The sequence below is a fragment of the Lissotriton helveticus genome, chromosome 5_1 (genome assembly GCF_964261635.1).
Source record: "Lissotriton helveticus chromosome 5_1, aLisHel1.1, whole genome shotgun sequence".
NCBI classification, from domain to species: domain Eukaryota; kingdom Metazoa; phylum Chordata; class Amphibia; order Caudata; family Salamandridae; genus Lissotriton; species Lissotriton helveticus.
Genome location: NC_136065.1, coordinates 595655240 through 595727328, shown reverse-complemented (window position 1 = coordinate 595727328; position 72089 = coordinate 595655240). Strand labels below are relative to the sequence as shown.

General features: G+C 43.9%; 1 protein-coding gene across 1 annotated transcript; it reads left to right on the top strand.

Annotated features, from left to right (window-relative positions):
* The first annotated feature begins 23050 nt into the window (after nt 1-23050).
* Nucleotides 23051-69684, top strand: PPIF (peptidylprolyl isomerase F). The gene is made up of 6 exons (XM_078642952.1): nt 23051-23477; nt 42849-42879; nt 48524-48612; nt 66472-66568; nt 67224-67299; nt 67907-69684. Exons 1-6 carry the CDS (start codon nt 23271-23273, stop codon nt 68061-68063), a joined length of 657 nt encoding a protein of 218 aa, XP_078499078.1. The 5' UTR covers nt 23051-23270; the 3' UTR covers nt 68064-69684.
* Nucleotides 69685-72089: the final 2405 nt, after the last annotated feature.

Sequence of the window (72089 nt, the reverse complement as noted above, 5' to 3'; positions counted from 1 at the left end):
TCTGAACCCTGGGTTCCATTTTGTGTATGGCAGCCATTTTGTGGTTGCCCTCACATAGGCCGATGACTGCGGCAGAACGAGTCTTTAGTACACGTACACTTTAGCTGACTTCTGAATGACCTGAGTGAACTGACCCCGTTGCCTGAAGCTGACCTTGTTAGACCAGTTCCTTGCCCAGTAGCTGATCAAGATTGAGGATCAAAACACAGGACATTGTAGAGTTTGGTATGCACACACACACCCCTTATCCTGCTTCTTATCTGTTTTCTGTTCCTTCTTTTATGGTCTGTTTATGATATGGGCTGTGGTCCTTTTATTATGTGTTTGTCCGGCTTGTGTAAGAAGGAATGTTAGGCATTTTGCATGCTTGCAAAAGCAAGGACTGCCCCTTACTTTTATGCTGAGTTTTGTAACCCTGAGGATATATAACGCCTCTGTTCTCTGTACTCCTCAGACTACCTCATTCAGTTGCTATGGCTTCTGTGTGACGTGGCCTCACTTATTAAATTTAATAAAGATGTCTTTTCATATTTCAGCTTCTGTGCCAAGTTCTTTTTTCTATTAGTAAGTATTCCCTGAGAATGAAGATTACATTTCTTCAAGGTGTAGAAAGAAGCAAGAGAAGTGCACAAAGACACAAGTGAGGTGCAGAAAGAAACAAGAACAGTGCAGAAAGAAACAACAGAGATGCAAAAAGTAGCAAGAGGGGTGCAGAAAAAGGTAGGAGGGATGCACAACGAGGCAAGAGAGGTACAGAAAGATGCCGGAGGGGCGCAGAAAGAAGGAAGAGAATTGCAGAACGAGGCAAGAGATTTGCTGAAAGAAGCAACAGAGGTGTAGGAAGAAGCAAGAGAATTGCAGAAATAGGCAGGTGAGGTGCAGAAAAAAGTAGGAATAGTGCATAAAGAGGTGCGGAAAGAGGTGAGAAGGGTACAGAAAGAGCAAGACAAGTGCAGAAAGAGGTAACAGAGGTACAGAGAGAGGCAAGAGGTGTGCAGAAAAATGCAAGAAAGGTGTAGAAACAGAGAACAGGGGTGCAAAGAGAGGCAAGAGAGGTGCAGAAAGAGAAAAGAGGGTTGCAGAAAGGGGCAAGAGATCTGCAGAAAAAACAACAGAGGTGCTAAAAGACGTACGTGAAGTGCAGAAAGAAGAAAGAGATCCGCAGAAAAAAGCAACAGAGGTGCTGAAAGAGGCAAGTGAGGTGCAGAAAGAAGTAAGAGATGTGCAGAAAGAAGCAAGAGGGATATAGAAAGAGGCAAGAGCAGTGCAGAAAGAAGCAGCAGAGGTGCAAAAGGAGGCACGAGGGGTGCAGAAAGAAGAAAGAGAAGTGCAGAAAGAAGCAAGAGTAGTGCTGAAAGAGGCACAAAGTGTGCAGAAAGAGGCAAGAGAAGTGCAGAAAGAAGCAACAGAGGTACAGAAAGATGCAAGAGGGCTGCAGAAAGAGGGAGGAGATGTGTAGAAAGAGGCAAGAGAGTTGCACAAATAGGGAAGAGGGGTGCAGAAAGAGGCAGGAGGGGTGCAGAAAGAAGCAACCGAGGTGCCGAAAGAGGCAAGAGAGGTGCAGAAAGTAGAAAGTGAAGTGCAGAAAGAGGCAACAGAGGTGGAGAAAGGGGCAAGAGATATGCAGAAAAAAGAGACAGAGGTGCTGAAAGACGCAAGTGAGGTGCAGAACGAGGCAAGAGATCTGCAGAAAAAAGCAACAGATGTGCTGAAAGAGGCGAGTGAGGTGCAGAAAGAAGCAAGAGAGGTGCAGAAAGAGGCAATAGAAGTGCACAAACAAGCAAAAGAGGTGAAGAAAGGGGCAAGAGGGGTGCAGAAAGAAGAGAGAGCTAGGGCAGAAAGTACCAAGAGAAATGCAGAAAGAAGTAACAAAGGTGCAAAAGGGGTGCAAAAAAGGAAGATAAGTGCAGAAAGAAGCAACAGAGGTGCTGAAAGAGGCACGAAGGGTACAGAAAGAGGCTAGAGGAGTGCAGAAAGAAGCAACAGAGGTACACAAAGAGGCAAGAGTGGTGCAGACACAGGGAAGGGAGGTATAGAAAGAGGCAAGAGAGTTGCACAAATAGGGAAGAGGGGTGCAGAAAGAGGCAGGAGGTGTGCAGAAAGAAGCAACTGAGGTGCTGAAAGAGGCAAGAGAGGTGCAAAACGTAGAAAGTGAAGTGCATAAAGAGGCAACAGAGATGCAGAAAGACGCAAGAGAGGTGCAGAAAGTAGAAGAGATTTGCTGAAAGAAGCAACAGAGGTTTAAAAAGAAGCAAGAGAAGTGCAGAAAGAGGCAAGTGAGGTGCAGAAAGATGCAAGTGAGATGCAGAAAAAAGCAAGGGCGGTGCAGAAAAAACAAACAGAGGTGCAAAAAGAGGCAAGAGGGGTGCAGGAAGAGGCAGGAAGGGTACAGAGACAGGAGGGGTACAAGCAGAAGGAAGAGAAGTGTAGAAAGAGGCAAGAGAATTGCTGAAAGAAGCAACAGAAGTGTAAAAAGAAGCAAGAGAAGTGCAGAAATAGGCAAGTGAGGTGCAGAAAGAAGCAAGAGCAGTGCAGAAAGAACCGACAAAGTTGCAAAAAGAGGCAGGCGGGGTGCAGAAAGAGGTGGGAGAGGTGTACAAAGAGATAAGAGAGGCACAGAAAGAGGCAGGACGGGTGCAAAAAGAAGGAAGAGAAGTGCAGAAAGAGGAAAAAGAATTTCTGAAAAAAGCAACAGTGGTGTAGAAATAAGCAGAGATAAGTGCAGAAAGAACCATTAGAGGTGCTGAAAGAGGCAACAGAGGTGCAGAAGGAGGTATGAGAGGTACAAAAAGACGGAAAAGGAGTGCAGAAAAAAGCAACAGAGGTGCTGAAAGAGGCACGAGGGGTGCAGAAAAAAGGAAGAGAAGTGCAGAAAGAAGCAACATAGGTACTGAAAGAGGCACAAATGATGCTGAAAGAGGCCAGAGAGTTGCACAAATAGGGAAGACGGGTGCAGAAAGAGGCAGGCGGGGTGCAGAAAGAATTAACAGAGGTGCTGAAAGAGGCAAGAGAGGTGCTGAAAAAAACAAGTGAAATGCAGAAAGAGGCAACAGAAGTGCAGAAAGACACAAGAGAGGTGCAGAAACAAGGAAGAGAAGTGCAGAAAGAGCTAAAAGAATTGCTAAAAGAAGCAACAGAGAAGTGCAGAAAGAGGCAAGTGGTGTGCTGAAACCAACAAGTGCAGTGCAGAACGAACCAAAAGGATGCGCAAAAAGAGGCAAGAGGGGTGCAGAACAAGGTAAGAGGGGTGCACAAAGAGACAATAGAGGTGCAGATAGAGGCTAGAGGGGTGTAGAAATGAGTAAGAGAAGTACAAAAAGAGGCAAGAGAAGTACAGAAAGAAGCAACATGGGTATGGAAGGAAGCAACAGAAGTGCAGAAAGAGGCAAGTGAGGTGCAGAAAAAAGCAAGAGCAGTGCAGAAAGAACCAACAGAGGTGATGAAAGAGATACGAAGGGTGCAGAAAGAGCAAGAGAAGTGCAGAAAGAGGTAACAGAGGTACAGAAAGAGGCAAGAGATGTGCAGAAACAGACAAGAAAGGTGCAGAAAAAGGAAACAGGGGTGCAGAAAGAGGCAAGAAAGAAGCAGAAAGAGAAAAGAGGAGTGCAGAAAGGTGCAAGAGATCTGCGCAAAAAAATCAACAGAGGTGCTGAAAGACGCAAGTGAGGTGCAGAAAGAGGCAAGAGATCTGCAGAAAAAAGCAACAGATGTGCTGAAAGAGGCAAGTGATGTGCAGAAAGAAGCAAGAGAGGTACATAAAGAGGCAATAGAAGTCTAGAAAGAAGCAACATAGGTGCAGAAAGAGGAAAGAGGGGTGCAGAAAGACGCGAGAGATAGGGCAGAAAGAACCAAGAGATGTGCAGAAAGAGGTGCTGAAAGAGGTACGAAGGGTGCAGAAAGAGGCAGGAGGGTTGCACAAAGAAGCAACTGAGGTGCCCAAAGAGGCAAGAGAGGTGCAGAAAGTAGCAAGCGAAGTGCAGAAAGAGACAACAGAGGTGCAGAAATTGTACGAGAGGTGCAGAAAGTAGAAGAGATTTGCTGAAAGAAGCAACAGGGGTTTAGAAAGAAGCAAGAGAAGTGCAGAAAGAGGCAAGTGAGGTGCACAAAGATGCAAGTGAGGTGCAGAAGGAAGCAAGAGCAGTGCAGAAAAAAACAACAGAGGGGCAAAAAGAGGCAATAGGGTTGCAGAAAGAGGTAGGAGAGGTACAAAAAGAGGCCAGAGGTGTACAGAAAGAGACAGGAGGGGTACAAAAAGAAGAAAGAGAAGTGCAGAAAGAGGCAAGAGAATTGCTGAAAGAAGCAACAGAAGTGTAGAAAGAAGCAAGAGATTGCCGAAAGAGGCAAGTGAGGTGCAGAAAGAAGCAAGAGCAGTGCAGAAAGAACCTACAGAGGTGCAAAAATAGGCAAGAGGGGTGCAGACAAAGGTAGGAGGGGTGCACAAAGAGGCAAGAGAGCTACAGAAAGAGGCAGGAGGGGTGCAGAAAGAAAGAATAAAAGTGCAGAAAGAGGCAAGAGAATTGCTGAAAGAAGCAAAAGAGGTGAGAAAGAAGCAGGAGAATTCTAGAAAGAGGAAAGTGAGAGGCAGAAAGAAGCAAGAGCAGTGCAGAGAGAACCAACAGAGGTGCTGAAAAAGGCAAGTGAGGTGCAGAAAGAGGCAAGAGGTCTGCAGAAAAAAGCAACATAGGTGCTGAAAGAGGCAAGTGGGGTGCAAAAAGACGCAAGAGAGGTACAGAGAGAAGGAAGAAAGTATAGAAAGAAGTAACAGAGGTGCAGAATGAGGCAAAAAAGGTGCATAAAGACGTAAGAGGGATACAGAAAAAGTCAATAGAGGTGCAGAAAGAGGCAGGAAGGGTACATAAAGAAGGAAATAAGGTGCAGGAAGAGGTAACAGACGTGCAGAAATAGGGAAGAGTTGTGCAGAAAGTATAAGAGATTTGCAGAAATCGGCAAGAGAAGTGCAGAAAAATAAATAAATGTGCAGAAAGAAGCAACAGAAATGCATAAAGAGGCAAGAGAGGCGCAGAAGGTAGCAAGAGTGGCTTGCACACTATTAGTACCAATTTAACACCCACATTTAGCAATAAGTAACAGGTGACCATTCTATGTTAGCAAAGGGCCTTCCACCATGCTGTAACACTTGTTGCTGCAATTTTGGTAACGTTTGAGCCGTTTCAGCTAGAAACCAGGCTTTTTTTGTTCAAATCTGCAGATCAGGGAGCAGATGATGTAGCTAATGCAGAAAATGTATAATTGTGCGAAAGTCCGTTTAGCCAAACAGACGTATAATTCCAGTGGTGCTGCTCATACCTCTGACCAGGTCCAGAAGTGCTCCTCAGTGATTCCTTCTTTTTTTGTCTCACTGAGTTCATAGTTGGGCTTCTATGGAAACGAGGAAGACTAAACCTGAGGTTAGCACTCCACAACACAGACTACCATACCACATAATTACTCTCCATAACACATAATCCCACTCTACATATTTCCCATACACTAAACACTACATACTTTCTATCTACAAAATTTCACTGCACAACATACCACATAATTCCACTACACTCACCGTACATCCATTCCACTCCAAAATCAATTAGTAAAAAACGTTTGCATTTACAACGCCAATAGCTCAAACTCTCGCAAATGTGAAACCTATTACATTGCAAACACTTCTTATGCTAGTAGTCACATTTGCAGAGTGGTGGAGAAATGGTGCAAGGCTTCCGACCAGTGCTCAGGAATTCCGCTGCGTAGGATTTACACGAGGTACCAGAAGGGGTTCTTGGTCCCCAAAATCCCTCAGGAGTAAAGTGGACTTCATCCCCATCCTGTAGTCTGCCAGGAGGCGTGTTTGCAGAGTGGTGGAGAAAGAGGTCATGGGCTCCGAAGACGTCTTAGCAATCCTACTGTGTGGAACTTACTGGAGGTAACAAGAGGGGTACTTGGCCCCCAAGGCCATCCTTGGGGGCCAACTACCCCTCCTCTTACCTCCAGTAAGTACTACACAGCAGGATTGCTAAGGTCTCATAACAGGCTACGCCCCCTTTGCCCACCACTCTGCAAACACGCTCCCTGGGGTGCTCTATAATGGGGATTGAAGTCCCTTTACTGCTGTGGGTCTTTAGGGGCCAACTAGCCTACCTCTTACCTCCAGTAAGCCCCGCACAGTGGGATTGCTGAGAGGTGGACACAGGCCACGCCCCCTTTCTCCACCACTCTACAAACGAACCTCCTGGCACGTTCTAAGTTGGGGGATTTAGTCCCCTTGAATACTGAGGGTCCCTGGGGGCCAACAAGCCCATCAGGTACCTCCAGTAAGTGCCACACAGCTGGATTGCAGAGAGGTGGTTTGAGGTAATGCCCCCTTTTTGCACCACTCTGCAAATGCGCCGCTTGGTGCACTGCTTCTCGGGGGATGAAGTCCACTTGTGTCCTGAGGTCCTCAGGACACAAGAGGACCTCATCGCCCCACCAGCAATGCGGCAAGTGGCGCGTTTGCAGAGTGGTGTAAAAAGGGGCGTGGCCTCGGACCACCTCTCAGCAATCCCACTGTGTGGGGCTTACTGGAGGTACCTGGTGGGCTAGTTGGCCCTCAGGGACCCTCAGAATTCAAGGGGATTTAATCCCCCAATTTAGAACGCGCCTGAAGGCGCATTTGGGCAGTGGTACAGTGAGGGGGGCGTGGCCTCCTGCGAGATACCGGCTTTTTTAAATTTGCATTTTTGGAAGGGGGGCTGTGCGGCCCCCTTCCCTGTATTATTTTTGGGCCCTGGGGACCCCATTCCCCAGGGCCTGAGCACTTTTTTCCTTTTTTTTAAAACGGGAAGGGACCACGGGCCCCCCTTCCATGGCTGATTTTGGCCCCGGGACCCCATCCCCCAGGCCACGAGCACATATTTTTTTAGTTTTGAAATAATATTTTTAAGGAGAGGAGTTCTGAGCCCCCCCCCCCCTCCTGAGGCCAGTTTTGGCCCCGAGGACCCCATCCCCCAGGGCCCGGCCTTATTTATTTATTATATCAAAAGGGAGGGGGCCGTGTGGCCCCCTACCCTAGGCCACTTCTGGCCCTGGGTACCCCATCCCCCGGGGCCTGGCCTCCTTGATGCCCCCACGGTCCCAGCCCGCTCCCCGCCTCCTGGGGGAGACGGCATTGCTTTTGCACAAGGGGAGCTACTGACATGCAGCTCCCTTTGTGCAAAAGCAATCTGCTTAGCTTTTTTCGCCTGCAAAAAGCAAAGCAGGGCCGCAATTGCCGGAGCCGGACCTGGGCGGCGGCAGTCTCCAGGGACATCAAAGGCTCCAGTAGGGGGGCGCATGCCACCCCCTTCATTTGCATAGCCCCGGGGAAGTGGTGGTCCCCGATGCTTGGGGCGGTCCGCGAGGAACCCCCCTCATTATTTAAAGTAGCCCCGGGGAGGCAGTGGTCCCCGAGGCTTGGGGGTGTCCACATGGCCCCCCTCATTATTTAAAGAAGCCCCAGGGAGGTGGTGGTCGCCGGGGCTTGGGGGGCCTGCGAGGCCCCCCCATTAATTATATAGCCCTGGGGAGGTGGTGGCCCCAGGGGCTTGGGTGGCTCATTATTTAAAGAAGCCTCGGGGAGGTGGTGGTCCCCGGGCTACGGGGCGGGGCGCGTACCCCCGCAGGTATTTAGTAAGCCACGGGAAGGTGGCGGTCCCTGGGGCTGTGGGGACCCCCCGCATACATTATGAATATTGCCCCGGGAGCTGGCCCACCCGGGGGCTTGAGGATAACGAAGCGTGGGAGCCGAAACTTCGTTTTTTTTTTCTCTGCCAGATTTGCGCACCCAGCATGAATTCTGCCATTTTTTTTATTGTTTCTTTGGGCCTGGGGGTGCCTGTGGGACCTAACACATCAAACTTTAGATAGGGTCGGAGGCTGGTTTTAAAGACCTAATGGGATAAGGAAGCCCCAAAATACACTATACATACAGAAATATCCCAAGGTCTACACAAATATAGCACCACTCACCAAAGCTCTCTCTACAAACATTCAAAATCAATCCTGAAAAAGTATTAAATAAGTTTTCGGATTCCCATCCCTCACCTAACCAGGTGACATGCTTCATCATCTGGGTCTCCTTTGATAGTCAAACTAGTGACCATCAGGGCTACAACTCTACCATATTGATGGAGGAGCCCAAGGATGTTTTTTTTTATCACTTTACAGATGTGAGTAAGAAGATTTTTAATGGAGTGTATGGGAAAAAAAGTGCAGTGCAACAGTGAAAGTGCAGATTAAAATTGGAACGTGGCAAACCACAATATTTATTCCTGTCTGCCACGGTCCAAGTTAAAAACAGTGCAAGGAAACAGTTTCAACAGATAGCTGTTTCCAATAGTTAGATGGTCAACATGTTTCAGCACCCATAGGCAAAACTATACCCCGTGCTTTCGTCAGGACCTTTCCAATTATTTTTGCTACTGCAATAGCGAAAAAAATATAACGAAAAAAAGTCAATCAATGTGACATGTGTCCATGCATATGTCTTAATTGGAAACAATACAACCTAGTCACCTGTTTCCTACTGTTTGTATTCCATCCTCAACAAATATTTGTATCTTTCGGAGATTCTGGAAGAAATATAAAGAGAGTACATATAATGGAAAACTGAAAACCTTGGGCAGTGGCCCTGCGTGTTCCATGTTTAAAACCATTGCGGCAATACCATTGCCAGCTAGTCATTCTCCAAATTTATGGACAACCGTCATTCTTTCTTACCTCAAGTGTTTGAGGGAAAGACCTCACCCCACCTGGCAACGGCTCAGGATAAAGGAGGCACCGCTCTAAAAAGGAGATAAGCAGAACATTTAAACTTAATGCTCTGCTATTCCTCACAACATCTACCTAGTGTTCATTCAAAGGCAAATACAATATTCTACTTCATGTCTAATCAAAGACTCATCTTTTCTGCTGTTATAGGTGAGTCTATGAAGCAATCGAATGGTGGTCATCTATCTTATACAACGTCAGTATTTAGAGTTCAAGCCAAACATATTCTAGTCAGTTTAAAAACGTGATCATAAGCACTTTACCACATGTGGAGTCGGGTGTCAGGCCAAAGTTTAAAAATGTGGCCAAAATTTAACACAACATCCGAAACCATATTACAACGTCTTTTGAAAGTTTTAACCAAATATTCATCATCCACCACTATTCCTCTGGGACTGAAATGTGGGCGCTTCTATATTACAACCCAAATGCTCTCAAAATCATTAATAAGCCTCACTGCATCACCCATCTTTAGTCATTGATGATTTCAGCACACTTTAAGAAGTTATTTGTGTGTCTGATCATATACGATCCACAAACCAGCGTTACCTCTGTCAAATAACCGCTGGGTAGGTGACAAGTAGTACCCATTCTACTGAATGTGGAAGGGATGTTTAGTGTTTTAAATAATCAGCAAAGCATACGGAAATAAGTTAATTCCTATATATATTATGCGCGGACAACTCAAATCATTCAGAAATGCCCGCCGCTATCGCTCACTCTCACCTGTCCGTCGGTACCTCTGGCAGTCGTCCAAGCCGCCGGGGAGGTACTGACTGCTGGATCCGCCATTCTTTATATGCGGCCACCATTCTTCCCGCATACCGCTGTTTGACACGTACCTAGGCAACATCGTGATGACGTTAACATTTTGTACGTCTTGCTCATGGGAAATGTAGGCTAGTATTCCCATGTTTTGTTAGCACGTGATACTGTACGAGTGCGAGTGTTGCAAGTATCAATCTCGTAAATAGACGTAACGTAAATCCTTCAGAGGCTAGCGCTATTGATTAGTTGTGACCGACAGGTCGTCAAACTCATATAATGAGTAGGACTTCCAGTAGCCATATGTATACTTAAAATTACGAGCCCCATACACGAAAAAGCCAGAAAAAATAATCAAAATTTGGGACCCATTCCAATACAGTTACATCTAATATTTTATATGGCATCAAAGAGCTACTTAAATGAAAAAATAGAGGCAAGACAGTTGGTCCTCCTGATAGTGATGTTATCTGTGCTGGTGGTCCAAACTCATCAGAGTGTGCGCTCTCTGTTGTTACTAAGTGGAAAAATGTCATCTCGATGATAACATCTGTATCTGGTTAAAACCATGCTACGTGCAATGCAACTGTTCAACTCAGAGTAGTTTAACCAGAAAGCATTATAATAAGGTCCAAGGGATCGAGTCGTTAAGGCCCTTTTTGTCGCTCTGAAGTCTAAAAACCCATTTCTGTTCCCTGAGCAGTAGAAATTTGGATATATCAGTCACATGTTCAGGGATAAAGGGTTGTTCTAGAATTGTCCATACAAACTCATCAGGACGATGGTTCAGATCCAAAAAGTGAGTTGTGAGTTGTGTAGCTTGTTTTTTACACCTCACGGTACTCATGTGTTCCATGATTCTCAGCTTTGCTTTCCGAGTTGTCATCCCCACATAGTTCAATTTACAGGGGCATGTTATCAAATATATCACCCCCTCACTGTTACAATTAGTAAATATTTTTTGTATCCAAGGTCTCTCTGTGCCAATCTCCACTGATTTGGATTTTTTTGTTAATGGGCACACTTTACATGAACCACAGGGATAATGACCCTGCACTGCTGGTAGGCCCCATAAAGTGTCTGTTGTTAGGGCTTCGGGATTACGGGGTCTGGTATGTACCAGTTTGTCTTGTAAATTACTGCTCCTCTTGTAGGCAAATAGGGGTTCAGGTATTCGCTCCCCCCAATGTTAAGTATTTTCCAGTGTTTTCGCACTGTTCTCTTCACTTCATTGGACACTGTGCTAAAAGTATTGACAAAAGTCGATCTTGACACTCCTTCCTTGGGAACAGATGGTTCTAACAGGGCTTCTCTGTTGTTATTACTTGCTCGCTTGACTGAGCGGTGTATCAATTTGAGAGGGTACTTCCTTTCTACCAATTGTGAAGTCAGGTTTTTTGCATGTTTCTGAAAACTGTCTTTGGTAGAACAGTTCCTGCGTATCCGCAGGAACTGGCCATAGGGGAGATTGTCCTTCAATGCCCTAGGATGATGACACTCATAACTCAATAGGGAGTTTCTGGCCATTGGTTTGGTGTAAAGTTCAGTCCCCAAGCCATTAGGAGAGGCTACAATCAAAAGATCTAGGAATGCCAACTTATGTTTGTCTACTAGCAGCCCGTCCCAACGTTGTCCGGGTATGAATTGCTGCCGGCCAGTAGTATATTGTTTTGTAGGATTTCGTTTAGATAGCATTTCTTATCTGTGACAGGCCTGTGAAACGCTCTGATTCACAGTGCACTGCTAATGCACTTAAGAGTGCGCGTTCAGTAGTGTGTGAACTCGAGTTTCCCTACTTTATTTTTCCTTGCAATATTATATAGCGCGAACTCGAAAACATGGCATGAGCACAATTTACATTACAGAAGAACACATTCATTTGTGGTAGGCACGGGGAGACAAAGCGATTTGCCTGGAATCACAGGATGTTGAGCTGATGCCGAGATTCGAACGTAGCTCCCCACCTCTAAAGTTCGCAATTGTAGAACTTGTGGCGGGAGGTATGTCGGTGCTGGCCATCAATGAGAGAGACCTGTGCATTTTTCAAATGGGTGGTGAAAAAATATGAGTATGTTGCTGGAGATGTGGGCCGCCGTGCCACCAATGTACTTACCGGGGGAGGGTAAACACCCATTGTTCCGCAACTTTCTTTCCGCATACCATGACTCCGCATACTTTCATTACGAAAGTACCATGACTCCACAATGCCATTATAACGCCTGGCATTACATTTTATATGCTTTTACCACGCATACATTTACAACGAAATTCGTTGTAAAAGCATGAATGGTAAAAGCCTGTTTTTTTTTAATGTTTGGATAAGGTAAGTATGGGCATAGAGGTATATGTTTTGGGGTACTGAGGAATATGTTTTGGGGTGTTTGGGTATTTTAAGGGTTCAGATATAGTTTTGGGGTACAGGGGTAGTTTTAGGGTTTAGGGATAGGTATGGGTTTTGGGGTATAGGGGTATTTTTAGGGTTCAGGGGTAGGTTTGGGTTTTGGGGTACAGGGGTATTTTAAGGATTCAGGGCTAGGTTTGGGATTTGGGGTACAGGGGTATTTTTAGGGTTCAGGGCCAGGTTTGGGTTTTGGGGTACAGGGGTATTTTAGGGTTCAGGGGTAGGTTTGTGTTTTGGGGTACAGGGTTATTTTTAGGGTTCAGGGCTAGGTTTGGGTTTTGGGGTACAGGGGTATTTTTAGGGTTCAGGGGTAGGTTTGGGTTTTGGGGTACAGGGGTATTTTAAGGGTTCAGGGCTAGGTTTGGGTTTTGGGGTACACAGGTATTTTAGGGTTCAGGGGTAGGTTTGGGTTTTGGGGTACAGTGGTATTTTTAGGGTTCATGGCTAGGTTTGGGTTTTGGGGTACAGGGGTATTTTTAGGGTTCAGGGGTAGGTTTGGGTTTTGAGGTACAGGGGTATTTATAGGGTTCAGGGTTAGGTTTGGGTTTTGGGGTACAGGGGTATTTTTAGGGTTTAGGGATAGGTTTGGGTTTTGGGGTACAGGGTATATTTATAGGGTTAAGATGGGTTAGTGTTTAAGGGTGTTGGAGTATTTTAAGGAGTAAGGGTGGGTTATGATTATGGGGTACAGGGGTATTTAAAGGGATCAGGGTGGGATTAGCACACGATATGAGACATGGCATGAAGGGTGGAACGTACCACAGGCCCCAGCATTTGTCACGCCCCCAGCACACGTCCACAGCACAACGCAGACACGCCCACAAGGGACTACTTTTCTGGCAAGGTTCTTTTACCTTTTAAATGTATATGGTGGGCGTCTGCATAGCCTATGTCCTTCTTCTGCAACTGCCCTTTCCAACGCTGTATTGGGTGTTGTGATTGGTGCTGTGGTTCCTGAGATTACCCGCCTCAAAGGTTTGGGCTCTCTCTTTATTATATTAGTATGGATTTCTACCGTGAATCTCAAGAAATTGTTCCGTCCATTGAGCCAAACAAGAAAATTGTGAATACTTGCTATGTCTCCTCGCCATATAACAAGAATATCATCAATGTAACGCCTCCAAAGGCGTATGGATTCACGGAAGGGATTATTCTCATTCAGCACATTCTCCTGCTCGAACCCATGTACATATAGGTTAGCTAGGCTAGGAGGAAAAATACTTCCCATGCTGGTACCTGCTGTTTGGCGGTAGATGGTGTCCTCAAATTTAAAGAAATTATCCTTCATGGCGATCTGCGCACAGGCCATGGTGAAATGCACAGGTGTTATGGAGTTTAATTCTCTCTCTTCTAGAAGTGATGTAATAGTACTCAGTGTCTCGTCCTGCGGAATCGAAGTATATGACTCCACGTCAAAAGATACGAGTACATCTGTTTCTTGATTAAACTCTACTTCAGGCAGTAATCTCAGCACGTCTTTAGTATCCTGTAAAAAAGTAGGCATTTCCTTTACTATTGGTCTGAGAAAGTAGTCTACAAAAGTGGATAAAGGTTCCAACAATGACCCAATCCCAGAGATGATTGGGCCCCCTACTGGTGGTCTGGTGGGTTTGTGGACCTTCGGCAAGGGGAAACATCCTTTACAACGCAACTTTTACCACGCAGTGCCTTTACGACGCAACTTTTACAATGCATTGCGCTGGGGGGCGCTCTAGGATAGGGAATAAGTTTAATTTACTGTCCAACACCTTCCCTAGTGTCCACGGGGACTGGAGTTGGAATAGCAAATTAAACTATTCACTATCCAGCACCCTAAAGTGCTATGCGTTGTAAAGGTATGCGATGTAAAAACCGCGTTGTGAAAGGGATGCAATGTAAAAGTATGCGTTGTAACGTCATAAATCCTTCGGCAAGACATAAAAATAAGGCATTACAGGATGTTTTGTCTGTAAAAAGATCGCCTCCTGTGCCGTGATCCAACCTTCACATGATGCTTCCTCAACCATAATAGAGATGTTATTCTGAATCCTTTCAGTGGGATCTTCTTTCAAAGGGTGGTAAGCAATTCTATTGCCCAATTGTCTCAGACATTCAGTTCGATAAGTGTCGGTATCCAAAATGACTATAGCGCCGCCTTTGTCTGCCGATTTGATTGTAATTTGGGCATCAGACATAAGGCTGCGCAGTGCCATTTGCTCATTCTTAGGAAAATTTGAAAATTTCCTTTGCTCTTTTTCAAGTATGCCTGAGATATCATCGCTCAGTGCTTTCTCAAACGTGAGCACCTGTGGCGGAACCGTTTGGGTGGGAGGATAGAAAGTGGACTTCTGTTTAAGTCCTGTGTTAGTATCCATACTATCTGCCCTCTCTTCCTTATCTCTAAAGAAAAAATTTAACCTTATTTTCCTAAAAAAGTTGGCCAACTCCCAATTGGTCTGGAATGCATCACCGTTGGCTGTAGAGACAAATCCAAGGCCCCTATTCAAGACACTCTCTTCATCTTTGCTAAGTAGCCTTGAACTAAGATTTAGGACTAATCTGTCTCCACACTGGGCCCTGCTTATCCTGTTGGTTTCTTCTTGGAGCTGCAGAGGCTGCGAGGAGATGGTGGTGGGCTCCAATGCACTTGTGCTCTTTGGTTTCTCCGCCTCCCTCTCGGTTGTCCCCGGCCAAACCCTAAAAAAGGTTGGTTGGGAAAGTTGCCTTGAAAGTGTGGTGGTTGAAACTGTCCCATTGGACCCATCGGTGTAGGGAAAGGGGGTTGCCACCATTGTTGGTATTGATTGGGGGGACCTCCACGCCATCTTGGTTGGTGGTTTCTACCTCGCCCTCTGCCTTGTTGGGCATTCCTCATAGATGTAACTGAGTCACTTGAATTTGAGCCCTCATCAGAAGTGGAAGAACCATATGAGGATCCCAGCCTACGGCCTTTGCTGTTATATTCTGGAGGAACATAGTTGTCGCTCGTGTAAGGATACACTTTCTCGTGAGTGAATTTCGCCAGATCTTTCTTAAATTTTTCAATCTTTGAAAACAGAATATTGTCTTTGAATTCTCTGTTAGTCTTATTTGATTCATCCTAATTTTTACTACAGGATTTACTAGTAACACATGTCACATTGATTGACTTTTTTCGTAATATATTTTTTTCACTATTGCAGTAGCAAAAATAATTGGAAAGGTCCTGACGAAAGCACGGGGTATAGTTTTGCCTATGGGTGCTGAAACATGTTGACCATCTAACTATTGGAAACAGCTATCTGTTGAAACTGTTTCCTTGCACTGTTTTTAACTTGGACCGTGGCAGACAGGAATAAATATTGTGGTTTGCCACGTTCCAATTTTAATCTGCACTTTTACTGTTGCACTGCACTTTTTTTCCCGTACACTCCATTAAAAATATTCTTGCTCACATCTGTAAAGTGATAAAAAAACATCCTTGGGCTCCTCCATCAATATGGTAGAGTTGTAGCCCTGATGGTCACTAGTTTGACTATCAAAGGAGACCCAGATGATGAAGCATGTCACCTGGTTAGGTGAGTGATGGGAATCCGAAAACGTATTTAATACTTTTTCAGGATTGATTTTGAATGTTTGTAGAGAGAGCTTTGGTGAGGGGTGCTACGCATGTTCCTATATTTGTGTAGACCTTGGGATATTTCTGTATGTATAGTGCCTGTGGGGCCCCCTGAGCCGGCCTAGGGGGTCAGGGTGATTCTACCCTTCCCCATTTTCTTGTTTTTCATTTCTTTTGGCTGCCATCGCTTCCTGGTTTGGAGTGTTAGCAGCCAATCAGAATGAAGCTAGTGCTCGAGAGGAGTCGCGACTCCTTCTTGGTGCCCAGATACATTTCAAACAATTTAATTTCTCAGCAACTACTGAACGGATTTACACCATTTAAAAAATAAGAGTGCTTTCTGAACCAAGAGCTACATTTTTGCCAAATTTGGAGTAATTCCGTTCAGCAGTTCGGGCTGTAGCTGTGTTTAAAGTTCCCGGAGAAATTAACATGGCGAAAATGTGTTTTGGGACTTCCCTTTTTTCTCTACCTCCGCTTGACGAATCACCTGGAAACTTTCAAGGCAGGAGCTGACCGGAGCGGGCCATTAGTTTTGAAAATTTCACAAAGATTAGTCAACCGGCGCCAGCGATATTGGCAAATCAAAAAACGCTTTTCCTCTGGATAATAGGTCCTAACTATCACTACCTACTGGCAATATATATGTATTTGCTTACTGGGACAGAAAAAAAATAAGGGCAGGGCTTTAAGTGTGCTGGGTCTCACCGGTGCTGAGCACCGGCAGTTTTTTAAAGGGGGCCTGGAAACAGGTCTCCATCAGGCTCTGTTTTGTGCAATGGCACAGGCGGTCCGTTTTTTTCCAGACTGCAGGGACAGCAGGCACACCATGTGTGAGTGCTCACACTGCTCACTTCTCACTAGTGGAGAAGTTACGGCATGACGTCATGCCTGGTGAGCCTTGTAGGGGAAGGGAAATCATTTAAAGAGAGTATTTTCTCTCTAGATCTCCCTTCTCTTTTAGAAACTTAGGCGCAGCAACATCGTTGTGGTGTCATCAGGGCTTTGAGTGGAAGCTTTTTCAATATTATATACCAGACATAGTTGCGATTTATTTATCTTATGCAACTAACAACCATTGACAAAGCCAATAGTCCCGACTTGTTGTAGATATGATGTTACTTCTTCTATCATATTTCTAGATGAAATGACGGAAACAGCAAAATACAAGTCGGGTGGCACACTATACTACGCATAGATTTTTAGCTTAAATGTTATTAAGCCACGCCCTTAATTACACTGGCCACGCCCCTTAGAGAGACCCCCAGTTTTTTCATCCCACTTAAAACCCCAAGTAAGGGTATATATGTCTACTACTTTTGACAAATAAAACGTGTTGCCAAGTAAGGGGCTCGCTATCATGTCACCCGGAGTTTGCTTCATGCAAAAGTGGCAACCTTTAATCAGACATCAGGGGTCATTTTCAAGCTCAGTCTGCGCTTTTGGCAGGGCGCCAGTTTTGAAAGTTATGCCACTCCTGACTCGGACTACTGCCAATTTTATGTCAAAGGCCCGGAGGCCAACATTATGCATACCCTTTTATTACCGCCCAAACACAGCAGCAACAATATCTTAGAATTAGAATATAACCAAAATTCTAGAACTTAGAACATGTATAAGTCCCTATGACCAGCAGCCATCTTCCTCTTTTGTTGCTGCTCGAACATAAGATAAGTACTCAGTTCGAGTTCTTGAATTAATTTGATAAATTTGTTTATTTAGCATTAAATTAAGAATGAGTGTGATTGAGTAAGAGAGTATGAGATGATATTTAAGATGATAATTAAGATGATATTTAAAAATCTTTCGTTTGAAAAGACTTTATAATCTAATGAGTGAAATTAACTAAATTCTGTTAAATTTAGGACAAGGAACGTAATATCGTTAAACGCATGTAGTTTAGTAATGGAATATTTGTTAAAAATACTATTGCGGATTACCGTCGTAATTTTCAATTGGCAGTTGATGAGCGTACGGTCTCGAGCACTCGCTGTGCGCGTCTGTTTCTGTGATAGATTCTAAGCGCGAGAGCAGACACGAGAGCGAAGGCAGAATGTTGCTCGTTATGTGAGAGATCTCGAGCACGGAGGTTAAGAGGAAAGGTATTGTGGAACAGAGAGGCCACCGTACGTGCGTAACGTGCGGCGGCCATTTTAAGTGTTTGGGAAACGTCTAGGTTTTAGGATTGAACGTGACCGGCCATGTTTAGGGGTTTGTTTTTTATTGTCGGCTGATCGTCAGTTTCAGTCAGAGTTCGTGAGTTCAGGAGAGGTGCCGGTTTATTGTGGTTTTAGAGTAGGAAAACGATTTTATGTGGAGAATATTTAGAGATTATATTTGAGGAGTTTGGTATTCTAGTAGTGATTATTTAAGAAGAATAATTTTTTAGAAGAAAGATAAGATGGAGAAAGAGGATTTATGTATGGAGGATAGAATGAAGGAATTTATGGAAAAAATGTTTGGAGAATTTAGTGCCTCTATGGAAAAGAAAATAGAGAGCACAATAGCAAAAAGAGTAAAAGAAGGTGAGAATATTCAGAGATCTGGTGGGGAAGATGGTTTCTTTACATCTGAAGAAGTTGAAGAGATGGCAGGGACTTCCTCTGGGGGAACAAAAAAGAAGGAAAAGAAAAAGAATGTGGTTAAAGGGAAACCATCAAAAGAAAAGGAAAATAGAGTGCAGAAAGAGAATGCTATAAAGGCAAAAGTGGGTGCTATAAAGGCACAGAAGAAAGGACATATTACTGTGGCATGTGATGACAGTTCGACTAGTGGGGATGTGGAGATTACGTGCAGCTCTAGTTTGGATGATTCTGATGGGGAAGAATTTAAGGTTAAGAGAAGGAGAGTGGATGAGGAAATTAAATTGGAGTTTGAGGAATTTGTTGATCCACAAGGAGATCAAATGTTTGATCCATTATTGATACAACATCCACTATCTCCACAATGGTCCCCTATTGAACATGTTGCCAAGTACATAAGACATTGGATCAGAAGGGAGATGCCGAAAGAAATAAGAACTCGGCTACGGTCAGAGTGCCCAAGACCTACTTTGGGTAGTAAAGTGGCCTTTACTCCTGAATTAGATCCAAGGATGTTAACCTTTTTAAATAACAGAGGGGGAAGAGACCCGAGAAGGGGGCTAGACAAAGGATTGAAGGGATGTCAAGATAGAATGCTTGATATTCTGGGACCCTTAACAAAGATATTTGATTTGTGCGAGGAAGCACACAGTAATAATACCGGAATTGACGTGAGCGAAATGCGTCAATGGGTTCAACGTGCAGTTTGCTTGTTGGGAAATGCGAATGCAGCACTCTGCCTGGAAAGGAGAAAAAGTATCTTGTTTAAGATAGATCCAAAACTTGCAGATTTGGCTGGCAAGGAGTTGGGTGAACAGAGCGATGGGCTGCTGTTCGGAGATGACTTTGTAAAAGATATGGCTAAGTACGTAGGTACTTTCAATTCAATTCAGAAAGCTCAAAAGGACATTAGGCGTGTTTTTGGATGGGCCGGGAGATCAAGGGGTCGGTTCCCCGGCCGAGGTAATGGAGTTACCAGAGGATTTTATAGTAGAGGTAACAGACCCTATGGTGCAAGTTATGGAAATGGATTTGGATATGGTAATTCAGGAGGATATGGTTATCAGAGAACCAATCAAGGAAGTTTCTTCCCTCAAAGACAGAGGGGGAGAGGAAGAGGAGCAAGATCAGATAGGAGACCAAGAGGAGTCTCAGGTAAGTTTCTTTCCAGACCCTTTTTTTATGGAAGTAAGATTGGGCGGCAGACTAGCCCAATTTGTTTCCAGATGGCAAGAAATAACACAGGATCCATGGGTTTTGGAGACTGTAACTGGGTACAGGATAGACTTTATCAGTGTTCCAGTACAGGAAAGGGTTCCCAAGGTGTTAAGGTTTTCGGAGGAGATGGAAAATTTGGTAACAAAGGAGGTGTTAGAGTTGGAGAGAAAAGGAGCGATAGAGGATGCAAGGGAAGTGCGAGGTTGTTTCGTAAGCAATTTGTTTCTCGTGGAGAAAAAAGACAAAAAGATGAGACCAGTAATCAATTTGAAGGAGTTGAACGATTGGGTGGTTTACAACCATTTCAAAATGGAGGGGATACATATGCTGAGAGACTTGTTGAGGAAAGGGGATTGGTTGACGAGACTAGACTTAAAGGATGCTTATTTAACAATCCCGATGTGCAAGGAACAAAGAGATTATCTTCAGTTCCGGTGGTTAGGGAGGCGCTGGAGGTTCAAAAGTCTCCCTTTCGGTTTGACGTCAGCTCCTTGGTGTTTCACCAAAGTGATGAGACCGATTGCGGCTTGGTTGAGGTCAAGAGGGATTCGTCTGATAATATATCTAGACGATATTTTGATAATGGCAGAAGAGAGTGTGTTGGCGAAGGAACAAACGGAGTTTGCGGTGAAAGTAATAGAGGATTTAGGTTTCATTGTGAACAAGGAGAAGTCTTGTATGATTCCGTGTCAGGAGATGACGTTTTTAGGTTTCAAGATTCAGACCTTGGATTGTGTGTTGAAATTGCCTATGGAGAAGGTGAAAAAGATCAGGAAGGAGGTACGGAGAATGAAATCTGCGGATTGGATAACTTTGAGGCAATTGGCACGTCTGTTGGGTCTTCTGTCTTCTTCAATTCAAGCTATATTCCCAGCTCCCCTAAATTATCGTGCTTTGCAGAGGCTGAAAGCACATTATTTGAGGAAAGATGTCAGGTATTCACAGAGAGTTGTGTTGAATCAGGAATCGCAGGAGGAATTGGAGTGGTGGCTGTCGAGTCTGGAAGCTTGGAACGGTCGGGCGATTTTTGGTATGATGCCAGAAGTGGAGATAGAATCGGATGCGAGTCTGAATGGTTGGGGGGCTCGGTGTGGAGAGATTTCAACAGGGGGTCTTTGGTCGAGAGAGGAAGGTCATTTACACATAAATTGTTTGGAGTTGTTGGCGGGTTCGTTCGCAATAAAGAGCTTTGTGAAGGACAAGATGAAGTGCTGTGTGCTCCTGAAGATGGACAATCTGTCTGCGGTTCAGTATGTAAACAAGATGGGCGGCCCGCGTTCGAGAGGATTGGCAGAACTAGCGAAGGAGTTTTGGAAGTTTTGTCTGGAAAGGGAGATTGTGGTGCAGGCTCAATATATACCAGGGTTGAGCAACGTAGAAGCGGACTGGTGTTCAAGATACCTGAGGGATGCGAGCAGTTGGAGGTTGAAGAGAGAGGTATTTTTAAGTCTGGAAGAGATGTGGGGGCCTTTGTATGTGGATCTGTTTGCGGACAGGTTGAATGCTCAGTTGAAGGAGTTTTACAGCTGGAGGCCGGATCCAGAAGCGAAGGGAGTGGATGCTTTCCTGCAAAGTTGGGAAGGGGGAAGAAGTTATGCGTTTCCCCCATTTTCAATGATTCAGAGAGTTCTGAACAAGGTCAGAAGAGAGGAGGTGGAGTTGGTTCTGATAACTCCTTTTTGGAGGACGCAAGTATGGTTTCCGGATGTAATGGATTTGTTGGTGGAGGATCCAGTAATTCTGCCAGATTGCAAGGAGATTTTGGAGGATGTTCAGGGAAATTTTCACGACCTTGTGGTTTCGGGGCAGTTGAAGTTGATGGCATGGTTGATTTCGGGAGGATTTGGCAAATGCAGGGTTTATCAAAGGAGGCTGAGGAGCTTGTGTCAAAGTCATGGTCTAAGGGAACATCTAGGGTGTATGGATCAGCTTGGAGAAAGTGGAATGGTTGGTGTGTTGAGAGGGGTTTGGATCCCGTTTCGGCACCTGTGGTAGAGGTGGCGAATTATTTATCTGTTCTTTTTTGTGGTGGTTTGGCGTATAATTCTGTGAATTTGAGTAGATCTGCTATTTCAGCAGGACATGTTTTGGAAGATGGAGTTCCAGTGGGACAGCATGCGTTGGTCAGGAGATTGGTTAAGAGTGTAAGGTTGGTTAATCCACCTAAGTCGAGGTACGATTCTCTTTGGGATGTTTCTTTGGTGTTGAGAGAGCTTGAAAGTTGGGGTAGGAATGTTGATTTGGATCTAAAGTTTTTAACATGGAAGATGACGATGCTTTTATGTTTGGTCTCTTTTAGGAGAGTATCTGATGTTAGAGCTTTGGATGTTAACTCAAGGTTTTATCAGCCTGAGGGAGTATGTTTTGAATTAAAGAAAAGGACTAAGACTATGTCTAGGACGATTTTTTACCCTTATTTAGAGGGTGAAAGTTCTTTGTGTGTGGTTAGATGCTTGAAGGAGTATGAGAGGAGAACATGTGCGTTTAGGAGAGGAGATTGTGAGCAATTGTTGATCTCATACGTTAAGCCGTTTAAGGCTGTGTCAACCCCTACTTTGGCAAGATGGATAAGAAATGTGATGGTCAAGTCTGGGGTGGATATTGGTGTTTTTGGTTCTCATTCAGTTAGGGGGGCTATGGCTAGTAAGGCATTCGTGAAAGGGTTTAGTTTGGGTGGCATTTTGAAGGCTGCAGATTGGTCAAATGATTCTACTTTCAGGAAGTTTTACTTTAAGCCTGTGGAAAATGTTTTGGATAAGGTTTTGGAGGAACTTTGAACATGCATAATGTTGGCCTCCGGGCCTTTGACATAAAATGCAGATTTTCCACAGTTTTAATGTAAAGAAAATCATGATTTTATTAAAAAAGGCACGGAGGCTAATATTATCCCTCCGCTGTGCCCGCCCTGTGATTGATTAGTTTGTTTTGTTTTTAAAGGATAAAGAAGAAGATGAAGATGATGAAGGAGTTCGAGATTGGAAGATAGATGTTGAAGTTTGAGAAGATTTGGTGACGGTGGAATTTTTGGAACTTTTTTATTATTTATTGTTTTTTCGCAGTCACAAAAGAGGAAGATGGCTGCTGGTCATAGGGACTTATACATGTTCTAAGTTCTAGAATTTTGGTTATATTCTAATTCTAAGATATTGTTGCTGCTGTGTTTGGGCGGTAATAAAAGGGTATGCATAATATTAGCCTCCGTGCCTTTTTTAATAAAATCATGATTTTCTTTACATTAAAACTGTGGAAAATCTGCATTTACAGCTATACCACGACTGTACGTAATGTGCCATTATGCAAAACTACTTTACATTCTAAAGCAACATTCCGTGAACACGTCTATTTTAAGAAAACCATGCACCCCATGTCATAACCTCACATTGCAATGTTTTGTGTTGCGCAGTATTTGTAAATCAGCGCACAACATTTCATAATGTCTCATCGCAATGTTTTGTGTTGCATTTGATACCAACCTTGAAACTTAACAGCTCTATGAATGTGGGTACCTCCGCACAAAAAAAGCAAAATAATTTTTTTTGTTGAAAATTAATCATTATATATTAAACGGACACAATATATATTCCTTGTTAATTTTAAAACAGGATGACCATATGTATGGGCTTCGGGTGCTATATTTGGATAATTTCCAGTCTACAACTAAACAATTCGCCTTAAAAACAGTTAACATATTTAAGCTGTCACCGGTACTGTGAGAGGAATCCCGTGACTGGGAGGAGCCTCCGATTCGAACGTGTCCAGCCATGTGCTCCAGTGTGCACGGGCCTCTTTTCTTTTGATCCGGAAGTGTGTTTAACGCCGGGACGTGTGCGGCTGGCGTGCCCCGTCTGATTGGCCCCCAGCTGCCTGTAGATGTCACTGTGCCGGCCTGATATAAAAGGCGACCGGTTGCTGTGTACATAACATAAGTCGACCGACGCTCATCATGGTCCCGCTCAGCCTGGCTCGCGTGCTGCTGCTCCCCTGCCGGGCCGTCGCCTGCGCGCCCCGGAGTCGCGGCTGCAGCCAGTACAAGGAGGGAAGCAACGGCGGGGACAGCGACGGCGAGCACGGGAACGAGCGACGCAGAAACCCCGTGGTGTTTATGGACTTGGAGGCCGACCAGCAGCCGCTGGGGCGGATCACCTTCGAGGTAAATATTGAATCTGCAGCGGCGCGGAGGGCAGCGGCTGTCACGCGCACCCTTCCCGCTGTCACGCGTCCTGTTCGACCTTTTGAAGTGCACATGGTGGGCCCAGGAGGCGGGGGCGCTGTCTCCCAAAAACCCCTCCGCTGCTGCGGGTTCCCCCTCGCAACCTTTCTTATCTAACTGTGTGCATAACAGGTGGAAGTCAGACAGTACTTGTGGGTTGGGGTAAGTTACTGCAGCCTTAAATTATGACATTCGCAGCGGTGGTGAAATTAACTCGCACCTCACACCACCGGGAGAGGATGTGGTGTTGCGGCCAGAGCTGCCGACTTCTGGGCCGATTTCATAATTTTCCCAAGGCTAACAATATTAACCTGACCTTGTAGAGTTGGTGTTAATGTAAAGCTCTTCGATGCCCTTGGGCTGAATTCGCGCCATATAGAACTGTAAACATTAAATATGTACACAGTAGAGCGCGGTAAAAGTATCTAGATAGTCATTTACCATGCCAAAGTAATATGCAATGTACAAGCGCTGAGCAACACTTCATATAAAGTTAATATTTAAAAACTATTGGATTAACGTCAGGGAGGTGTGTTTCTTTCGACTATCCTGAGTTTTTGCTAAAGAAATGTCACTTTTAGTTTAAGATGACTTCCTTATTCATTTTCTGGTTCTAAATAGTTTAACTCTGCGTTATGTGTTTTCTTTTAATTCCATTATGCCCCCTTCCCAGCGCCCACGACGTGCATTGTTTTTGCTGATTACGGTTGAAAAAGCAGGAGTTCTAGGCATGCCAGTGTCACCCAAGTTTAACTATTTAGGGAGATGAACTGCGTCAGAATCTTGCCAAAATCGAAAAGAATGCCTTCAGTGGTAGGGACTGACCCTTTATTCAGAATAAACAAAATGCATCTGCGGCAGTTAAGTTCAAAATGTTGATCCAATCTAATAATGTTAAGGCATTCAAAGTACCTCAGAAGACAACTGAATCGCAATTGAGGCAGGTTTTTTTTGTTCCCTAAATTCACATTTCCTTCTTTTTACTGTTACTGAATTTGTTGCGTTCGGTTATCGCTTTATTGAAAAATAACCATCGTCACAGCTTTCAGAATGGATTTGTATGAAGTTTCGGTCGGCTTCGGGGAACTCTTACAACAGAGAGCAAGTGGGTGTCCTGGCTACCTGTTGGGCTTCGGTTTTGTGCAAAGGTCTTCCAAGTTTTTCAAAATTAGGTCGGGTTTGAACTTGTATAGGTATTTTGGACGGTATCGGAAACTATGCATTTGCCCTTGCTGCAGGCACTGTTTGTGTTAATATTTGGGAAAATAATAGTAAAAAACAAGCCCACCGTACCATCAGGCAGGCCCACAAATGTCCCCAAAAAATTACCTACACACTTCTAGAACTGCCACGTTGCCCTGTAGGCAAGTGTGACCCGGCATATGGCCTCAAAGACAGAATTCTAGGTGGGTTACTGAATAACAGATGTTTTTAATTGAATTGTTCTGAATGATAGCCAGTAGACAACAAGAACGAAGCTCAGGTTGCCTGTGTCACTCACTCTGGCTGTCCCCTTTGTTAGAGAGAAATACCGTCCATTTGCTCGTGTTTCAGATTCTGCAAAGTACCGGACATGACACCTAAATGAAACTTTATAGAAAATTGTCTGTTTTCATTTTTAACATGGCCTTTCTGTCTTTGTTTACTTAAATTATTAGTCAGGAATCATTAAGACTCCTCAATGGTACTTTTTAAAGTGCTTTATTTTTGCTTACTGTTTAAAGTATATTATTATAAGGGGGAAAATACCCCTTTTAAGTGATATATCTGTTACATACTTTGAATAGTAAACTTAAGAAAAAAAAATATATATATGTATATTCACACAAAAAACAAAGGTTACAGGGACGTTATTGTTAGGTTGACATTTCACTCGTACAAAACCAGAGAAATTCAGTTGTTATAGTTACCTGAGTTAACTATTACTTGCGCCCAGCAAGGCACTGCTTATGACCACGTATCACTCATAACATCTCAAATTACATCACTGATGACTTTAGTCATGACATCATCCAGTGACTGAGTGTTTTTTTAAAAATGTGTGTTAAAAAAAAAATATATATATATATACACCAGGGTGTATTGGTGAATGAGTGGGTGCATGAGTGACTGTTTGGATGACTGAGTGGCTGCCAGACTGACTGTATAAGTGAGTGATTAAATGTCTCAGTGTATGTATGGATGAGTGACTGGCTGTGTGAATGTATCTGTCTTATCAGTTAATGTCTAACTGGGTGTATGAGTGTGTTAGTGGGTACGTGAATGGCTATATGTGTGATTGGTTAACTATCTCTGGTTGTCTGTGTGGGTGAGTGGGTATGTGACTGCCTGTTTGGATGAGTGAGTGGGTGAGTCAGTGCATATATGGGGTAGTGAGTGCGTATTTGAGAAGCTGTATAGGTGCGTGAGTATCTGTATGGCTGTGTCGGTGATTGAGTGCTTGTGTCAGTATGAGTGAGTAACTGTGTATGGGAAGGGCAGTATAGGTGAGTGTTACCTCCAGTAAGCCCCGCACAGCTGGTTTGCAGAGGGCTGGTCAGAGGCACCGCCCCTTTTCGTCTCACCTCTGCAAATGCCCCTCCGGGTGCACTGTTGCTTGAGGATCGAAGTCCACTTTAGTCCTAAGGCCCTCGAGACGCAAGGGGACCTCATCGCCCCACCAGCAGTGTGACAAGAAGCACCACCTCTTAGCAATCTCACTGTGGGGCTTACTGGAGGTAACAGTAGGGCTAATTGGCCCCTAAGTATCATTAGCGGCGAAGAGGACTTCATCACCCAACCAAGAGCATGACAGGAGGTGCGTTTGTAGAGTAACGGAGAAAGGGGGAGGGCCTCTGCGAATTGCCAGCTTCGTTTTCTTTTTAAGAAAGGGGGCTGTGTGTCCCCCTTCCCTTGAACTTATGTCAAGGGAAGGTAAACATAGCCCCGGGGAGGTGGCCGAACCCCCGTATTTGATACAATTAGACCGGGTAGGTGGCGGGCCCCGTGGCTGTGTGGGGGAGCTGAAGCCAGGGATCCCGGGAAAGTGGAATAGTTAATGCAGAGTCCAAATTGGATAATAAACAAGAACAAGCTAGAAATCAAACTGCATCAAGAATCCATTCAGTAATTCTGTGAGAAAAAGCCATTTTTTTTTTTTTAAAGAACCCTCACCCACCAACCTAGTTGGTGGCATGCTTCCTAATTGGGTTCCCACCTACGGTGCACAATGTATCCTAGGTGTGCTACAACTCCTGATTACAGCGGCAAAAATCACTTTTGACAGGAATTGATCTGTTATGCTGGATTAGTTACTTTCTTTCAGGACATGTAAGGGACAATGACAGAGCAGTCGAAGAGCTAGCATGCAAGTGTGCAGAGTTTGTACTGCAGAGTAGTTTGTGCTGTACAGAAGGAGAGTACCAGTAACAAAGTATATTCCTCAAGCACAAATGAAAACTGTGTTCTGCTGAGGGGCTCAGGATGATTGAGTTCTGTCCTCCGTATAAGAATCCTCAAACTGTCTGTCAACCCCATACCCTGGCCACTTCACATACCCAGAGCCCCTCAACCTGACCATGCCAAACCTAGTTTAACCCACTGTCATGATACTAATACTGTTTTTGTATGTGCTTGAAGCCACTTACACTCTTCTACCCATCCATTATCTGGCATTGACCGTGATCTAACTTCCTAAAATGTGAGTGTGTCTCACTTCACTGTTAAACAGCCTGGCTTTATTGAAAGGGGCTGCGTTTTTGATTAGCACTGCTTGAGTCAATACTGGCAAATTAATTGACGGACTAACTTTTTGGAGTTTGTTGTTGGCCTGAGCACTGGGAAAAAGACAATAAAGGATGAAAAGATATGCTCAGGCTCCTGAGTGAAGTTGCGGCTCTATTGGGTAACCTAGGAAAAACAGACTATTTTGTTTGGAAATTTTAGTTGAGTTTACGTTGTTCAGAGGAATCCCAACCATCTAGAATGAAAGCTCTCAGGATAGGGGCGGCCTTTACATGAACAAGCTCGGTAAAATAATGTATAAAAAGGTATTTGTCTTTTGAAACACTAAAATAAGCCTTCTCCCTAAATATTGAATAATGGAAATTTTTCAGATTTTAAACACGGTCGAACTCTAAAATTAAACACTCACGATTAATATTTTCCCGTTTACACTAATCCTGGGTAAGTGGGTAAAGGTGATGATTTAGACCAGCTCTTCAAAAATGTATGCAATGACACGAAACTAAATACAGTGCAAACTAGCAATTGCTTAACATTGGACTTCTGGAAGTGCCTGCTGACGTAATCATTCAGACAAGCAATGGATGGTACTGCTGAGGAGCCGAACTAGGCAATGGAGAAGCTCCTCTCTCATTCACACAATGCCTGATACTTCCACAAGTGGTACCGGATACCCATACAATGTAACCTGGCAATACCAGTTACAGATTGCAACTGCCAGAGCTGAACGGAAATACTCCTCTTGTGCACCTTCTTTAACACTGCCCCAAGCTAACAGAATTTTGGTACCTTATATAGGAAATGATGCAGTAGGTAGTACATTCCAGGATAAGTCCAAATAGAGGATAAACCGAAGATCATGTAGTGTGCAGAGATTTTTAGCTGCTGCCATGTGAAAACAATGCATTCAACACAAGTGGAAACGTGAAAACATCAATAGGGCCCTCTTTCATGCTTGGTATTTGGAACTGTCCAAAATAGCTACCTAAGAAGTGTATTGCAGGTTATGCTGCTTCAGCAAGTACACAAAATGCACACGGCTCACCTCACCTGTATGCCTTTTCTTCACATCTACTGCTGCGGCAAAGGTGGCCACACAGTTAACACTTCCAATAACGCTGCTTGACTCATGGCAGGCAAATCACAGTGCTAAAGGCCAACCAGTTGGCAACATGTTGCCCGTAACACATTTATAGGCCTCCTAGCCAGAGGTATGCACCCTCTCCACAGCTTTACACCCACTTAGTAGAACTTGTGTGCAATCACCTCTATGTAACAGCATGTACATGTTTTGCATGTTTCACAGCTGCCGTCTCAATTGGTTCCCAGCCGATATGCTCAGCCACTCACAAATTGGTGTAAGAGGCGCTTGTTAACTAAATACTCGTAACATAAGGTTAGGGTATCTTTCAGCTGGGTTTGACTAAAGAGGTGAACAGGAAGAAAGAACTGTCAACAACCTTGTATCCCTAGAGCAATGTGCCAGGTAAGACCACTGGTTATTTCTCCTGAAAATCTGAAAACAGGAGGCCTCTTCGCGCGCTTGGACTTGCTGTGTACTAGATTTGGACTGAAAGACCATTTTCTAAGATAAATAATTAGGAAAATGTTTGTGCCGCAAGGGTGAGGCGAGGGTGGTGACTGCTACATCAGAATGGGCCATACAGTGAGACTGACTGTCTCCAGCCAGTCATCTGCTCCAGTGGAAACGGCCAGCAGTGATGAATAAAAGTGCCCAAGCCCCTGAGTGATGAGGAGCCAGGGCTTATGGCAAGGTACACGATGGTACAGAAAGCTGAGCATGCCTAAAAGATGCCCTAAAGCCACATGATAGGGGATCCAAGTTCTCAACAGTAGTGGAATACCCATAAAAAAAGATTACTGGGAAAGTGGCTTAAAATCACAGGACTGGCAAAAATACGAACATTTCAAGTGAAAAACTCTCAAAAATGGAACAATCTATAGTAAAACAGATGAAGTGAACACCCCAAGTACATCTGGATGTCAAGAGTCGCTGGCCAAGCCACTCCCTCACAAGCTGCCTCCAATCCCAGGTGGCCTCCTAAACTGAATCTTCAAAAGGTTTGAATGGCCTTTCAATTTGTCTGAAAACCAGCTATTCACAATCAGTATGCTTTCTTACACCCTCCATCCCTCTGTTAATGACTGTTCTGCAAGGCAGATCGCAGAGGGGCAAAAGTCTCCAGCAAACCTGTGGCTTCCTTGGGGAATGTCTGCCCCTTCCTGTGCTGTCGGTGTGATTGTTATCCACACTTGAATCTCAGACCGAGCGTCTGACCCCTCAGCAGTTGCACTGTAAGGACACCTTGTTCCCTTCCTTTAGAGCACTGTAACAGACTGTATCCCTGACTCACCTTGGTGCCTGATCTTGCAGACAAACACTAGGGCTTTTACTAGACCGCTGAAGTCCACGTGCAGCATCAGGTGACCATACATTATCAACGGATTGCAGATAGCAAGGCTGCCAGCCTGGCTTGTAAAATGGCTCTCCGATATTTAAGACTCGTTTATTTACACAGGCAAGGCAAATACAACAGGAGACTGGCTTCTCAGGTCCTGTTCCAAGTCCGATAGCCAAGATGGTCTTCAGACAGGGAAACTATATAAACGTGCCTTTCTTTGTGTAGCAGGCCACCGACATGGACGTGTGAACTGGGCATTGTAGCTTCATGTTGTTGCATACGTCTGTGTACCCAACACTCGCGTTTTTCTTTTCACTGCTTGCAGTATTTGTGTGATTATAGATTACAACAGGCTGGGGCACTTATGCCGTTGTGTGACTCATTGGCCATAGCAGATTGTGGCCACATTCTGAACATGGGCAGGCTGCACTTTCGTAAAGTGAACTATTATTGAAAGCAGGCCATTGCCATTCCTAGCTTATTTGTAGACCGCCTTTGACTACACAGTGACCCGTTGTTATGGTTAAGGCCTGCCAGTTAACCCCTTTACTGCGGCAGCTATTCCGCCGCAGTGCTAAGGGGGCGGGGCGGCGGCCACAGAACCGCTCCGTCACCAGCGTCGGTTGAGCTGTGCTCGTGACGGAGCGGTTCCGTCACGGCCCGCCCCGCTCAATAGAACCCTCAGCGCAGGCGCGGAATTCGCGCCGCGCATGAGCGTTCTATCGAGATGGGCGGGCCATGACGGAACCGCTCCGTCATCAGCACAGCGCACCCGTAGCTGATGACGGAGCGGTTCCGTCATCAGCATGGAACAGGTTAATGACAACAGATTATGGCTGAGGAAAACCAGAAAATATTTGTGAAAAAGCACCCTCGTTCTTTCCACCTAATCTGTGCGTTAGGACAAGCCCTCTTGTGTAACTCTGCTGTGACACTGACTGACTGAAGTTCATCGGAAAGATATCATGTGCCAACATTTTCATGTACCAATATGTGGCAAACATTTCTGGAGACCCGTGTAGGCCAACTGGTTAGGTAAACACGGAGGTCCAGGATCCACAGATCTTTTCATGTGACTGCCAAGGATTGAACTCTCCAGTTCAGGTTATTGTGGGAAGGACTTTAAACTCAAACTCGTTAGTTACACAACATTCTGGTTGATAACTTCTAATGTAAGAGTAACCAGTCTAGTTTGCGACATCAGACCCGCCTTTAAAAAAAATCAACCATGTTTTTGCGTTCATTGATATTGAAATGTAAGTTGGAAGAGAAATGACAGCATCTTAGAAGGGCAAATCTTGGTCCAGTTTTTATGGTTCAAAATTGTAAAAACCCAGCCACTCAACTGATTCCTTTTCAGTTCTTATGGAATGATGAACCTGGAACCCTTGTGATCTGAGCTCCTGTTTCTCATAAATGCTGAATGTGGATATTTACAGATGGAAAGCATTGCTATGATTTGGCCTAGTACGTACTTTTGTTCCTCTGTGACAAAATAAGTTGATCTGTATAGAGGAAGTAGATGGATCCATATGCAGTCTTGCTCTGCAAACCGAGTGCTTCTGCTGAATTGTACGTATGGCAAACTGCCTGTTTGGTGCAATTGTGGTATATCTGTGGTCTGTACAAACTCATTTATTTCCATTTTGGAACAGTAGCAAGTTCATGACCTAACACTAGTGATGCACCCGGCGTTCCCATTGAAGAGCCAAAAAAATGCATCTTTGTTTGCTCCAAAATCCTTGTTCCAAAGGATAAAGAAAATCTTATTCTTGCATGGATGGAGAAAAAAGCGTAGTTTTGATGTCGTCTATCATGGTACAATCACTCATCTGTCACAGTGATTATAACACCTCTGCCATTGCCACCAAAAGGAAGGAATCTTTCATGGATTTAGGCCCAGATCTCTGTACTGGGTTGAACGTATGACATTGTTCTGCATTCTGTCCATCAATTGTTGTTTTTGCATTTGTCACCCCGAGTGGGATGGGTATGCTCAGACGTGAGTCCCGTGCTCTCCACACCACTGGAGTCAAGTTATCCTGGCTGATGATGGCTGATAGCCAGAAACCGGTCCTAGGATGCTTGATTCCGGTCCAGGGAAGACCTGGCTTGGCAGTTCGGGCTGGACTGTTCCCATGAGGCATAGGGTCAAGGCTGATTTGCATATGGCCATGTCTGAACTGGGGTGGTGTGGAGTTTATTACACCTCTGCCAGTGCCACCAAAAGTAAGGAATCTTTCATTCTCTTGCATGCCAACTCTAAAGCTACAAAGTAATGGTGTGGTCAAGGTAGACCGTTTGCAGCTCTTTCCTTCATTACCAAAAACCCCCCAAAACTTCCAGCTCTCCAAGCTGACATCTGTGTGTCACTTAGGCTATTACAACATCATATACTTAATTCGCCCTTGATACTGCTCGATAGGCTCCAACAGCGTAAAATCTTGCAGCTCAGATCTGTCTGCAGCTCCCAAAATATAGCCTCATGAAGCCACAAAATACAGCTTCAAGAAGGCAGTGTTTTCTGTTACCTGAAGGGAGGGTTACGTTAAAGATCCTGTGGCATCATGCAGAAGATCCACAGATAAAAAGATTACTTACTACTTGCATTCATTGGTCAGTAAGTGTCCAAAGCGGGAACCTAAGTTCATGAGGAACCTAAGTCCCTTCAAATGTCTGAGACCCAGAGTGAAATGCTTCGGAGTCGAGGACCCTGGGGTTACAACTTTCTGTGCCTAAAACCAAGATCCAAATCAAAGCGTGACCTTTTCAGGAAACATTTCTGAAGACTAAGCATTCTAAGCTTACTTGAACTTAAAATCAATAAAGAAAATGGATTGTAGTAAAGAACATCTAGGCAACCAGTTCACCTATCGGACCATGCTTGCTTACAGCAAATTTTCCTGTACAGACAGTGCTTTAGGTACTCAAAAGGGGACATGCATCGCTCTGAAACTTAAAGAAAAATAAATACTTATGCTTTTGTTCTGTGATTCTCAGTGAGGTGTTCCCACATGATTAGAAAACATTTAGGGCCTCATTACGATGTCGGGTGGAAAGCCTCCTCCCGACAGTCAGAATCTCCTTGACCGTGTCGGAATGCTTCCAACCGACTCGGTCGGTGTACAATCCACCCGACCGATTACTATGTTCGGATTCTAACCCACATGGCCTTTCCGAACCTGTTCCGACTGACTCTCGGAGAATTTTCGTCAGTCAGAACTGCATCAACCGAGCGATTACGATGCCGATTTCCAACAGTCTTTCCGAGTCGGCCTGTCCGAGCTAAAAGACTGTCGGAAACTAACTTTGGGGCCCCTAGCAGGCCCCTCCCCCCTTTATCCTGTTGCCTCCGGTTTGGACCTAAGGGGCCCTCTGTAAAACCCTGCCCTGTGTGGCAGGTACAATTGGGTGCCTGCAACTGGGTGCAGGGTTTTCCACACACACCCAGTTTCCCCTTAGGAGCCTGTGTTGTCAGGCGGAACACGGGCTCCCATAGAAGTCAATGGTAGTCCGACCAAACAGTGTTCAATTGCATCGTAATTTGTTGGGCGGAACCGGCGACCACGAGTCAGTCACCCCCAATTCCGAGACTCTGTTGGGCGGAAACTTTCCGCCCGACATTATAACGAGGCCCTATATTCTGTTGGCTGGTCTATTAAGTGATACATTCATAGACTATGATTATAACCTTATGATTTGTTTGTACGCTAATTGACATAAATATAGGAACAACTGGACCGAGCCAGCAGCGCAGCACTGAAAATTGAACGACTCTAGTTGGTCGACACCGGCTGTCCAGCAGTAACAGATTAACAGTTTAGAAGAAATTTAGAGAGCAAACATTTTTTTTGTTTGAACTTTCCGGTTTGCATGTCCAGCATTTACTAAGCTGCTGATCTAAGAATTGCATATGAGTATATAGTAAGATTTCCTCCCTAAGATGCTAGATTGCAAACACACTAGATTGAATGCACCATTAACCAGTGCCGTCTTAACCTGAGACCAGAACTTTTTTTCCTTCAAGTCAAACACAAGCTAAGCCTGCTGCATCTTGAACTGCAAACATTGCAGCTGATATGATGGCAACTTGGCATGTACGATATTTCCATTGTCAATATTTGAATGTATTAAAGCTCTTCTGATGCAAGTTGGAAATTGAAAGGAGGGCATGGCCGTTCCGTGGAAGCTTGAAAATGAGCATCGAATTTCTGGGCTGATTGTGAGGTCCCTTCGGACAACTGAGATTTTTTTTTTCCAGCTTTTTATGTGATCAGTGAGGACTGTCTGCAGAGGACTGGGACAAAGCAGCATTGCATCTTATAGAATGGTGTTAAACTTAAATGTCTCGTAGCCTTTCTCTCATGGCCAGGAATTGTTGGAACTCTGTGGAATAAATGCTCGTGATGGGCAGAAACATCTGCATGTTATAGGCACATTAGTGAAAGCCAAACCTATGCCCCCTCAGTATGTTTATGAGCGACCAAAGCTGAATCTTAAATCGCAGTAATCCTACGTAGACCAGAGAGACGATGAATGGTCCCTGTCAGAACTGCTAAATTTGATCCTACAGGAACGGCCTAAACTACAACATGGTTGCTCTTGCACAGCTATCTCCGTAATAGCCAAGCACTCAAACATGCTCACTGACACGGAAGCAAAAGTTGCTACTCGATGCAACATGACCAGATGCGATAATTCTCTTATGTATGTGTTTTTAAAATGAATTCATCTTTTAAACAAGCATTTACAATGCAATGGTTTCGCCTTTGGAAAAGTTTGAGCTATTAGAATGTAAATGACAAATTTTTTATTTATGTGTTGGTTTTGAAAATAGATAAATAAATGGCATTGTCATTTACAATGCCAATAGCTTAATCTCTTGCAAATGCGAGACCTATTGCATTTGCACCCACACAGAGCAACACACAGAGCCACTTGCACCCACACAGACAGAACCACACACACACACAGACGGACGCAGACAGAAAAGCAAACACAGAAAGGGCACACCACACAGACTCTCACTAGCAGGCAGGCACGGGCAACAGAAAAGTACAGGGAAAGAGAAAGATGGATACACGAACAACCAGCGCCAGAACACACTGTGCCGGAAAGGGAAGGTCCACTCTCCCCCCTGACCAAGAACGGACTGTGTGGGTCACACTTCACTGGAGACCTCTCTGCCAATATGTGACTGGGTTCACCCCACCTCTACTAACCAATCAGAGGCATGTGGCGTACGGTGGGTGGGGATGGAGGGGGGGGGGGAGTCAGGGGGAGGGGGAGTCAGGGAAGGGTGGCAGTCATGCTTAAAATAATGATTAGCAACACAAGTCAAGTAAGTAAATGTATAGATTACTAAAACTATACACGTACACACCTTCTAACACTGCCTTTCAAGCTGGATCATTAATCAAGTGATTTAATTCCTTCTCAGCACTTCAAAAATAGATGCATAAAGACAAGGTCCGAGGCAGGTCACTGTCGGAGTCAACAAAGTTGCACTTACTTTTGTACCGGAGGCATAAGAATGTAAACACGGGGCATCTTAAACGTACAAAATGCAAAGAGAAACAGATAAAGAGAATAAGCCAAGTTAGAGCTATTGGCATTGTAAATTACAATTTTTTATTTTTATTTGTGTTCGTTTTGAAAACAGATAAATAAATGGCATTGTCATTTACAATGCCAATAGCTTAATCTCTCGTAAATGCCACACACACCCACAGAGAGCCCCCCCACACCCACCCACACAGAGCCCTCACACACTGTGAGCCCCTCCACACACCCACACAGAGCCCTCCACACACCCACACAGAGCCCTCCACACACCCACACAGAGCCCTCCACACACCCAGACAGAGCCCTCCACACACTGCGAGCCCCCCTGTGCAAGTTATACACTGTTGTTAGAGATGAACCGACCGCATAGGTAACCAACAGGTGTAAAAAGGACTTCAAAGGTGACAGACTGGGGAGAGAGATGATGATGTAGGAGTGAGAGAGAGAGAGGGATTGTGCAGATAAAAGAGGAGTGTGAAAAGGGTTGTACACAGCAAGAAGTCTGAGGGGGAGTGTGTAGATAATGGGTAGGTTTGAATGGGAGAAGCTCTTTGTGTAACATCAGGTGTACAAGGGATTGTACAGGCAACAAACAAGTGTGAAAGGGGCTGCAAACATGGTGAGGGGTGCATGGGAGAATGAAAGTCACATATGGCGAAGAAACGTGTACCCCCCCACCCCCCCTTTGTGGTACTCTAGGCTCTTGGAGAAGAGGGAGAGTTTGAATTTCATCCTCGGTTGTACAACCATCCAATAGCGTGAGGTCAGATCTGCAGATTGGTGACGCGTCCCAGCACTTGTGAGGCAGCAGTTACACGCATGTAGGTTTGTGTGCATGGATATATCCACAAACAGGCGAGCACTGCACACACAAAGAAGTGAACACTGAACACGGATGTAAATGTGTCGCCTCGTATCTCCACGGCATAAACTCCTGTGGGCAGCACAGGGAAGCAGAGAGCACAGCGGCTTTGTGGAAAACCATATACGGGACTGTGGTCTGTTTGTGGTGTGTACATGTAGCGTGACTAGCGTCTGCCCAAAAGGATTTGGCTGAAAGATCCGTACACGGGTACTGCGCGGGGGGAGGGGGGGGGGCTCACCTATGAATGCCATGTAGAAGTGCCCCCAGCCTGCACTCCACAGCCCCCGGCTCACCTTTGGACACCAGGTACATGCGCCCCCAGCCCCCCGGCTCACCTATAGACACCAGCTTGATGTGCTCCCGGTCCAGGAACTCGAGCGCCACGGACACGTTCTCGAGCTTCATCTGCCGGAAGTTGGGCTGCTGGTGGTACTTGCGGTACATCTTCTTCTGGCTCAGCACCTCGAGCAGCGCGATGAGCTTCAGGCCGTCTGCCAGGTCGCGCTGCAGGTCCCCGATGTGGGGTCGGGAAGGCCGCATGAAAAACATGAAGCACACGGACAGGTGGGGGGGGGCGGGAACGGACAGCGGGAGGGGGGTCGGGAAGGCCGCATGAAGCACACGGACAGGTGGGGGGGGGGCGGCAACGGACAGCGGGAGGGGGGTCGGGAAGGCTTCCTCCGTTGGCGGTCGGCCGCCGAATGGCCAAAACAAACCTGGACGCCCCCAAAAAAAAAAGCCCCGCCCACGGCCGCGATGACGATGCGAAAAGGGTGGAGAGGGAAAGAATCGTCGGGAACGCCCACCAATCGCCTCAGGAACTGACGGAGAGTTCTCTCTTCCAATGGCTAGCCTCCATTTATGGAGCTAGCCAATGGAAGAGAGAGGCTGAACTAAAGCACACAGTGTAACTCAAAAGATTTCGACCTGCGCCGAAAAGCTGCGCGGTGCAGCTTTTCGCCAGGTCGAAACCTAAAAATCAGTCCCTTAATTAAAATATTGTCAAAATGCAGTTGAAAAAATCACAGCGGAAGGAAACATTTCTTGAAATATGTACTACGAAACTCAGATCCTTGGTATATAACAAGTAATATAACAAAAAAGTATTCATACTGCACAGTAGTTCATTCTTATCATGTCATGTTTGGTGATATTTTCAATTTATTCGACGTTTGGTCTCATTTTGGTATGTCACTGGAAGCACTTCTTGGAGCCGGAACGCCGCAGTAGTTACCCGTTCAGAACATGTGCTCTTGAATTACTCTGCACCGTGTTATGGTCTAACTTTTCATCTACCATACTGTAGTGACCTGGGGAAGGGCACTAGGACCCTGCCACGGACAAAAGGGGCAGGGGGGAACCGGACACCACATCCGGTCAGGAGGGTGTGTTGAGACGGGCATTTCAGGACAGAGGGGATAGGAAGCATATGTGCAGGGGACCAGCTAGACACGGAGAAGCAAGAATAAAGAAGCTATAAAATATCATACCCGTGTCCATTGTGGTTTCGAGGGATGTAACACATTGTCTGATTGCTTTCTCTAAGAGTGGAGTACTTTCCCTCCGCCGCCACACACGTCTGAGATTGTTTCTTGTTTGGGCAAAACAGAGCTCTTTTCTCCTATGATTCCCATAATGCAAACTTTTCCAATGTCGGTGATGGAGGGCCGGATCTATGCCAGATTTTTCAGATAACTACGTTTTCTAAATATATGATAAAAAGCTGACCTGGATCCGGCCCTCCAGGACCTCCATTGGAGAAGCCTGCCCTAATGGTTATTTCATTCTACACCTGATTATGTGCCTCCTTGTTAAACTGATGGTCTCATCTTGTCTTTTTGCCCCCATGGTTGTTTCTACATTCCTCTTTTCACTCCTCTCTAAGCACTCTTGCAATCTAGGAAGGGTTATTTCCACTTCCATTGCAGAGTTTCTAAACTTTGCACATCGCAGGTTGGCAACGTATAAAGACTCTGAAAACCTTCACCCGTAGGCCACAATTTTCCCAAATATTTTTGCAAATACATTTTCCTTCAGGGACTTCTTTGTAAGGGATTTCTCATAAACGTCACATTTGTTTCAGCATATCCACTAGCACAGGATTTTTTTCACTTTTATATACCTCAGTTTCAAAGAAGTTTGTAATTTTGAAAATTCTTTAAAGTTTACCAGGCAAGAAATGTGCTTATTGTTTTATTAAACCGCTCTGGGACCCTCATTCACTGCTGCATAACCCTGCATTACGAAGGCTCGTGAGATTTTTCTTCTCATTGCACGAAAGGGAGTAGTAATACAAGTGTATACAGTGGGAATGGTTTCAGCCTGTGTTTGAAATCGGTTTTTGCATAGTTAAAAACCGTCTTAATTCTGGTTATGGACTGGAGCAGCTGGCTGTGCACCACAACCTTCTCCCATCTGGAGTGGCGTGACATGGTAGAGTGTGTGTCTCTGTGTTAGATAGCTTTTTAAATGTGTTTTACTCTCCACTGGTGGTAATTTTATTGACCTCCGAAGTTTGATAGACCCATTCTGGATTCAAACTTGCAGCTGCACATTAGAGCCAATCCCATCCTGTTGAGCAAACACCTTATATGTTTATAACTCTTCAAAACCACCGCTGTTCACCCAAATTTATAGCACCCCAAACAACCTACAGCCCCACCCACGAGCCTACTGTGGACTATCATTCCAGTTCACCGGCATTCTGCGCTAGCTCAGGTGTTGTAATCGCTTCTGGAATTGGGCTGTGGGAACAATGCCAGTTGGTCCCAAAAAACATGTACACATTAGCATGTCATGACTAGAAGAACCCACCTTGCAACCGTTTTTATTTTTTTTTATTTTATTTTTTATTAAGCTATCTAATTAAAATCCACTCCTACATTATCCTATTCCATATTATCGCTATGATGCTTTGTTCAAAATGCAAAGGGTGGCCAACGGGAACTCTTTGGATAATATTTTAGCATTGCCAGATCAATGCTAGTTTCTGGCCACTGTTAGACCGTCATCCCGGTTTAGCTCTAGCATGGCCTTTACTATTACACCAGGATTACTGGGTCCCTATCAAAGTAAAGCAAAGTCCACATTTGTAAAGCGCACAATCACCCGTAAGGGTCTCTAGGCGCTGGGGGCCGTCGGGAAGATTAAGCGAGCTATTGCCCAGAGTCACATGGTGCTGGGCTAACCTGCCGCCGGAGCCGGGGATCGAACCGTGGTCCCCAGATTCCAGCGTCAGTCGCCCTGGCCGCGGCGCCACACCTCTCCCCGAGGCTGTTGCCTATCTTTTTCTTGAATACTGCTACCTACCCCTCTAATTGGAGGAAAAGTTGTAGTGAAGCAAAGGTTTCTGAAATTGGGTAATGGCGACCAGGTTGGAGTAATGGAAATCTAAAGCTAGCTGTCAAAAGCGCAGAACAGTGTAATGAACTGGTGAGAGCGTTGGCAGTCCAAAGGTGAGATAGATGTTCGGATTTTGTTAGTACGCTAGATTAAAGACTGGATAGTCGCTTTAGGGCTCTTTGACCTTCCAGTCTTGGTCAGCTGGAAACTGGCTTATTAATGGTCTCAGTCAAAAATAGTTTCTGAATTCACCTTCATATGTTCAGTCATTTATGAAAGCCTTCTAGTGAAGAAATTTGGTGCAGGCGGATCTTTGCCATATGGGTGTGTGGACATCCCCCGACAGATGCCTGGCTAGTTGAGCCGAAGCTGCCTCGATTTTAGTAAAATACAGCAGAATATAGTCCAAGTACGATTCTAAATCCGACTCTTCCCCGCCTGGAATTTACTCGAGCAGCATCTTGGGAACTTGATGCTGTCCTCGAACAAAACACACATAAAGAGGCTTCGTGGAAGACCCACACCCAAACACACATTAGACGCTGCAGCTTCATCCTTAGAAGTACAGTATTGCACTAGAGCCATCAATGTAATAAATCAATGTCTCTCAAAAAGCACCTCTCATACCTCCTAATACAGAGGCACAAAACTATCTAAGCACATGTTTCTTAACGCCTTAATGCGGCACTGTATTCACACAAATTACAACCAGATGATCCCCCCCCCCCCCCCCAAACAATACAAAATGCTCCTCGCTCACTCATGCGTGCAATATTGGAACGCATTATGTAGCCCACTTTAAACTTCTTGTGCACAACAAAGTCTTCTAGTTTGCACAGTGATGCACCACAACAGTATAACCGTGTTACCTCACATACCTGTGCCTGCAATACCAGAACACTTTACAGTCCTGTGCACGTCCTCGTGTGGAAAGCCTGACTCATACTTGCCAAAGTGATACTACCACAACAGGAATATGCATTGCCTGAAAATACCATCTGCCACAGTAAAAACCCAATACATGAGACAGCCCACTGGTCCTCCCACATGCACAACAGAGCAACAGATTTAGTAAGAAAATAAATTCCGACCTAACAGCACTCCTCACCCCTCTAGTCATCCAATAAATAACCAGCTAATCCTCCATTCCAAACCATGTACGCTGTACAATATTCTGTACACCACCACAGCATTAATTGACCTCGCTGTTCGCCATTGGTAGAATGCTCCGCTTACTTGCAGACCTTCATACTAACACATTGTACTGTGCTCCCACATCCCCTTGCGCACAACACAGTACCGAAGCCATATAAGTGACCAGGTGATGGTAAACTGGATGCACCTCACAAAACAAACAGACCATGACAACCCCTGACCGTCGTGGTAGTCCGCAAGAACGTTCTTCTCACTCTCCCTCAAACGTTTCCTTCAAAACTCCAAACTAGAAGAAGTTCTTCCATTTGACAGGATCCTTAAGGAATTCATGGACAACATTTTCCATTTTGTACAGACCAGGCAAAATGATACTTTGCTACAATGATTACGGCAATCCAGAAATGCAAACTCCATTGGCGTGCCTTGGCTACCTTAGCACCATGAATCCATAAGTGCCAGCTGAGCACTACATAATTGCTGATAACTTATTCAGATTTTCACCTAAGCAGAGTACAGTGAAGGGTCCATCTGGAAAATAGCCATTCCAGAGGCCAAATCTTGGCCTGAGAAGGACATGGGAGGGTAATACTGCTTGGTGGGTCAAATAGGATCAAGGTATGGACTGAAACTGGGGTTCAGGAGAGTATTACCACTATTCACCAAAAGAAACCTGCTTGGGATTGCTGTGCCCTTGCTATTTGGGCTGGACTGTTTCCATTGAGCGCAGGGTCAAGCGTGATTTGCATATGGCTGGGTCCAAACTGGAATGGCATGGTGAGCAAAAAAACTATGGATTTAGGCCCAAATCTCTGTACTGGGATGAATGTATGACATTGTTCTGCATTCTGTCCATCAACTTTTGTTTTTGCATTTGTCACCCCAGGTGGCACGGGTATGCTCAGACGTGAGTCCTGTGCTCTGCATGCCACTGGAATCAAGCTATCTTGGCTGATGAGGGCTGAAAGCCCGAAACCGGTCCTAGGATGCTTGTTTCCAGTCCAGGGAGGACCTGGCTTGGCAGTTTGGGCTGGACTGTTCCCATGGGGCACAGGGTCAAGACTGATTTGCATATGGCTGCGTTCAAACTGGAATGGCATGGGGAGCAAAAAACAATGGATTTAGGCCCAGATCTCTGTACTGAGGTAAATGTATGACATTGTTCTGCATTCTCATCATCAATCTTTTTAATTTATTTAAATCTTCATTCTAACCATAATCAGAACTTTTGTGGGGAAAAAAACAGATCTTTGTTGAACCACCTGCTCACCATACAGGATTGGAAAAATATTGACTTTGCTGTTTGTACAAATAAAAATGTAGGCCAATTCAACAGTCTCAAACTTCAAGGTATACCTTCACCAGATTGAATTTAAGTAATCTCATGAATTCATGAACCTTTGGAGCCCAAGAGTCCTTTAGAGGCCAGTGTTGCACTGCATAGGCAATTTCAGCCGGATTTGGCACATGTATTTCAGAGCTGTGGTGGTGATCATCCTTCCTCATATATGCGAGAAGTCATACAGCATGACAATCATCATAACCTAAATATCACAATTGTTACATGTCAGCATGGACGTGTCGGTCTTGGGGATAAGCTCGCTGCGGAGTACGGGGTAGGTTTGGATTAGGGGCCAGAATTAGTCATTCCAAACACAGTGGTTGGGTAGAACGTGTGCTTACTGGGCGGTCTGTGCTGTTTGGAGGAGAATTCTGCTCTAGTGACATTGTACTTGAGTATGAGTACCGGTGAAACAGTGAATGTGGGGTAGGACTGAGGTTACATAACAGCGTAAGTGTAGGTGACCAAGGTGCCGTGAAGGGGGTGTTAGCGGACGTGAGGGCAACAGGGTGCCCCAGATATGGTTCTCCTTGTGTAGCTAAAGTTCATGAAGGGTGGTATATATCCCCTTCCTGCTGCTAAAGACAATTGAGTTTCTGGTGTGCACTCTATAAATGTTTTATTATTTAATGATTAATAATTACAACTACAGCCTTGACCGGTCCAAACTTGTGTGGTTCCTCTATTTGTTTAAGCATGTTTTAAGGTCTACGGGGTGCTTATTTAAAGTAACTGGCCAAACTTTATACAAAAGACTGCCTCCTCCCGCTGGTTGAATATCATTGAAAGGAATCCCTCATTTCAGATGTTTGAGGTATAGGTACTGTCGATTCGGATTTCATGAATCAGTAGTAGTTTAAAAAAAAGACTCATTCAGATTTTGTGTTTTACTTTTTCAGCTGAAATCCGATGTGGTTCCCAAGACGGCAGGTAAGAGTTGGTCAATATATTTGTAGAGTATTACACAGAGTAGATGCCGAAATTGAATCGTCTGTTGCCTCTTTGTGCTTCATGTAACTTTTATCAATGTCATTTTCATGTCTTCATTCGATATTACACCTTAAATCTCAAACAGTCTGTGTGCAATAGGAGAGGCACCCAATACTCTAAAACAAAGGTTTTCATTCAGTCATTGAAACAGAAATGTCTCATGTTTATCCAAGTGTGAAACCACCATGAATATAAACGTGATGGAAGGGTGCTCCAGGGCAGGATTAGAATTGTTATGCACCACTTTTTTTCATTTTGAGTTCAGATTAATGTAGTAAGAGATTATTCAACATGTAAACAAACACATTAAACAATACGATTCGGAACACAAGTGATTGTGTTAAAATCCAAAGAAAAACACATGGAAAATAATGCACATAAGTGCTTAGAGAAACAATTCACTGAAGGGAAAGGAAAAGACTGTCAGTGGAGTCCAAATAATCCACATTCCTTCAACATGGACTGTTTCAGCCCTTGTTTTAAATGTGTGGTCATCATGCGGACTGAAACATATTGATGAACGTAACTGCTAGAAAGTCATGCACCATGTACAGTCCTAGTGTGTTATGGTTTAGTCAAAGTGGTATTTTGTTACATTGGGTCAAGCAGTTGTGATTTTTTAGGGCTGGTATTTGCTTAGCGTGGTAAGCTATAGCTGTAGCTAGAGTATGCGTTTTCATGAAGAGAGTAGGAGACGTTGTATGGCCGGGACACTTTCATGTACAGTGTAACCTCCTCATCTGTGATCATCTGTTGGTTCCTGGTGATCCTGGAAGCCTCCTTTACACTTAAGCTATCTGATTCTGGAACACAATGCCATTTTGGTTGGAGATTTCAGAAATGGGTATATATCCCCATAACTGTTTAACTCTGCAGTTAAAGCAGAGACCAAAAGTTTAGATGATATTCTATTTTTGCTAGTGATACCCATGGGACAGTAATTTAGATGTGCACTGAAGAAGGACTTTTATATCGCAGTTTTCGGCCGTGAGGGTTCATCTTCTCACAATTTATGAAAGTGTTTCACTTCACAATGTACTGCACTGACTCGAAATTCATTTTGGGTTGAGATGTGACAGACACTTTGTACACGGTCAGATTTGTATATAAACCTGTTTGAACAGGATTGTTTGGTAACTAAAGAGGCAGTGTGTTAGATGGAAGCTGTTTGAGCGTGATCTCTGATGGGGACTTTAAGATGTGCCCTCTAGATTTCTTTCTGCCATTGACTTTATCTGATTAAGCCAGTTAGCTGGGCTTTCACCAGTTTAACAAGAAAAAACAGATACTACTAGCATTTCATTGTGTGTGTGTATATACACACCAACCTAAATCCACTCTGTTTTTCCATAGTAGTGAAATTAGCGGGATTCATTTTTAACATTGTGAATAAAGCAAATGTCTGGATTGCTGTTACTATTAAATTGTTTTCCTGTGACAGAGTATGTTACCGGATTGTTACTGTATAGTTTTAAACTGTGATAAAGATAATGCGTCTGAAGTGCCTGCTCTCCATCAGTAATCGTACACTTATTGAGTCTGATTACGATTAGTTTACAGAGTGATTATTTTCACCTTAACTTTGGATGTTTATGTCCCTAAACACTGGATGGCCAACAAACCTCAGGGTGTCCTGTTTTCAAAAGGGCCAGCAACGTTCTACTAGTGACATTTGGAAAGAGCAGAAGAACTGAAACTTTGCTCATACACTTATGGGAGAAAATAAATCCTTTGCCTTGGGAAACAGTTATGCCTCCCTCCCCCACCCCATTGTAGCTCCATCTGAGTGAACTGCCATTTTCTGGGTCATGTCAATTTCTGCCAAATTCGGAGTATATTTACAGTGAGTTTCATACCTGGTTGGGTATCGATTTCTACCGAGGTGCATAGTGAATGGAGTAACCAATACCAGATAAGGGATTTTGTAAGACCATCCTGGGGCGAGGTGATCCTCTAGTGATTTCATGAGCTCCTTGTTTCATTCGCCTCAGCCCTCCCCATTACACACATGTATACTGACTGACTGGGCTAGCGACCGGAACATAGACATTTCAAGCACACCCATGCATAGTAAAGGAATCACTCCTCAATTTCCAACCGGAGTCCAGTAGCAAAAATGTTATGTCCTCCAATAATGCTGCACCAGAACACATACAGGTTACTAGTTTGTGCACCTTGCAGTTAGCCATATCGTGTTGAAAATGTTTATTTGACTTGGGTAGTAGAGTTGTAGCTCTGCATCTGGCGACCACTAACCCTGGGCCTCCATCGCCCAAGGAAAGAGGGCAACTGTGATAAATGAGAAGTGGAGGGCATGTTCTGACCCGTATCTTAACATACCGAGCGGTCGGTCCCCTTCTATGATCCTTGATTTAACTCCGTATAATGGCAATGGAGAACTCTGGAGTAGGCATGCGGACTAATTCCCCCATTGAAAGTGCAGGACTAGTTTACAAGCCCTGAGCATCGGGAGTTTGCATAGGATTTGGAAATATGAATATGAGTTCTATAATAAATGTCACAGCCTTGTAGTTTTCCACCGATCTATTCAGGCAGGTCAGACCTCCGAGAATTTGAGAAAAAAGACCTTGAAAGAAGTTGGGTTGTGTGTAATTTAGAATTTGTTTTTAAATATTATGTGAAATTTCGCCAGTTACACATAATTAGGCAAACTGTAAATCCCTAATTTAGCAAGGACTACAACTTTTCCCTCATTTTTGATTTGAAGACGCCTCTTGCACCAAAAAACAGTAGCAGCTGCTCATGGTCTGGTTGTTCCAGTGTTTCAACTCTACAATTTTGTAGCGAACTGTGCCCTAATTACGTGGCGTAATTACACAATGTGGTGTAATTTCAGGAATTTTCCATAACCAGCCTAACATGAAATTCCAAAAATTGCACAAATTACATCAGCGTAATTAACATTCCACCCGGGCTAAGAAAACAAAGGCAATACATGCGGAATTCGGGGTGGTTAAATACCGATTCTGCACGTTAACTCCGTTCAAAGGTAAACTCTGTATAGGAGGTATTTACCACATCCATCAAGTATGTCACTTTGAGGCAATGTATTTTTTCAGGTGGGGTTAGTATCTCACCTATTCACAATACTTGTAATGAGGACCATGTTGATGCAAGGAGTGTGTCCTTACTTCAGTCCAGACACTCAAGGACTGGCAATGGCATTCTTCACAGCCAGCAGCTAAAGATCAGTGTCGGATGCACCTACCAAAAGAATGGCCAAGCAAGCCAGGCTAAAAGACTGGATGAGCAAGTACCGTCCCCATGCTAGGACTCTAGTCTTCTTGATAGGCAGTCTTTGTTGGTGCACCTCAGTGAAGCAGTAAGGAATGCGAAGTTTACAAACAGCTAGAGTCAGCAGAAAGGTCTTGGGCCACATGTGTGAGCCTGGTGGAATGGATGCAGGCTGGAGTTAGCTTGAGGTTGCATGCGCCTGCAGGCAAGGAAAGCGGTTGCAGTTGGTTGGCACACTTCTGTTGGCATCCAGTCGAGGAATTAAAACTAAAGTGGATGGGCACTTAGACTTTCCACAAGGTCGTTTGATAAGAGCCAAGCATCGAGGGAAGTAATTCTTTGAAAAGGTCATAGTGTTTAATAATAGCAGGCTGGGTGGAGATTTTGCACTTGGCAGATGATCGGAAACTGGTTCACGTACTTGTATTTTTTTTTTATTTATTTTTTTTTACATCAAGTGCACCCTTTGGTGGATTTAGCACGATATTGTCAGTGGCGTAAAGTTTGCAGTAGAGCCAGTGGGAGGACATGTGGTTGGTTAGCCAGAGCTAGTTATTGAATTGGGGAGGGAGCTCTGCAGACATCCTCACGTCTCGCAGGAAAAGGCAAGAAGTAATGAACAGGGAGCAAAGGAAGAAATGTAAGGGAGGAAAGTTGAAGGATGTATTGCACGCCTGTACCAAATGCCAGCAGCTGAGACATCTGCTAGAGAACTTGAGGTGGGAACTGCTGTTACAGAGTGGAAAAAAATAATTTGAAATGGAAGGAAGGTATAACATGCATGGACAGTCACTTGATCTTGTCATTTCGCTTTGCCGATGCACACCTATTTGCTTCGGCCATGCTTTTTAATTATTCTGTTCCACATTGGCAAAACAAACCAAAAATACTTGTCTCCTAATGACGAACTTCAGCAGAAAAAAAGCCTGATGAAAATTATCATGATTCTACGGGAGTCCAGGGTGATGACCTGTGCACATGCATAGTGCATGGCAGTCATTCTTTGTTTTTATATACCATTTGAAGCCGGACTACCATCTTAAAGTTGTAAACAAAATATTTGTGTAATTTCCTTGTAAGATACAAATGTCCTGTATTGAAAAAGAAAAAAAGATGATGGGTGAGGGAGCAATGGAGGAGCAAATGGGTGGGAAAATCAGCTGGGGATGGGCGGGAACAATGGGAGTGAGGTGATGAATTGAAAGTAGGAAAAAAAAGCTGGGCAGGGATAATTGGAGTGGAGCAACCCACAGAGGGCAGAGATATGTGGGGTGGGGGGGGAATTAGCACACGAGGGAGAAAGTAAGAAAACAGATGCACTCTCATTGGTTGTTTAAAGGCAAAAGAAAAGAGTAATTCCCTGAATGTGAGCAGTACAAGTCCTCCAATGAAAAGGATGGTAAAGAAGCTATGCTCTAGGATGGGGGCAAGCCTAATTAGAGCAGAAAAGTCCCAGAATTAGATGCAAGCCAATGAATTATCAAGCCAACTAAAAAGCAGTGGGCGGACTTAACAGCACACAAAGCATTGGTATTGTCCTCAATATGTCTTCAAAAAGCGAGACCTAAAAAGGCAGTGGGATGTGCCAAGACTGGGAAGGCGATGACAAAGTGAAAAATAAAGCAGGCTGGAACTGGAAATCTGTCTACTAAGGATTAGTGAGATTGGGATAAGCATGCACCCTTTTCCAAACCTGGAGAAATTGTCGTATAGTATTGTCGTATAGTGCTTCTTATCCAGTAGTCCTGATTGAAAATTTGCCACCCTAGGCATGGAATGAGTGCAGTTATCCACCTTCCCTGGTCTGTCAGGCTGAAATCTCACGCAAATTGTGTTTTATATTTGTGTATCCTCCATTTTGAACAGGACTTGAATATATATTTAAGATGTATTATTTTTATCAAGCACCAACAAGGTGGGGGCAACGGTGTTAAGGGAGAGCCACAGTGCTTAGTGCATGTCTATTTTGCCCTCGGATGCTGTCCAAGGCTTCTTTTAGCAAGATGGCCCCCTGTAATGATGTGGTGACCTCCAATGCCAACCACAAGGCTATTTAATCAACAATTATGGAGACCCCTTTTTGATTCAGTGTTAATGTATTTTTATGGCACACACTGTAAATTGATTTGCTTATAGATTCTCATGTTTGCTGTTGGTAAGATGTGACAGATTGCTTACATTGAACCAGTGTGCATCAGTTCTGCCCAGGTTTTCTTGAGATGCTTTTTGGGTGTTCCTATAATTTGATGCACATGCTTTAGATTGTCTGCAATGCTTGATAAGAGTTTTTTCCAGACTCATTACTCCCTTTATATTTTTTTCATTTTAGAGAACTTTAGGGCACTTTGCACGGGCGAGAAAGGCTTCGGCTACAAAGGGTCCACGTTCCACCGAGTTATCCCTAACTTCATGTGTCAGGTGAGCATGTGCTGGCTGCTGGGACTCTGATTATTATGCTCATTGTTTGAGTGTCAGAGCCCATTATGCTAACTGTACTACCAGTCAATTTCTTTGACCTATATTTTCTGTTTCTTTTGGTGCTTTACTTTCGGTGTATAGCACAGGCGATAACATGAGCGCATCGATGTGTGTTATTTAACGTAATTATTCGCCTCTGCATTACGGGGTACTGTAGTGAAACTGGAAGAAATCACCATAGGAACAGCACATGGTGTGGGCAGGGGATATGGTGGAGTTAGTGGATCATGGTAAAGGCTGCATTTCTGAAACCCACTATGTCATCGCAGCCTTTGTAACTAGCACATGCTTTGTTCTCGACAAATATCAGAGATGTTGCTTTACCAGTGAATGACCGTACCAGCACTTCTAAGCAGGATGATTCGATTTTTTTTTATTTGGGCAGTGCAACATGCCTTGTCAGGGGTGTCATTCTTTAAGTTGGAGAGTTGCAGTGTTTCTCCGTGAGATTGTCCTGCAATATGGACAGCACCTGCACCTCTCTTCAGCAGTACTTTTCTTTAAAAGAAACAATAGAATTACTTCATTTGCTGAGGACAAATGTTTAGTTACTAAATACAGTTGTCCCTCACTTCTGTCACTTGGAAAATTCAATCTGGTACATATATTTCAAGGACTCCAATATTGCTTTGCCACAATTAAAATGATGAGAGCAGAAGCAGACTTTTTAGGTTTTGCCTGTACAGTGTTTGCACTGTGCTCGAGAAATCTATTGTTGTTAATCAAAACTTAAAAGAGACTTCCATCCCGCCTCCTCTCTTTCCTGGCTTCTCTCTCATTGGTTCCTGTGCGTGCCACTTACCATTCCTCCATTTCTATTGGTCTTAGCATATCTTCCTGCATTTACCAATGCTTGTTCCTTGTCTACTTCTCTTATCCGTTTGGTGCTGCGGAAATACTGTTAACATCCGCTTTGGTGGAACAATATTTTTATAACGTTTTGCCTTTTACTATTGCATGATATTTCTATAACAATTTATCACCCGGAGCGATTAAGTGATTTGCATTGAATCACAGGATGTTGTGTGGCGCCACCAAGACTCTAACTGGGATCCCCAGCTCTCAAGTCAGCAGCTCTGGCCACTGCCCACATCATCTATACTCCTGTGTTATATGTCAGGGAGCTCTTTCCTTCTTCCGGGCATTGATTGACGACAACCGCTCATTCATGACATAGGCTAAACTGATGTATTGCCAGTGCTTGTTTACATTCCAACTGCGTTTGTACTTGGTTCCTATTCTTCTCAGAAACATCGCAAACTATTTAGTCACCTGCATGTTTGGCTTAATCTCTATAATTATCTCTGAAAACTGCCCACAACTCATATCCAAGATTATAACCTCTTCTTCTTTCAGGATCATACCCCTGCACACTAAAAATACCTGAAATTCTCAAGCTCCTCTACTAACCTTATGACCATCTGCATGAACTGACATACCACGGCACCACTAATGATCCCACCTAACTCCTGTTAATGTAATCTATCACAAAGAAACAAATACGTGCAAAGGGTGGTTTACTGAGCACGTAAAACTAAGAACTAACAATAACCAGTACCCTTGGGTTCTGGAGCAGTCTGCTGCCCAGCGTAAATCGCTTCAATGCCTCGCCAGGGGTAGTAAGCCCTATATAAATGCAATTACCATCGCAGTGGAGAGACCTAGAGCCCACCCCAACTAACACCTCCATCCTTTCACTCCGTTCCTGTAGCTTTGTGCCCTCATTAGGATAGTTAAACGTTGATATTAATTGCTTAAAGGTCCCAGTCTCAGTTTCTCAAAGGGCATTATCCCCTGAGGGTGCAGCTTCAGAGTCCTGTATATAGCTATCAGCTTTGAACAGAGACTTTATTTATCTTTTGGAAAGGCTCTGGGTGTTCCTGGTCACTCCATGCGCCTGTGCAGTGCAGTGTGGACCTCTCCAGGATCTGTCAGAGGTGCTGTTTGTGCAGATAGTCGTGTGCCCCTGGAGGCAAGGCAACTCTGCCTGCATACTCATTTCTCCATCCTTTCAGGGTTTTTTTTGACTTGCCAAGGATTTCAGAATGAACCCCTGCTTCATTGAGGAGGGAAGTGTGTCTACGTGTCTTCTCCATGGTTCTCTTAGAGTAACCGCCACATGGGTTCAAAGTCGTCTTAATGGTCTTCCCGGCATCAGCAATGCACAGAGGGAAGGTGCACAAGTAGCACAAAAAGGGGCTAATGCTGCTTCTAGCAGTCCTGAAAACGCAAAGCATCTTCTTTTAGCACCATTTCATGATTGCTAAATTGCTCCCATGTCTACCCCTCTTTGCCTCAATGTTCGCCCCTATTTGAATTTAATTTGAATTTAAAAACATTTATAGAGCGCTCGTATACTAAAGCAGTTTCTTGGCGCTGGGAGCTACAGTGGTAAAAACAAGCAAACGGGGGGCGCAACTAACCAGTAAATGCTTGCTGGAACAAGAGGGTTTTTAAGGCCCTACGGTATTCCATATAGGATGGTAGGAGTCTAATTGAAGGGGGAAGGGCGTTCCAAAAAGTGGGGGCCAGAACTGTGAATTTCTGACCACCGGCTCTTTTCTTTTTAAAACGGGGTACTACTAGCAGGCCCAAAGAAGAGGAACGAAGGGCTCTCGGCGGGCAATAGTTTGTAACGGCAGAGTTGATAAATGCCGGAGCTGTGCCCGCTCGGGCTTGAAATGTAAGGCATCCTAATTTGAACAGTGCCCGTTGCTTGATAGGGAGCCAGTGAAGGTTTTTTAAAAGGGGGGTGGAATGGTGTGACTTAGCCAGGCCATAAACCAGGCGGGCTGCCTGGTTCTGGACCAGCTGTAGACGGTGAAGGGCGTATGCGGGGGCACCATTGAAGACGATGTTCCCATAATCAATTTTTGACAGTACCATGGCCATAACGATCAGTTTAAGTGCTGACACAGAAAAAAAACGGGAAATTTTCCTAATAGTCCGTAGGGAAAAGAAACAAGAAGAAACAACTGAACTAATATGTGAATGTAAGGTGAGTTGGTGATTAAGAGTAATGCCCAGCGTTTTAACTGAAGGGGAAGGAATGGGAGGGGTGCCTAAGGATGGGGGCCAAAAAAGAGGTGACCATGGATTTGCGACCCCGCCCGTCAAAACCAGCTACTATCTGAAGTATTGTGTTTGTGTCTGAAAGCCACCATATATGTGCTTGCGACCCGTGGCACAGATGTAATCAGGAGCACAGTATTAAGCGCCAGAGGCTTCATCTGGGACTTTATACCGAATTCTTGAATCCACATGTGGCATTGCTTGGCATTGCTTCCAGTTTGGGTGAAAGTGGAGTTGGAGGCACTGCACCAGCAAAGATAAATACTGGGGGTATAAAAGAGATGGCACACTGGCAACCAAAATGATGACTGTTTTAAACCGAGCATCCCAGGAAATGGATGCTAAAAAAAATCAAGGTTTTACGTGGAAGAAAAAGCAGGTAAATGAACAGGAAATTAATTAAGAGAAGGTAATGAATTATTGTTAATAAACTGATTGGATTGTGATGTAACGTTGTTCGCCCTGTACTTGTGTTGGTTTTATCATAACTTGCAAAGAGACTCTTAAAGACCATGATCTTTAGGAAATATTTCTTGGAAGAGTAATTCCTAACTTATAGGTCCTGATACCTGATTAGTTGGGGAGTGATAAGGACTAATATAATAAATTATTTTCTGAGAACATTCTCTAACTAGTGGCATAAAAACTGTTATCCTCTGAGTGCGGTACGATACCTCTGCATGCATGTTGAGAGGTGCCTGTTTGTTAGTTCCTCTGGATTGCTCTGTAGCATTTTGATACTAATGATCATGGGACCAGATCTGAACAGAGTAAGGTAGCTGGATCCTCCGCTGATTCCCCTCCTCTTTCAGAAATTGCTTTCAAAAATTGAGAGGTGGAAATATAAATCTGGCCTTGTGGGAACTCCCCCCCCCCCCCCCTTTTGTTTGCCCCAGGAAATCCATCTTGGAATCCACGCCATTTACATTGCCCCTGCAGCACTAGTGAATTAACTGGGAAACTGTATTCATTTGTATAATGATAGACTTTAATTCTATTTATTTTTGTCATTGATTTAGTACACCCAGCACCCTTTAGCAAAGCCTTCACATTATTGAAAGTTTTTCTCCACACTAAAGGACCATGGCTTTCTCCTGGCGAGTGAGCTTAGGATGGTGGTACGTGCTTTAGCCCCCTCCTAGCAAGACTCTGGTAATGCAGTGTGGTGACGGGCCAGCTAAGATCTCTCACTCTTCAAAGGCAGTGCTACATACCCCAGCCAGGCTTATTGCCCGTGCTAGGAAGTTTGATTCTATTTTACTTCCACTCCAGCACCGGATTGAATCATATTAGAGGTCAGCTTAAAGTTTAACCCCTACCCTGCGCGCGTCGGCCAACGGCAGTCGCGAGCACTACCTTGTGTACAGGAATTTATATAGCGCAAATCACCAAGCGGTTTCTAAGCGCTTGCTTAGGGAACCCGTCCTGGTATTCCCCTGTGAGATAACCCCGGCAGGGTATCCGCAAGGTGAAAGCCAGGCATCCCGCCGCGAGGGGCCGTTGTGGAGATAAGCAAGCTATTGCCCAGAGTCGCAGAGTGTGAACCCGTGAATCGAGTAGGCACCGGAGCGAGAATTGTCGAGTCCATGGACATTTTAGGACTCAAGACCCCGCCGAGCCGGGAATTGAACCCTGGTCCCGGGCTGACCTCTGCTTCCAGGTCTGCCTCCTCTAACCAGTGAGCCACACTTCTCCACCTTGGTAGTGCTGTGCGGTTATATGTTATTACAACGAACTCCGTTGTAACGCATGCCTTTACCACGCATGCGTTACAACGGAATACTATTTTGACGCATAACCGTCTCCACGTTTTTTCCGTGGTGACGTGTTACGTAAAAAAACAAAAAACGGCCGTTTCCTTCCTCTACGATGCAGATTCCCTGCACTTCTCTAATTAAGGTTAGTGAGTTTTTTTTTAGGGGGGAAACCCCCCCAACCCCCCATTTTTGTATTGTACCCTTTACCACACATGCCTTTACTACGTACCTCGTAGTAAACGTATGCGTGGTAAAGGTTTTCGTTGTAACCACTCATGCGTTGTAATGCATGCGTGGTTAAGCTTTTCGTTGAAACGGCTGCGTTGTAGTGGCCGTTTCCCGTGCTGTGCATGTCCGTTGGCTGATGCGGCCCCGCTCAATCTTTTAAACCGCAGCGGAATTCGCGACATGGTTAAGTGGTTATAATGGTCACGCGGGCATGTAATGTGGTTTGTCCGAGAACTCCAGCATCATCATCAGCAGATAAGGTAAAAAGTTAAACAGGAGGTGAAGCATAAGAAGTGGTTGTTTTTCAGGACTGGGGATTTCGAGATTCCAATTGTCTAAAACTAGTGGCCAGCCTCTGTGACCAGAAATGTGTGATTTTTTTTTTGCCAATGGAAGCATTCCCTGATCATTTTCCCTGCTAAAATTGAAACTACTTCTTGTTTTGGTTTCTTTTTTGTTGTTGTAGTTTTCAAATTGTGGAAGGTCTAGCAACATTTTCGTTATTTTTATATATATCGTTGGTATTCATTATTAGGCATCTTTTTTCGTCTGTTCCCCTTATTATTTGATTCTACACCACAACAGTGGCTTTACAGTGATGGTCTGCTTTAAGCCTCGCAGCAGATGTAGTTGTTGCAAACAGTAGCCGAATGATCCAAAACTTGATTCCACCTGAGTCAGCCAAAAAATAATATGGAGACCAAATACGATCTGCGTCGAGCAAAACCGGCAAAGAAACTACACTTGTGGGTGATACTGAAGGTCCGTTTGTTGCTCACATTCTATGCTCGTTTCTACGTAACCATAATGTAAACACACTTTCTGGCAAGTATATGCACAGTGAAGTCATGACATTGCCAAAACAAAACTGGTTATGTTAGTTTGTGGTTAATTATCACCTTCCTACAGCGGTTGCATGGTTTTATAAATAGCTTATTCGGTGACTCAGCAACAATGCTTATGCACTCTGGTTCACCCAGAATATGAATTGGATATTGTCCAAGTGGCTCCTGTTTAGCAACTTTTCACAAACTATTAGGTTAACTAAGTAGGTTGAGTACCTGCAGGAGAAATTCAGTGTTATGCCAGCGCCAGACTGGAATCCCGGCAAGACCAGCTTCGCTTTTCTTCTGAGTACTGAGACCGAGACCTATAAAGCGCATTCACTACTCTTAAAGTCTTTTCCCACATTGGCATTCTGGATAGGGTGACCAGATTCTCAAAACAAAAAACTGGGACAGATGTCATAGAAATAGGACTGATAGAAGTAGCTAAGGCTTTAAGTGGGATTAAAAACGGGGGGGGGGGGGGGGGGGTCTCTCGGGGCGTGGACGATGTAATTAAGGATGTGGTTTAAAACACAAGCTAAAAACATCTGTACTAAGCATAGCGTTCCGCCCAAAAAATGTGCTGCTTCTGTCATTGTATCCAGATAAATAATATAACGAGTAACATCACACCTAGAACAAGCCTGGACTATTGACTTTGTCAACGGTTGTTAGCTGCATAAGAGAAATAAGCAACAACTTTGGCTTCGCTGTACATAACATTGAAAATGCCTCAGTTCTGGAATGAAGAGGCACTGTGAAAGAACTATAACCGGTCTCTTTAAAAGCAGTGAAGGGTGGTACCTGCTGCAGCAGTTTTTTTTTTTTTTTCTCAGTGAGGGCAAAAATGGAGAGCCAAATAGAGACCCGTCTCGGCACCTGTGAGAAGTAAAGCAGGCGCACCGAGCAAGAGACTATTTAAAAAACAGGACATTTATCTGTTTAACCCGGGCACTATGCTGCAAATTCAAGAAATGTCCTGTTTTTTGCAAAGTGTCGTGACACCGGTTAAAAAAAACGGGACCGTCCGGGGAAAACCGGGACGTCTGGTCACCCTAATTCTGGAGAACCATTCATATGAAGGCCCAGTTTAACAAATCGAATGCATAAGCAGTGTTCAGGGTATAAATCACTAATAGTATCTCACAGGCCTCTGGAAGGTCACTGAAGCCTAAATGCAGAGGTTGCTAATGCAGGCATCGCTGTGGCATGAAGCCTTTCTGAACCTCGAACAATTTTCCCGCTACCTTCCTGAATCTCCTAACATTCCAGAAAAAAATCTTCTAGTGGCAGTTCAGCAGGAGTTTCATCTATATAACACACTTTTTGGGATCTTAAAAATCCATGAGCTCATGGCCTCGTCTCAAGAGTCTTGAGTTCTGACACCCTTTTATGTGTTGAATACAACCGGTCTTGCCAAATTGGAATTGTCTTTTCACAAATAGTTTGATATATTTTGGCTCATAACTCATCCAGGCCCAAAGCCCTTCCTATCTAACAACAGAAGATGGCGTCACAAACTTCCGCTGCAACATATGAATTAAGCTCAGCCATTTGCTGAATTCGGGTAACTACAGACCGGGGAACCAATTCCAATTAGAAAATGCCTTTCTTTTAAAAAGCTCGAACAAAAACACAAAATAGACTCCTTGTTTACCTGCCAAATACAATGCTTTTGGAAATTTGATCAAATACCTCCTTATGCTTTTCATTCCGGTGCACCCTAGAATACCAGACCTAGAGGGTTTCAATAGTTTACTCATATTCAAGACGTTGTTCACTTACTTCCCCGTGTAAATATGACATACATTACTCATCCAACAATCTACATTTAGTTATTTGTATCAAAATTCCCAGCAAAAGCCTTGTATGAATCCACATATAGCTGAGTGGGCATTGAATTTCAGAAATATTTGTCTTAATTTCGTGTACCACTTCAGGATCCAATAGGAGCTGAGCTTGCTGCCCATGGTATGTTATTTTGTATGGAACAAGAGACCGACTACCCAACGATCTGAACTGGATTCCACCTTCAATTCAACTAATGTTGAGCTGGCTATTACAAACAAGTCTATCCTGGAAAACTGGACAAATTTCTTTTGAATGGCACTATAACCTTTTTGTACCATGTGCCCTCTCCCTCCAGATGTCACATAATACTACATGGTATGATTCCTTCCTATTTATCAACAGTCTGCTCAGTTCCCCCTCCTTATGATCTGAACCTGCTCTTCTACTTCACCCAGATGTCTTTGATTATGCATCTTTTTCTAAAAATGAGACGCACTGCTAGAAATTTCATATGGACCTTTGACACCAAACTCTTCAGTTTGTCCTTTCTTATCTCTAACTCCTACTACTGAGCTTCCGCCAGGGAGGGAATGTAAAAATAAAGCACCTAAAAAGAAGGCTTGTAAGGCAACCTCTAGGACCTACTTTTTAATGAATAAGACAAAAAATACCTGGATCGTCACCTGATTTTTTTCTGTTGTGTTTCAACTAATAGGGATCTTTATGTATGTCATGAGAGAGGAATCTGCTGTTAGGATTCATTTTCTGTTTCACTCTAAAATCTCAAATCATTTCAAAGCTTATTTCTTTTTTTTTTTGCAGAATTAATTTTTTCAAAAATTGCATGAACTCCTACGTTTTGGGTCTATTAGGTATCTTAATTTTCTAAATCCTGCTCAATCCACGTCTATTCCCTTTCCAAGTGTCTCACTTTAGTCCAGCTTAGCTAGAGGTACAAATTTGCGGTGGGAATTGCAACAACGCTTGTTGGGGATACTGAAGACGTAGATGATATTTCAGCAGGCAATATTGTGAAGCTTCAACTGTACCTAAAATCTAGATGTTGTCTACCGTATTCTTAGGTCTATCACCTATTCGTAAATAAATGTAATCAGTCTAAAGTTGTTTATTTGTCAAATTACTGTCTAGTGACACTGCATGCTTCAAATTGATGTTCTCAAATAGTTTCGCTGGATGGAACTAGGTGGCTGAGCATACATTATTCATTATGAATGCAAAGGGTAAGTTCGAGAATTGCTTAATTAAAACACTTACATGAAAAATGCTGCCACCTCCTAAACCTGTTATAGCCATGGAGTAATATCTTGAGGGCGGATGGTGTATTTTTGGAAACTTGTTTAGCAATTGCTCTTGTATTCTCACTGTTTTGTCCACTGCTCTTCCTCAAACTTTGTGTTGATTCTCTTCGTCTAATAGAGAGCCTTCTTCCTTTTCCATAACCAGTTCTCTGCTTCCTCTTTTTTGCGGAAGCAGTTCCCCCGTAGCGGTTTCCCTCGCTATATAAACATTATGAACTAATTTCTTAATCTCTCCACTCCTAACATATGCTTTACTTCTTGTCCGGTATCATGGACTGCAATACTGGTCCCCTTTACCTCCTAATTTTAGTGTGCCGGACGTTCTAGCCTTCCCCAAAAAAATGCCGGTCTGTCTTGTGAGTCAGTTGTATCATATCCTCCTGCACCCTTGCACAGATCCTGAACTCTTGTCTACATGCGATTTACTTGGGTGCCTCAGAGATTACCGCACTTGTGTTCCACTCGCTGTCTTCAGCAAGAATGCTGAGTTATTTTCCTGCTGCTCGACTCTCCGTCATGCTGAGCATTTGCAAACCTCCACAGACTAAGGGGACTCTTCCATGGATATTCTGATTCGCTGACAGCTCTTCTGTTCCCCTCACATAAGCTGCCTGTCTGCAGCAGCCCCAACATGCCACCAGCATTAGTATCACAGGCCTGCCAAGTGACTTGGCTGGAATCGTTCTATGGCACACTCCCTTTCCAGTAGAGCAGGATAGAATGCTGCAGCAGTGACCTACTCGTGTCATGGGGACATGCACCATAAACTGCTGACCCAGGGATGCCTCACCAGATCAGGTTAGTTTAAGGAAATGTTTGAAATCTCATTTTTGGGAGGTTGCAGGGTAAATATGCTGCAGGGCTCCCATCCAGACTGAAAGGACATCACTCCCTATCCTTTCCCAAAAATTATCCTGTAATATTCATCACACACCGTCTGCAGTTCTGACTGTAGGTGACCGTAATCAAGCAAGTGAGTGGAACACAGCTGTACTAAATATGAGCAATTCACAGGCAAAGCTGAAGCATTGGCCCCAGGGCAAATAATCATTTCTGGGCAGACAACCAGCCCCTTCGTGGACCATATCGATTTGGCATACATCTTTTAGAGATCTGCCAGCACTGGCCACTGCTGCTTACGGATGGAAAATGTGGAAGTTGTCTTAACAACTAATTCAAGGCTCCATGCGAGACAAATTGTGTGATTAAAAGCTCCTTCTTACTACATTAAGCTTGTGAAGATATTCAAGCTATTATTGGACATACCAAATACAGGTGATTACATAACCTTTGAGGCTGAAGTAGCAGGGTTAGAAGTCTACTTTACCCCACAACTAAATCCTGACTTGACAGTTTTTTGTCCTCTCACAGGGGCAACCGAACGAAGGCAATTCAGTAGATAGCTTTGATGCCCACCTGCAAGAATTGTACAGATGACAAGGCCAAGGAAGTAGGGGAGCAACTGATGCAAAGCCACCCATTGTCAGTACTACGACAGAGGGCCCTGCAAGAGTCCTGAATGATGCATGAGCAATCAGCATGCTGGGACATTCCTATAAACTTGTGAATTTAAGTGATGGGGTGAGCCTTGGCTCATATATCCATCAAAGAATGTGATCAACAACGGCCCATCAAAACAGGCAGTTGATTTATTAGGGAGGAAATCCAAGACGAAGGGTGTGAAGCTGGAATATATATGACGCGAAGAAGTGGCTACAGTAGGCTGTAGTAGTCCTGCTTGCTGCATGTGCATGTTCTGCATATGGTGAAGACTGCTCCAATTGCATCCATCCAAATTACTTTGCTAATGTGTGAAATGGAAACAGAAGAGTAAGAGCCATGCAGAGAAGAATTTACATGAATTGAACCCTTGGGATGCTTTCATAGGATCAGGAGTGGACATGCTCCTCCTGAAGTCCAGAATCTCAAGCAGATCCAGTGGTTTGTAGATGGATCATCCGAAAACGAGTGTCCTCTGCTCACCTGTCAGGTACACGGCTTAGAGGTAACTGCTTTGATCGACTCTGCAGTGTCTATCAAAGTCATGGAGAGGAGGCAATATAAACAACACTGAGACCACACTTGAATTTCACCAAGGCAAGACTATATGCTTAAGGAGGGCACTCCTGTTGAAATTTTCGGAAACATTTGTGATCAAACTGCATCATAATGACAAATCTGAGCAAGCCAGATTCTTTGTGACAGAAGAAGACCCCGACGCCTTGCTGAGTTTTCGAACTGATCTTTATCGACAGATCTGTAAACACCTGGGATATCTAACTACTTAAAGAATTCTGCAACTGCATTGAGGTACTTGGCTGTCTGAAGCAAAAGAATATAGCACTTCCTATCGATCCAATAATAACGCCAGTTTGACCTCAGTATGTACTAATACGCTTCCACATGAGGCCCCCAGAATAATCTAAACTGATCAAGTTGAAACAGGGGTCATAGAAAATGATCTGGCCAATGCCCTGGGTATCCACCATGTAGGTGACAACAAAGCCAAAGTAATGAGGCGCAGTAAGAATTTGCATTAACCTGTGCTTGCCCCCCTCATAGTATTAAGAGGTAAGGTTCCATCATGACAGCAATTAATCTACTCTCTGACCTAAATGGTGTGCGCTGGTTTTGCAAATGTGATTTGAATGCAGGATATCACCAGCTGAATTGTGAGGTGAGAAGCCGGCCTATCGCTATGTTTGTGTGTTTCATTAACAGGTGAAGTTTTTTATAACACAATATGAGCAGCAATGTCCCTATTAGTATTGGTTCTGAATGTTGGTGTGATAGTCTTATCAGTGCAAAAATGAATTGTTGACCATCAGTGTCTGCTAAGAGCTACACTTAAACTCACCCAAGAATGTAGCATGACCCTTGACATGGTAAAGTGTGAATTTCTTAAAGACAAAATGCACTTTTTTGAGTAGTGGTGTTAGCATAGACCTGGAGAAGGACAGTGACCTACTCAAATGGAGAATGTGACAGAACTTAGAAGTTTTCTGGACATGGCAGGTATAAATTGCGCCCATAACTGTCCTGTTGCACCAGCTAACATCAGTTGCGCCCAGGGTGTGGTTATTGCTTGATTAAGTATTCCATGAAACTAAGAATGATGCTGAAGGATGCTGTAAGGAAGTACTTTGATCCAAAGATAAGGACTGACTTAGTGGTGGAAACTAAGAATGATGCTGAAGGATGCTGTAAGGAAGTACTTTGATCCAAAGATAAGGACTGACTTAGTGGTGGATGCCAGCTTTGTGGGAAATGAAGCAGTGTTGTTGCAGCAGCAAAAAACGCAATTAGGGTGACTGAAGAGTATGAAAGCATTGTGTTCAAGAATTGAACAGAAACCTAGGCATTCTGATTGGTCCCTGTCCATTTTCATTTATGTACATATGGAAAACTAGTGACTGACCATGAACGCTAGAATGAGCATTTAAGTCCTGTCATCTCAACCCTGTAAAAATTTGAAAAATGGGCACTGCAGATCCAAAAATACCTCTTCACAATTCTCCACAGACCAGGCATCAACAACCTGCTTATTTCTGCAACATCTTAGGCTTGAATGCATGAAGCCCACTCTTTTATGTGCAACACAGAGGAACCTGTGTTTCTAGTATTCCAGTCCCCTGCTCTAATGCGATCGACTGGGAAGTTATGTTGGTAGTGGTTATGGAACCTGAATGTCTACAGAGAGCCCTTTCAGCCATTAAAGAAAACAAGTGGAGACATTTTTGGCCGGTCTCCAGTCCAAAGATGCTGCCAGTATTGTCTGCCCTCTGTAGGGGGCGCCCAGAGTTAAGTGTCACAGTGCATTGAATGTACTGAAATGAAACCACATTGTAGTGCTATGGATCAAAGTGGTCCAATTGGCACACCAAGTTCACTAGCACATAACAAAATCTATGGCTACCATGTTCATGGAGCCCTGTCAATAGTTGCGAGTTGTGTATTGTGACGGGGGTAGAATATAAGTCTGATCTCGAATTGATGGAAGATGACATAACACCCCACGGTCATCCGTTGGTGTGGATGTCTGCATTTTGCCCGATTGATGTTGCCTATTAGTCCTGATGGAGCAACATAACAAATCCCTAGTAGCTGAATCTGCATTATACGCTTTCTTCCACCATGTGAAACCATAAATTGGTGCAAATCATGAATTCCACTGCCTCCTGCAAGTGATTAAAACAGACAATTTGAAACCTTTCTAGGGTGCGGAATCCAGACGGATCTAAAAAGCCTGGAGATATGTCATTGAAACATAGCACCTCGATGGTCCAGGGAAAGTATCCATTCATGAGAACTTCAAAGGTTCTGCGGATCAACAAAGTAGAACAAAATGAACTGAGTGGGTTATCCACAACTTTTTGTGCAATTACTGGAATACGCATCATAGTAATACCAATTACGCAGCCTCCAGTCTTGTGTTTGAGAAACAATTAGAGATGTAATTCCAATGGAAACATCCAGTCCTAGTCACTCAGGCCACTTGACGACATCGGCATAAGAACAACCAATATGCCATCCAGAAGAGTGGCTAGCCAGTGTGACTGATGGTATTCATAGGGTGCTTATCGGAAATCGCCATCCTGGAGGCAAGTTTCTGGCACAGTTGTAGTGTGACACATGGACTGTGGCTCAAATGAAAGGAACTCTGGTCACAGCTACCTGTAGTGTTGAACAACGCAATCTTAATGTATCTTACTTCAACAGGCTAAAATCACGCACCAACGAACTAGGAGGGGTAGTAAATCGAAACAAGTGAATGCCAGAGGAACCAGCTCCACACTGAAGAACACTTCCACCCCCTTCTCACTGGAATCTTTGGTTGATGCTATACCCAAAATATGAATGGAGCAAAACTCTGCGTGGTAGGTCCAGGGAAACTCTATAAGGCTCTAGATGTAACCCTTGGACTCTGCCATCTATATGGTTGAAAGTCTGTGTGGTGAATGAGCGGTTCATATTAAGTCTGAACTCTGGTTTAGTCCATTATTTATATCCACTTGGTGCAGGAATGTGGGGTGTCACCGGGTGCCTGTTGTGCACGTCACAAGAAGCCGTGCATACACCAACGCTGCATGGCTCGGAGTGTATCATCAGTAAAGGGTAATCTTTGCACACAGGCGGCCAGAACGTTCCTCTGCAAGGTTTGAGCAGTGATTGGCCCTTCTATCTGCACTTGCCCCAAATTGCTACGCATATGAATAAAGAATGTGACGTCATTTGTTGTACTAATTTTAAGTGACCGAAACCACCATACTCTTATTGTTCAATAGTTACAACTGCAAAAGACACACAATTGATGGACAGAATACAGAACAAATCAAAACATTCTCCCCCAGTCAAGAGATCTGAGTTAAATCCATCATTTGCTCACCATGCCACCCCAGTTTAGACCTGGCCATGTGCAAATCAGTGTTGACCCTGTGCCTCATGGTAACAGTACAGCCCGAACTGCCAAGCCAGGTTTCACCCCTCTTCAGCCAGGGTCAAGACTGATTTGAATATGGCTGGGTCCAAACTGGAATGGCACGGTGAGCAAAAAACCGATGGATTTAGGCCCAGATCTCTGTACTGGGGTGAATGTATGACCTTGTTCTGCATTCTGTCTATCAATAGTTCTTTTTGCAATAGTTACAACTGAGCAGGAAAGGCTGTCCGTGCCCTGAAACCCTCTCCCTGTATAAACACGCTGGACGGCATGTTGAAATGAGTCTTTTTCTGGAAGGGGGGGAGGATTTATTCCGCCTCTGTCAGAATTCGTATAAATTGTTTCCTGTTAATAGATTTTGCCTCCCACTAATCTCCTACAAACCAGCATCACTTGTCGAGGCCTGTTACGCAGTTGACACTTAAACTGATAGACCTGTCATTTTGGTGAAACCGCTACTTTGTGGCGTTAAAATATTGCTCCTGTCCCTCTAGTACTTCCCCAATAGTCTCTTTAGTTTCGGTAGCCCTCGGTACTACAGTGACTCAGCGTCCTTTTCTGGGAGCAAGAGGAGGCACTCGAGAGTTCCAAGAGCTCGAGGCATTGACGTGCCGACTCCTCATTCGTAATTGAAGTTAATTAGTACTTGTACGTCAACCACACGTGTACAGTATTTCACAGTACAACATTTGAATGTAGGATGAAGCAGATGAGGTTCCGTGAATAGCGCATAGAGTCCCATTTTTTTCCCTGCATTCCTTTACTCCCGTTTTTTTTATATAATACACTCAGGACAACAAATGCCGGGAGAAAAAAAATGGAAAGGATGAGATACACGGCACATGGAAATCAAACTATAAGCCTTCTTACTGCTCTTTAAACATTGTTCATCTGCTACATCCTCTGACATTTTGAGCAGACCTATTTTCGTTCAAACCGTGAAGCTAATATTCAAAATCTTTACATTGCTTTTATAGTCACAATTCGTCACCAGAACTTGGGCTGGGGGTGATTGACTGTGCCTAGGCTGGAGCAGTAAACTACATCACGCAGAGCACTATATCCGTCCGCCACCTGCCCGGTGGGAATGCGAGCTTCATAGAAACCCAGCCATAAAACTAAATATGGCGCTCGTTTTCCTGGCCTCTCTAATTTGTGCTCTCGCCCCTTGTCTGTAGTAGATGTTCTCTGTTAGCACGTTCTACTCGTGTAGTGTGCTGCGATTGGCCGTTTGTGCAGCAGAAGTATTTGAGTAGGGTAGCAGAACCTCCACAGTTGCTCGCATTTTTACATGTGTGCTGAACATTGTCATTGATATACATACAGTAACTCGCCAGCCCGTGTCGACCAATCCTGTGGTCTGCAAGGGATCTGAGCAGATTTTTCACCCCAAAAGGCCATTTAAAGAGTACCGCACTGCGAATAATTTAGTCCCATCAAACGCTAAAATAATAGTCTAGACATCTCAACGTATCAAGAGATGCCCTTATATGGTAGCCTGATATGTTAATGGGTGGGTCGGAAGCTCACCTCGACCAACACACTTTCAGAAATTCTGCATTGACTTTCATTTTGCAAATATATTACATTTTGCTTGTTATTTTAAATGTTAACCATTATGGCATAAATGCAATGTGCATTATACATACACGCTCAGTCTTACCTACACTTAAGTGCCACATTTGTTGTAAACACCAACAATAAAGTGTAGGATAGAGATCACAATGTCAGCCTTAAGTTTATATATAGACCCATTGCAATGTTCCCTTCATGGGCCAATATTTTCTGGTGTTCCTTGGACAAACTCTAGACATCTGTGATCGCTTCAGTGCAATCGCAATAATCCATGCCTAAACACTATCACTCCGAGCATTGTAAGGTTATTTTTATGGTTGAAAACCTTAATTGTTGCCATTCTTATTTGCAAGAAAATGTACATTTTCAGGGCTGGTACTTATGCTGAGTATCTCTGGAAATAAACTTATGTGGCCTCCTTTTTAGGTCGAGCCTGGGCAGCGCATGCACTGCTCTGTGCGGCATGCTGTGTTCATGTATGGACTTGAAGCTCTACCCATCTTTTCAATTGGTTCCTGTTACTGTCCTCTCTAAATGGTTGCTTTTGATTCATGAATAGGCTTAGTATGCCCCCCCCCCTTGTGCCGCCATTTCTGCATTTGGAACCTCCCATGAGGACTGGACTTTTTACTTTTGGTGTTATAGGCTCTGTTTTATTAGTCTGTGAGCACTATAATCTTTAATGATTTTCTCATATTGCAGGCATAATGTGCTTTCCTGCAAGGTTGCCTGCTTGATCGCTTGATTAATTTAGTTTAATATGCACAGGCGCCATGCTTGATCACGGCCCCTGCTTAATTTACTATGCACGGGCACTGCGCATGATGTCGTAGCACGGTGCCCATCTGCTTATTATTGTATTTTTTATAAATCATCAAACGTGACCCTCCCAGTGCCCCGTCTGAGGGCGGGCCTGGCACCAATGTTTTAATAAATTTTTAAAATAAAAAAAACTGAGGCCCCTTTTTTATTTGCCATCACGGCAAAACACATAAACAAAAGGCATTGTCATTCACAATGTCAACCCCTCAAAGTCTCTCAAATGTGAGACCTATTGCATTACAAATAAGTGTTACCTTAATGTCGGCACCAACTTTCCTTTCAACCACTTGTCCAAAAGGGGTGTTTTGAATCCTGCTCTATGTGCCAACAGTTCTAATGCTTGGTATCTGCACTGATCTCATGTTGGAGGGAGGATGAAAACCAGAGGAGAAGTAATTACATTCACAAAGCTACAGTTAGACTACAAAATATTGGTCCCTCCTTTCATTGTCTGGTAGTAAAAATCTATGGATGTGGCATCAAGCACCTCTCTGGATGTGGCATCAAGCACCTCTCTGGATGTGGCATCCAAAGAGGTGCGTAATGTGTTATCACAGTTTAGATCCAGTGCCTTTTGTTATTGGGCTAGCATTTTTTTTTAATCTTATTAGTGTTGTCATTTTTTAAAGAATTAGATTCCTGAAGGGTTTTATTAAAGGGTTTTCCCGGTCAATATTTTTAGTTGGATTCTCCCTTTTGCTGACTCCCATGCTCCATTTTTCAGCAAGACTGAACTAGACATTGGGGTGTGTGCATCTCTGTGATTAGATTTAAGTTGTGGTAGGCTGGAGTAATACCAACAAATGGTAGGCACCTGCTTTTAGCCACATGTGACAGATAAGCTGTGTTTCTGCAATGAATCGCCTCAGTCAGAGGTGTTGAAAAACACTCATTCTGCTGGCTTTGCCTGCCACCGCAGTACAGAAAAGGAAATGCATCCGATCGTTAAAACCTTTTGTATATTTTAGGGTGGGGACTTCACCAACCACAATGGTACTGGCGGAAAATCCATCTATGGCAGCAGATTTCCAGATGAGAACTTCATCCTAAAACACACTGGCTCTGGTAAGTATATAGAGGCGCCCCACCTACCTCTTGCTTTGTTGTGTGTCTTTTATATATTTTTTCTTTAGTGAGGGCAGCTTGAGTCTCATTTTAAATCTACAGTGATCAGGATTATGTGGGCACTTTTTAGTGGCTTCTTTGCAATCTGTAGTGATTAGACCTGCATGATGATTGCTTTGGGCCATTTGAATCTGCACTGATAGGCCTGCATGGCAGTTGTTTGGTGTCGACTAAAGTAAGCACCACCCCCAAACAAATATCCTCATACTTGACCCCCGGTTAGTAGCCTATTTCACTGATTCGTGTGTTGTCCTAAATGAAATGCTGCTCTCTTTTAAAATAAACACATTTATTTGGCCTGTACAACTGATTTCTTGTATTAAAATGATTTGGCACTTCTGTACATGGCTATCAGTCTTGCTTTAAGGCACTTGTGTTGTGCATTCTGCTTTGGAAAATCTTGATTGCTAATGGTTACCACCACCGTTTACACATTTGTTTGCATCCGAGTCTGCATTACCTGGAGGCCAACGTTTGTAAGGGCCTAGACTCTTAACCATGCTCTGCAATGTTTTCTGCCAGTATTATGATTCAGAATAATGCAGGAATTGTGATGGGGCTCACATTGGTATGACGGGTGTTTCTTTTGTCGTAGGTGTTCTTTCGATGGCCAACGCTGGCCCAAACACCAACGGGTCTCAGTTTTTCATCTGCACAGTCGAGACTGAGTGGTAAGTACTCCTGAATTGGAGATTGTAAATAGGTTGGTCGCAGTGTAAATCTTGAATCTCCCAAAACCTGTGTAGCTGTCCAATCTATTCCTTTACCATTAGTAGACCTGCACTTTGCAGCCTTCCGCATGTATCGCGTAGGAATCTGAGCTGTCATCACTGTTTTTTGTGAGGGTTTGGAGGCTGAAGGCTCTTTGCAAAGCTCTGCCATGCCACCCGGGTTTATTGAAGAAGGGTTTCTGCCAAGAATGTAATACCCATCTCTTTAAACTGTATATCACCACATGGCAGAACAAGGACCGAACATCCCACTGCCAGTTAATACAGGGAATGCACCAATCGATCCCTTTTCAGAGGGCTCTGTTCAAGCATCTGTAATGTCAACCTAACGAAATTGGCTTCTGTGGAGCGGCTGTTGATAGCAAGTAAATGGGCAACCTCTACAAATGGTCATAATTGTTTATGAATATGGATTGTGTATGCATTAGCATAATAAAAAAGTGAAGGCATGTCTCATCGGATATAGTTCATGTGCTACCACAGCCGACTGTCGCTCCAAGGAGCGCTAACCTGACTCATCTGTTTCCACCTGTCTCTTTCCTCACAGGTTGGACAATAAACATGTTGTGTTCGGGTATGTCAAAGATGGCATGAACGTAGTAAAGAAAATGGAGAACTTGGGCAGCAAGAACGGCAGGACCTCCAAAAGGATTGTCGTAGCAGATTGCGGGCAGTTGCCAGAGTCGCAGGATCGGTCCATGTGATTGGATGGAATCTGGACTGTAGATGTTTGGGACTTGTAATTTATAGAACATTAGAAGCTGTGAAGAATGGGGTACGGTTGTCGGTGGGCCAGGTGTGAGATGTGAACTGTGTTTATATGCCATTCTGGTGACTGGTCATCGTATTATTCTGTTGGAAAGAGAAAGCATGCTGCAATGTTTACACAGTTTTTGCCCATTATATCTGCCTCTCTCCTGTGAAGGTGAAGATGTTTTGGGAGCCATTTGCCTTCTCGTAGGATCTACTACTGCTTTGCCACAGAATTTTCACCTGTGCCTGCGTGTGTTACTTAAGTTTTTTTTTTCTTTCTTTCAGTGATTTTCTTGTGAATTTCACAGAGGTGGTAATGTGTAGTTGTTTTTATATTACCTGTGGCTATTAATGATTACCTGGATAGACGAGATATAATTGACCTTACATACGGATTTAATCTCCGGGTAAAACCAATTTTACCTCCTACCATGCCGTAAGATTGTAGAAGAAGCATGTACGCCGTACTGATTACTTCTATTTTGAGTTCTTTTTGGAGAACGTCTCTTTTCTGAAAACATTGCGAATCCCTCTCGAGTTGGGCAGACTTGAACAAAGAAAATCCTGATATTACTGTGAAGCTAATTTAAAATTAATCTGAGAACTCTATGCATTAAAATATACGTTTTAGAACTGAGCATATTAACTTTGCAAGAAATGTTTTTGGAACTTTGTAATGTAGGCGTTGACAAAGTATGCCCATACAGGACATGGAGCCATGCTTGTAAATAACTGCATACCTGTAATGTAAAGGTTCATACAGGTGGCGTGCTCTGGTTGGCATTGGCAGATTAGGAAATTAAGTATATTTTAAATCTGATATCCTGAATGGATATCGTATGGGCTTCTGGTCATAATAAACCTGATTTATGATGGAGCTTAAAGCAATGTCAAATGGGGCCTTCTCTCTTGCTGCATGTTCTCATATGCTACACATGCTTATGACCGCTTGGCTGCTGTGTTTTACCTGTTGGTCCTAATACACAGACGTTCTGTACCTAAAAAACAGCCATTCCACCATGTTGACTTTCTTCACGGCCTGTTGTCCAAAGCGGCTGATTTTGATAAGCTATTGTAGTTGATTTGCATATCTGAGAACCACCTACTCTGGGATAAAAAGTAATGATTTAGGTTATCTTAAAATTAGTGTTCACCATTATTGATGGTGCAAGTGGGCATTCTATTCGTGCTGCATTTTCAAAGTTTGAGTGGATTGTAAAATATAAATCTGTATGTTCATTGAAGTATGTTTTGCAAATTCAGAGCAACGCCTCCCACATTCCCTCCTCTCGGCAGCAGGAGATAATTGCAGTATACCAGTTTAAGTCTCATGTCTGCTAATTACGTATTTGTATGAGACCAATTAATGATGCCATAAAGTAAATTGGTTTAATTTTGCTTGGGCAGCATGAGGTTTCAGGAGAATACTGCTGTATCACCATTTTCCAGAGTGCACATTTTTATCCATGTTTTACTGTACACGGATGCACAAGGAAACCTTTAACCTTCAAAGTGACTTAACACGTGTTGTCTGGTGCTTATTTTCAATAATAAACAATATTTTGTTAATAACTCCTCACTTGTCTTCATTGCGAACCTGGTCCTCTCCTGACGTGCTTTCATCTTTGTTTATGTCCTCGAAATGATAGGTTGCAGGAAAATATATCTGAAAACGACCGATTTTGGCAAGGAGTAAAATATTCTAAATTCCGTTTTTTTATATATAATCTCAATTTAAGCTTCCCTGGACCTGGCTGGGCAATACAAGAGTGCACCCTTGGACACGGATCATTTAATGCACTCTCAGAACTCCCGCTTGACAGGTGTTTGTGGGCTTGGACTTCTAACCTGCAGAAATATAAGACCAGATTAGGATAGTGCAGAAATGATCTCTTCTGGTGGAATTTGTGGTACAAAGATTGGAAACCTGTGTTAGACTGGGAGACGAAGTGTACAAATACGAGTGGGACCACTTTCTAGCCAAGAGGTAGGGTACAATCATCAATTTAAAAAAAACAACAACTCTTGGCAAGTCAATAACCACTGCTTTTTGCGAATCAATCAAAACATAAAACTTCACCAGTACTGAAAAGGAAACCCCAAGGGAATGTATTTATCTACATCTGTTTGTATTGAATTAAAACATCAGAATGTACATTATTTAAAAAAAACATATATTCCAGACAATAATTATAAAATATTATTAAAAACATCAGAGAAATAGGAATAGATCTAAAAATTAATCTTTGACTATGGTTATTCCATCTGAATCAATAACAGTATTGACAATGTTTAATTTCTTTTTAATCAATGCTATTTGTTCATTGGATGTAACCCCTTAAAAACCAGCATCGACGCGTTTCGGTGGTACCCAACCTGCATAAGGCCACCTTCTTCAGGACAACGTATATTCTGTCTCTGTTTCAAATTCATAGCCTATATTATTAAGGTGATATTCACTTAGGTGAACCGTTCTTTTTTTTTTTTTATCTCTTTATTCGCATCAGGTTGGTACATAGGAGCGAACAGTCACTTAGCGTGTAGAGAAAATCAGCGACAGTATTAACAGGAATGCAAAATGAAACATGGTTAGATGTGACCAACAATATGATGAGCGGAGCAACACATTCTAGAAACTCCATTTTTCCGTTTTCTAGTTTGACAATAATACGTACAAGTACACAGGCGATGCAAAGAGATAAATAAAATGCAAAAAAACCATCAACTAGAGAGATGTCTACAAGGGAGAGAGAGCGGACAACAACACATCGATCATGACAAGGTGGTAATAACGGCTGCATGGGTGACCATAGGATGTCGGGGTAACCAAGAAGTGAGTGTAAGCAGAACAGGCACGGCAAACAGTAGCCAATTTCAGCACAGTTAGACAATGCAGACCAGCCGGGGGAAGAACAGCTAACCCACCCCCTCCGGCACCAGAGAGCTCGCCGCCCGGGACTGTGCTGCCTGTGTTAGCATGCTAATGTACTGTCTGTAAGGGCCCCAGATGTCGACTGGGCGCGAGGCGGTTGGGAGCTGTGCGGAGTATTCCACATTGTTTATGTTACACTGGGCCAGTAGGTGAACCGTTCTTGCTGTATATCCATTTCAATAGGACCACTCTTATCTGGTGTGTCTCGATCTTGCCCAACTCTTATTTCCGATGCGTGAGTGCCATCATATTAAAAACAAACCGGTACCGCTCGGCAGTCGGTCCTTAAGTTCGATGTTTTTCAGGAATAAAATTCTTAGCTCCGCTCCACCCTTTGAGGCGTGAGGGGGGGTACACTGTGAGCGCAACCTGAAGAACCGCCTAATAGTCGGTCCTACATGCACTTCTCACCTTTTGGGCGGCCATCGAGACGCGGAGCTTTTATCGCTACGTAACTAACAAGGAATAGTGGGAATACACCGAGCTTTACTGCCCTGAACAAACTATTTTAATAAGACGTATGAAACAGAAGCTGGTGCCTCGTTCTACCTATAGATAAGGGAATACATTGAGCCTTATTGCCGTGAACAAATTATTTTTTATAAGATATATGAAGTTAAGCCGTTTTCGCTCTGCCTATAGATGAGGTGGGAAGTGCATGTAGGACTGACTAATAAGCGATTCCTCAGGTCGAATTTGAAAGTGCAGGAGTCCAAACTTTTACTCTAGGAATCACGCCTACTACTTCCAACTCCCTACACTTCTGTCTACCTCACTCTTGGAAGTTCTTTTAAAAAAAAAAAAAAAATGTTATCCCTGTGTTACTGTTTTCCTATCTTTTTACTTCTTTTTTCTGCTTTTTTTTCTACCTTGCTCTGGATCAAAGTGTGGTGACAAAAAAGATGTGTGCCTCAAAAATGAGTGGTGTGGCCTACCACCTGCAGCTACTGGCACAAATCAGTTACTGGTATTAAGTGACCAAGTTTCCTGCCTTTATGGGTGTGGGACAATAGACGCACCCCAGCAAGATATTTTGCAGATCCTT

Bases quoted from the DNA above. Each gene is read 5' to 3' on its own strand.
- PPIF (XM_078642952.1), top strand. From the start codon at position 23,271: ATGGTCCCGCTCAGCCTGGCTCGCGTGCTGCTGCTCCCCTGCCGGGCC. The intron at 23,478-42,848 runs GTAAATATTGAA...TTACTTTTTCAG, and splicing joins TGGGGCGGATCACCTTCGAG to CTGAAATCCGATGTGGTTCC. The intron at 66,569-67,223 runs GTAAGTATATAG...CTTTTGTCGTAG, and splicing joins CCTAAAACACACTGGCTCTG to GTGTTCTTTCGATGGCCAAC.